Below are 70,314 nucleotides of genomic sequence, written 5' to 3'. Positions count from 1 at the left end.
TTCCTGCCCCACGGGGCTTCATCGTCCTGCCCCTTTGTCCTTCCCCTCCTCCTTGTCCTCATCCTCATCCTCGTCCTCGTCCTCGCCCTCGCCCTCGTCCTCCCCCAGGCAGGCGGCCATGAGGCCTGCGGGGGCCGGGGCCGGGCCGGGGCCGGTGTCCCTGCAGGGTCAGGCAGCAGGAAGGAGCGCCCCGGGGCATGCTGGGAGCTGTAGTCCTGGGGCACGGGGCTGCCGGGGGCCCTGGTGGTTCCCGGGGCATGCTGGGAGCTGTAGTCCTGGGGCACGGGGCTGCCGGGCGGCCATGTTGGTCTCTGCAGTCTCTGCTCCAGCTGCGGCCCGGCTGAGGTGAGGGCTGGGGCTGCCCGTGAGGCGAGCGAGGCCCTTGGGCGGGCGTGGGGGTGTGGGAGCCGGGCCCGGCTGAGGGAAGGAGAGAAGGGGCAGGGTGAGGGGGGTCGCAGTCCTGGGTTTGTGGGTTTCACACAGACTCCCTCTTCAGAAAACACAGCCTCTGTGTGGGTCAGCGGTCCCTGCAGAGCTTTAGTATTTGTAGCCGTTTTTATAAATACACAGCGGGCTCACACGGTGCTGTGCTTCTTGTAAACTGAATCGCTGGATTCAGCATGCCCCGGGAACCACCAGGGCCCCCGGCAGCCCCGTGCCCCAGGACTACAGCTCCCAGCATGCCCCGGGGCGCTCCTTCCTGCTGCCTGACCCTGCAGGGACACCGTCCCCGGCCCGGCCCCGGCCCCCGCAGGCCCCATGGCCGCCTGCCCCGGGGAGGATGAGGACGAGGACGAGGACGAGGACAAGGACAAAGAGGAGGAGGAGGAGGAGGAGGAGGAGAAGAAGAAGAACTGACGTGCGGAAAACAGACTCCACAATCAGTGAGATTGTAAAGTAGGTATGTTTATTCAGCGCTGGGCAGCACGGGGGGTAGTCCCACCAAAGTCGTGCGTGCCGTCGGGCCTAGTTGTGCAGGTTAAGTACATGTTCTACATAGGTATTCATTAGATTTCCGAGAAATGTTGTACATATTCATTAGTTTTCTGGGAAGCTATTAGCATATGCAGATGTCTTTTACGCAGGCGCATTGAAGGTCTCTGGTGGTCTTCCATAGTCTTGTCCGCTATTTGACCCGCCTCAGGTGATTCTGCGCAGTATGGTCTTTTACATATGTTGATACATCAGTGCTCGTTAGTGCTCTTATTATCTAAGTTCTCATTAGTGGTGTAAAACCATATGGTTAGTTTAAGCTAAATTATCTACAAGGACGAGAACAAAGGCAGGAGTTCTTCTCTTTTCTGGCCCTATCTATTCAAGCAAGGTCTCTACTTGTGCCTTCTTAACAAGATCGTAAATACATCAAACATTTAATTAAGTTTTGTGATTGTTCATGGTTCCTTCTTGCTCATCACTCCCAAGTAGCAGTCTCTGACAGGCTTAATCCTTGATGAACACCAGTCTTTGGTATGTAAAGTTACAGAGAGACAATCATTAAGCAATTAGCAGTTCATTCTCTATGTCAGAAGAAAGAGAGAAAGAGAAAGAGGAGGAGAAGGGGGGACAGAGCGGTGGACAGAGGTGGGACAGGGAGCAGGAGAGAGGGACGGAGGGGAAGGGTGAGAGGAGAAAGGCACGGAAGAGAGAAAGAAAGGGAGAGGCAGGGACAGAGAGCAAGGGAAGGACAGGAAACAGCCCAGAGAGCCTGAGAAACAGAGGGATGCGGATCAGGACAAGGAGGGGGAGAAGGACAGAACAGCCGTGGTCTCCAGGATGAAGATGGCGGGGGAGCAGAAGGGGGTGGGGAGCAGGATGGAGGCCCAGAGAGAAGAGAGAAGGCCCAGCCAGCTGAGCAGGGGATACAGGCAGGAACGAGGAGACAGGCTGCAGGAGAGAGAGGAATGAGGAAATACAGACAGGGAGTGAGACAGAGAAAGAAAGAGAAAGAAGAAAATAGTGGAGAAAGGGAGGAAATAAAAAGTGGGGGCAGGGAGCCAGACAGAGCGTGATGGGGAGAGACCAAAAATAGCAATTCTGGGCAACTGCCCCCATTTCTTGAGCACTCCCCAGGAACTGCATTACCGGGAGCCTCGAGGAACGTGCTGCCTGCCAAAGCCCTGTCCTGGTCCCAGTCCTGTGCCCTAATATTGGTGATGAGCATTGCCTTGCATAGTGGCCAGGACTAAGGGCAAAACAGGACAGCTGGGGGGGGGAAGGGGGAAATTCACCCAGCTGGTTTTGGGTTGGGTTTTTTTTGCTTGATGTTTTTGCTTTTAGAAAGAATACTGTTTAAGCTCTAAATACAAACTGCAAGGAAAAAGGAACCAGGCATACCAGTCTGGACACATTTAAAGCCTGAACCCATTCAACAGCTGCACCAACCACCACTCGCTCCTGCTGCACACGCTCCACCGCCTGCCTGCAAGTACAGGCAGCCGCCCTGTTTCTGGAGTGTTCCCCAGGCACGGCAGCACCAGGTGGCTCAAAAAAACATGCTGCCTGCAAAAAACTTGAGTACAGCTGAATTCTGGTCAATTTTTCCTCTTTTTAGGCTGGGTTAAAGACTCACCCATTGGGAGATGGCTCAGGACCATGCCGGGGCCAGTGGCACTGCTTCCTGCTGGGCCCCACCACCAGCTGCTGGCTGCCCTGGGCTTCCCCCTGTTCTCTCCAGCTCTGCTTTCTGCCAGCACTGGGGGCACCCCAGAACAGCCTGCCTGCTCCCCACAGCCCCACTGCCGTCCACGTCTGCAGCTCATGCATGGTGTCCACATGCCACAGCTGATTTAGGGGGTGGCAGGTTTCTCTTGTGGCAGCCTGGGAATGGGGGCAAAGCAAACCCCATCCCTCCCTTTTGATCTTTGTCCCCAGGGAGACCCAGTGGAGATGTACCGTGCGCTGGAGAGCGTCCTTCAGGGAGGTGAGAGCCGATTGCAGAGCAGCGCTGAGAGCTGCCTGACAGCAAAGGCGCCCGGTGGCCACAGAGGAGCCCAGGTGAGCTGGTTCTCTCGGAGGCCAGCAAAGCAGCCTTCCTCTGCCCCTGGTTTTGTGAGATACGGAGCAGTGCAGAGATGTTTCTCAGGCATCCAGGCCTGAGGAGGGTTTCCCAGTGCCCCCGTGAGAGATCGTGGTCCCAGGCAGCATCTCCCCCTAGAGCCAAGGCCGTATCTAGCCCCCTGGAGCCGGGTACGGCTGCCCTGAGGGGTCTCGCAGGGAGGACGGGGTCATCTGCCTGCTGGCTCTGACACAGAAATGATGAGCTGAAGCCCCGTGGCCATGGTTGGCCGGTTCAGCGTCTCCGAGTGCCTTTCTCCCATGGAGCATTTAAGCCAGGCACTTTTTTGGAGTGTGATGGATGATGTGAAGGTGGATGCTGGTGATGTCCTGGTAGCTCTGTCCCACTCCCACTTCAAAGTTGTGATGTCTGAGATCTGGGGCCACCTGCAGGCTCTGGCAGAGATGTCCAGGGAGTTTGTATTCCGTTTGTGATATCTTAGGGCTACAATGAGTTCAGGTTATGGTATGCTAGCATTGCAGTGTGCTAGGGCTATGGGATGGCAGGATTACAGGATGTCAGAGTTTAAGCGCATTAGGATTAAAGCATGTTACTGTTACGGACTGGCTGTGGGTTTGTTGGCCCTGGGTTCTTGGAGTTATGTTATTTTTGCCTTGTCTTGTGTCCTGGGTGGTCTTTTTTTTTTTTTTTTTTTTTTTTGAGATTCCTTTTTTAACTTGTTTGCATTTTCAGGGTTTGGATAGGGGCCTTTGGTTTGTGTATGTTTCTTCTGGCTGTTTTTTTTTACTGTTCTGGTGGTTTGTCTGAAGGAGGCTTTAGGAAATCCCTTCCCAAGTCCAGCTGAAGCTCAAGAGGTTTTCTGCCAGTGGAGTTGCTGTGGCACTTGCATCACTTCGCAAGGTCTCTAACTTTCCTTGGGATCACCTTAGTTTCTGCTCTGTAGGAGGTTGCTGGCAAGCACTGAATTCGCACAGCCTGTGCTCCTGTTGAATCGTCTTGTTGCTTTTTGTCACAAAGCAGTTTGTCAGAAAATGTCTAGTGAACGAGGCTTGTGGTGATAGTTCGCTATCTGGATGTTCAGAAACAGGAGAGAGATGTAAGTTAACGTTTTTAAGCTGGATGGAAACAGCAGCTTGAATTTATTAAATGTCTCGGCACACGTCAGAGTAGCTCTGATAGCATCCTTTGCCTTCTAGCAACACTGGGTAAGATCATGAATCTTTAGTCCCGTGCTAGGTTTTCACCTGCAAACAATTCCATGTACTTCTTCCTGCATCTGCTTTTGTCCCTGTAAAAGCAACAGCTGGTCTCTGGGTCTTTTGCTTTGTAGTCAATGATACTATTTTGTAGTTTAGTTCATCTGCATTTCTCTCTTTCTCTCTGTCCTGTGAGAATTAAGTCTATCGCAGCTGAACCCAGGACACTCTCTCACTCCCTCTGTTTTGGATAGCTGAATAATCTAGTAACCTGTTAAGTAGAAGATTAACCAGGCGCCTACTCCTGTACTAAAGAATGCAGTGTAGGAGTGAAAGGCAGAAGCGTCTCACCAGGACACATGTAAAACTGCAATGTCATTGACAGTTTGGGCCGTGTTTGGCAGTGGTGGTTGCTGTAGTCCTGTGCTAGCTTCGTGCTTCTAGCTCAAACTCGGTGCAAAGGTTGCCTGTGAGTTTCTTGCTTGGTTCTGCCTGTGCCTTTGTCTGGCATGGGGTCAATGTTGTTGGCTGGTGTGTGGCTTCATGCCTTATCTGGTAGGCTGATTTGTCTGCTTTGGGAAGATTTTGAGCTGTTGAACAGGTGGGACTGAGAGCAGGGAAGGCATCTGCCTTTGGGCTCTTGTGTGATTTTGTTAGCGCAAGGACACTGACTACTTTTTGGCTTATCCCTGTTGTTCAGTCGAGGTACCTCAGCCTCCAAGAAAGGGAGAAGTCTGAAGGCAGCATCCTCCCCAGCAAGCTTTGTTCTAGGCGTCAGTCTGCCCGATGTCCACTGTGGAACTGACGCCTGTGAAGAATGATGACGAGAGGTGCTGGGACTGCTTTCTCGAGAAAGAGCTACAGGCTGAGCCTTGGGCCAGAGAAGTCCAAGCTCCCAGGGATAGGCTTGCACAGGCTATGTAGAAGACGGACCACTGTGGATCTGGATCGGGGTGAGAGCCCATTGCCTTTACTTGAGATCCACTGTCTTCCCATTGCTGATATGAGGCGTGGTGGGGTTGAAACCGAGTAAATCCCTGAACTGAGATCTGGGGGGGCCACTCCTGTGGTACCAAGGACTCCACCAGAAGCTCATGTCACAGTGCCCTTTCTTCAGCACACAGCTCGGCCTCGTGAGACTAGAGAATGTCCTGTTGCCTGTCTTTGTCCCATCCGATTCAGGGACTTCTCCTTCCAGGTCAGATGGCTTCTCAAGTTCTCAGACTAATCCTTTCCTGGGAACTTTTGAGATACTTGCTAGGCAGCCTGTTTTCTCTTGAACGGACTGATCCAGCAGAATTGTGCTCATGAAACCACAAATGTGGGATTTGAGGGCTTGTTGCACTCACAAATAAAGCAGGCTGCATCAGTGTGACACTAGGGATTGTTTTGCACAATGAAAGCTAAAGTGAGGCCATACATCCTTAAAGGCAGCTGTGGTTTAGACTCGATGAGCTACATCTGCAACCCTTCCTGCCTCAGCGTGTTCTCTAGTGTGGTTAAGAGATGTAGGTACATAAAATGTTCCAGGTATGAACAGAGGACATCAAGAATTGCAGTAGTGATAAGATTTTTTTTATTTTTTTTATTTTTTTTACCTGGAATTGGATTCCCACCTCCAGCTTTTGAAGTCACTTTATCTGGCAGTCATACAGCAGGATTCCTGATGGTGCAGTTCCACCTGTGGGAGGCAATTTATAGCCTCCCATTTGGTGTTGAAGAGTAGCTCAAATTGGAAATAGCCCCTGTTGCAGAGATGGGCCCCATAATGCTGGACTCTAGGGTTGTTAGCGAAGACAGTAAGATAAATGACTTCTTGAAGCTGTGTTTTCCACCGTCTTATCTGTATCCTTGAACATCATTTCCCCATAGTTACCAATTTCTTGCTCGTACATGAAATTAATGCTTGAGTTTACCTCCTGACTCGCTAAGCTTAATTTGCTTGTTATTTACCAAAAGATTGTGAAAATGAATTCACAATCATTCAGCAGCCTGCTGAATTATTATCTGCATCATGTACCCAATGCTGGTGGGTACCAACCTGCAGCTGCTTAGAGGAATTGGACTTCTCACTGACTAGGTGGCAAGTGATGCTGTATCAGTCCCCAGATATGCAACACTGTGGGAAAGGAAAGATCTTTTAGTCCTCCTCCTGTTCTTCCTGTTCTTCCTTTCCTCCTCCTCCTCCCCCACTAAATCTAGTTTAAAGCTCTCCATACAAGTCTGGCCAGCCCGTAGCCTCAGTAGCATTTACATATAGGAAATAATATGGGTTTCTTTTTTTCCCCTCCCCTCAGCCCAGAGGATCCCACATAATTGTCCTCAGAGTCCGAGGCAGAGAGAAATCCACAGAAGAGCAGTGGCCAAACAGCAAGCACAGAAGCAGCTGTAGCCAAAAGCGCCTAAGGATGGCAGGGAGTGTGCTGATGTGCAGACAGCTAGGATGCTGAAGGGGTCTTAATTTCATCTAAACCCAAAAACTCAACACACGTGGGGGAGGGGCAGTGCCCCAGGGCCGTGGCCGCGGTGGGAAGGCAGGACTGTGAGGTCACAGAGCCCCGCTGTGCCACGCCGTGATGTGCAGTGCTGTGCCACAGGCACCGCTCCAGCAGTGCCAGCAGCAGCAGCGGCAGCAGCAGCAGCAGCAGCAGCGGCGGCATGGTGCAGGCGTGGGGGACCATGACCCCCGCCTGCCTCCTTATCCTCTTTGTGGTGTCCCTGCAAGCCTGGGATGTCGGGGCTGCTCCGTGGCAAGCGCGGGGATTAGGTAGGTGGGCAGGCGAGGGCCAGCACCCAGCGCTGGCAGCGTGGCGCAGCACCCACCACACCTCGGGGTGACAGCGGGGCTGGGGTCGTGGTGTGGCAGGGCTGTGAGAGCAGCGGGGCCGGGCTGGGCCGGATGAGCCGCGGCCAGCTTCATGGGCAGCGGGAGGTAGATGTCCCGTGGGGAGGTGCAGGGGGCTGCAGCCGCTGCAGAGGCATTTTCCAGGTGAATGGTGGGGCCGAGAGTAGCACCGCGGGGTGAGGAACCATCCCCAGAGCCGGCCCTGTGCTGCCCTGCCCCAGAGCAGCCTTCCCCTGGCCTGCATGTCGGGGCCAGAGCAGCACCGCAGGGGCCAGGTAATAGCCTGCAGGGGCACTTCTTCCCCGCGCTGGTCAGAGCTGTGCCCCGGGCCCTGGCTCTGCCGCTCCCTGGCTGAATCCTGACTTTCAGCCTCAGGGATGTCCGTCCTTGGGAGATGTCTGCTCAGAAAAACAGGAGCATTCCTGCTCTAGCCTGGCAGTGCTCTCCTTGGGTGAACCCAGGTCCCCCAGGCCCTCTGCAGCTTTGGAAACCTCCACCCATGTCTGGGTCCCACGTCATTACCTGACCCCCCCTCCAGTGACTGCAGGTCACTGAGAAAGAGGTAGATCACAGCCTCTAATGGAAACGTGCTTGATTACAGCTGTGCCTGTAGCCGATGGCCACCCGACTGCTCAGCCGGATCTTGTCCGGGAGCCTCAGGGCAACCCCACAGGTATGTCAGTTGAATGAGCGGGCATTTAGGTTTTAATATTTGTTCATATGAAATTTAAGTTAGTATTTTCTTGGCTGATGCTTAGACATGCAGAAGAGCAGAGAGGGAATGGGTCAGGCTCAGTGATGTGGCCTGGGGCGCTCTGCCTTGCAAAACATTCTTTCCCAGCCTTTCTGACCCTGCGCTGCTTCCAGTGCCTGCTGCAAAGCCATTGGGCTTGTTGGGGTTGAGTTTAGAGCTGGTGTGGGCTCCAGGGAGTCCTTTCTGCCGGCAGCTCTGTACATGGTTTGTTTTAAACTGGCATGTTCCAGGCACCCAGTAATGGTCTGCACAGTGCTCCTGAGTGGCAGGGAGAGACGAGTGCCATGGAGCAACCCTGTGTGTGAACTGCATTCATTGCCGTTCACATCTGAAGAAGTCTATTGAAGTATTTCACAGGAGCTTCTCTGTTCTGTTTGTTTACAGACGTGGCTGGACGCAATGGCTATCCAGCTTCCCAGCCGGGTTCCAGGGCTGACGCGCAGGGAGATCGCACGGGTACGTCATGGCTTTTTACTTCCTTTGAGAGCTGCCAGCTCAAAGCCCAAATGTGAGCAAGATGTCTCTTGCAGGTGTGGGAATATAGGCCTGCATCGTGTGTGCCATGTTGTTCTGTGATCCCCTTACATGTTCTGCTATTCAGTATGACAGTGTATATCACAATGTATGATGGGAGCTTCTCGTGGGTGTTTGGTTGCAGATGTGGGTACAGGGAGGGCTCTTCCAGCTTCTCGGCTGGGTCCTGCGCTGGAGCTCACCTGGCATCCTAGGGGTGAGTAGTCAGTCCTGACTGACTTCACAGACTAAGCGCTCGTTTTCAGTATGTTATTCTTGAGAAATTTAACTTTATACTTTCTGTTAAGGTCCTCAAAGAGCAAAGTATAAAGCTAAAGCTGAAATAGGAAGATCTTCCCAGCGGTCACCAGAAGTCCTAAAGGAAATCCTGAAGGAACTGGACAAAGCAGCACGTGGTGGGTATAACCAGAAGTCTTGGGAAGCTGAGGTTTCAGATGCATGTATGGACATGAATCCTGTGCAGCAGGAAGGGATCGATCAGAGCCGCACTGCACTGACACTCAAATTTCACACCTTGCAGGTGCTGGTGAGCTGTAGAGATGGTGCAGAGTCTCTGCTGCCAGTTGTGGTTCAACTGAGCCCCAGGGACGGCTGCTGCCCCAGTTACAGCGTTACTGGCCAGAGCTGTTCTGGGCAGACGTTGGTATCCAGCTGGCAGGAACTGACAGTGCTCGCACCTTGAGTGTGTGAGGGACTTGGCTGAGGAGCCAATTCCTGATAAGCCATGAGAGGGCCAGCACCCTGCCAGTCACTGGCAGGGAGAGTGCCCTTGGCCAGTGGACAGGATGCGCCGGGAGCTTGGGGTCACTGAGACCAGCAGACTTTGCCTGGGCTGCAGGCATCCCCTGGGCAGGATGGGAGCACCCCGGCTTCGCAGCCTGGTCTAACCCCATTGTTCTCCTTGATGTCTGAGGACTCTCGGTGACACCTCGGGGTCAGGGACAGGCGAAAGCTGGACACCCAGCTGAAGGCCCAACACCTAACTTGAAGGCAGCTAAAATGAAGGGCTGTGAATTCGGTGTCGGGTGGTCTGCCTGTCTGTTTCTAGTTGTGTTTTCGATAACTTGGTTGTGGTTTTCCTCTTGTTTTGGGGGACTGTGGGCTCTTCACTGCCACTTGTGAAAGTGCCCAGAATATGCTTGCAAGAGCTTGCGGTTCAGTCCACTATGCGTGTCTGTTACCCTTACCATGTGGTGGAGTTGGTATGATGGGAAGTGCTTCTCAGAAGGACTCTTTCCCCACCTGAACTGGCCACAGCATCTTCCTGTCTCCTCTGAGGGAAGTAATTTACCATCATCTTGCAGTTTGCCAAAAATGCACCAAGTGGAATGTGAACAAGATCACATGCAATCTCCTAGTCTCTTAGCAGGTCAGGATTTGCTGTCTCCTGGTAAACTGGAAAGTGTCTAGCACTTAAATTTTTCTCCATGAATGACACATCGTTTGGACTAGTGACTAGGTGCACCCCCAAATGCCCAGGCTTTGTTTCTAAGCGTTATTAATGTATTTTGAGAAGTATTGCCTCCTGAAGATACCACGTTCCTGATGAGGAACGGTTACTTCTAATTAAAGTGAGCCACTTTCTTTCTAAAGAGATGGACCGTGAGACTGTGGAGAAGGAGGCGTTTCAGGAAGGAGATAGTCACGCAGTGCCAGTCTCTGACAAAAAAACAGGGGCAATTCAATCAACAGGCGTGCCAGGTAATTGCTGTCCTTCAGTCATCCAGTGTCATGAATCAAAATCATTGTGTGTCTGCAGCCTCTTCCCCTGGTGCCCGCTACTGCACATCTTGTCAGCAGCCAAACTATTATTAGTACAGAGCGAGTGTTCTAAAAGAAGCCAGCAACGGCTCTCTGAGGATGACTGTCATCTCTGGGGTGTGGAGGTTACTGCCATCAGTGTGCCAGAGAGACACTCACTCGTAACCCTCTGTGTGGATGCAGTGAGATGCTCACCTCCCACCACACCCTGTTCACAGGAATTTGAGAACTTTACCGTTTTGGGGGTGAGGCCATCTGAACCACCCACAGCAGACGATGGGAAATACGACTCTTAATGGAATGTGCCTCCTGCTATACCTGCATCCCAGAGCTTGCCCTGAGTCCCCCTAAGCACAACAGAGGGGGATCCCTCCTGTGAACTGAGGTCCAAAGGGATTCACTGGCGGATGGGGCATGGGCTTAGAGGGAACCTGTGCCACCCTCCTGCATCTTCTGTGCCTGAGCCATGCTGAGGCTTTACCTTTCTCTGATTCTTGGCAGTGGCAGTGCTGTCCAGCCCTGGAGAAGCCCACCACGCCAGGAGATACGAATTTTCTCCGAAGAGTGCAGGTAATTAGCAGTCTTGCAGGGGGCCATAAGGGGAAGACAAGTCCTGAAACCTGGGGGCATGCAAGCAGTGCCCACGCTGGAGGAAAGGCGAAGAGGGAGAGAGCGAGGTTCAGGTGTCTCCTGAGAGGGCCTGACTCCATCCCCTCAGGGTGTGGGTGATGGGCTGGGGAGAGAGCTGGGGGTGGCACTCCCTGATGCAGGGATGGGTTTTGTCTGTGTCGCTCAAAGGAACGATTGGTCAAACAGCTGCGCTCCCCCACATGCTCTCCATCTGGCCTCATGAGTTCTGTTCAGTTCTTTGGGACAACTTGTCCCAAAGGGTCAGAGAGAGCCTCCAGGCAGCAGCACTGGCAAGCCTTGGGGAGTGAAAGTGGGTGAGCGCAAAAGAAATTGTGTGCAAACGTGAAGGGTGGCCAAGAAGGGGGAGCAAACCTGTGACACTGGGAAAACTGGATTACAGCCGTACCACAGTGTGAGCAAAGCTCTGAGGAGAAAGAGAGGCTCCAGAGTGCATTGATTTGCAATGGCTTTGGGAGTTTCCTTTGCTTCTACTGAAACCAAGGAAACATTGCAGCCCCAGCATGTTTGCTGGTGCAGAGATGCTAACAAAGTGAGAAAGAACATTTCCTGGCAATGTCAGACCTCCTGTGAGATTACCAGTAGCGTGCAGGACACACTAATGCACAGAATTGTTCCTGCAGGTGTGGATGACAAGAGAAACACAAATGCTGTGGATCCTCAAGATTTCCGGTACTACTGCATAGAAGGCGCCGTGGCGGTCCTGGGCTCCGTGCTGTTTGGGATGATACTGTGTTGTGTGATCTGTCTGTGGAGGAAGAGACGACGGTGAGTTGTTGGGAGTTTTTTTTGCCAAACTTCTGTATTAGATGGCTGCTATTAGCCATGAAACATTTAGAGGTAGGGTATTGTGGAGTGCCGAGACAGTTACTGGCCAAACTCTACTGAGATTTCTGCTGTAAGATGTTTTAACTGGCCTCTCAATTCATGGGCACTCTTTTGTGAAACGCCTTCCTCCTGTGGCAAGTGTTAGTTAAAAGTGACCCTGCCTCGACAAGAGCAGACCCAGCGACAGACGTAGGATGAGCAAGGTCAGGAAGAAAAACGAGGGATGACATTGCCATAGAAAGTGAGAAGCGCAATAGTGACATCTTTCTGCCAGTGAACCTGCCAGCAGAAATCACCCTGTTAGGTGATGCCGTAAATCCCAGAGGTTCACCTCGACCAGGGTGTCCCAGCAACTGAGACCGTGGTGAGGAGCCTTCCCAGCTCTCGGCCTTGCTTTGGAGAAAGAGTCAGCCTGTCCCATCTGCACCTGAGCACTGCCAGCATGCGTGTTCTCAGCACAGGCAGGGTTTTTTTCTGTGCAGGGGTACGTATCTCTTTGGATACGTATTCTGAAGAGAGGATGGAGAGCATCTCGCTGAACAGAGAGCCGAGGCTGTGCCCTTGTCTGGTCAGGGACAGGCAGGGGAGCCGAGTGCTGGTCTCTGCCAGGCACGCTGAGAAAGGAGAACAGGAGGCTCTCCTGGCCCTGCAGCGCTGTGCCCAGCTTTGGTCCCCTCGGTCTGTCGCGGGCAGGTCTCCTTCCAGGCACGTGCAGAGCAGGCAGGTCAGGATGGTCAGGGCCGAGAGGAGACGAGCCGTGGGCAGGCGAGCAGAGCCCCAGACGAGGGGTGCGGGGTGCCCCGTTTTCTGCACGGAGCTCTCCACGCCCACAGCTCCCACGCGCAGCCAGGCATCCGCACCCCGTGAGGCGCCCAGTGCTGCCCCGCACCCTCACACCCGCCCGGCCCCACAGCCGCGGTGGGGCCTCAGCAGCCTCCTCTCTCCGCAGGCGCCTCTCCGCAGCTTCGCGAGCCTGGTCCGACACCAGCAGCTGCTCCTCGGGCCTGGACAGCCGGAGCAGCCGCTGCAGCACCCCGGAGAGCTGGACCCGACAGCAAGAGCCATCACCTGTGCCTGCAAAACCGGCCCCCCTGCCACAGAGCAGCAGGGAACGGGCCTCCGCCAGCCCGGACAGCCGCCCGGCCCGCCCGCCTCCACCCCGGCCCTCATGGCTGTCCAACTCAGCCAGCCGGCTGTTGCGGGACCAGCCCAGCGACCTCGAGCCCCCAGAGGAATTGAAGCCACCCGCCCGCGCCCCAAGCCCATCGCGCCGGCCCTCCTGCAAGGGCCTGAGCCAGCCCCACCAGGGTATGGGTTTGGGCTACAATGACAGACTCCTGACGGACAGCTTCAGGGATCGACCATTCGTGTCCGAGTAATGGCACAGCAATAAATACAGATCAGTAGCACAGTGGGCTACAATGACAGACTCCTGACGGACAGCTTCAGGGATCGACCATTCGTGTCCGAGTAATGGCACAGCAATAAATACAGATCAGTAGCACAGTTGTCCAGGTCGTAATGGCAGCAGACCCAGGGATTCACCAGTCCTGGGCCGAACTTCGTATCGGGGCACACAGGGACCTGGATGCCCACGGTGTCAGCAGGCAGGGAGCTGGGCATGGGACCCACCAACAGGCTGGGGGAGCCCAGCTTCCCTGGTGGGACTGTCCTGCTAAATTCTGAGCCACAGAGGCACCAAAGGGGCTCGTTAACAGGTCACCATCCCCCCCTCTGCTCCCTGTGCCAGCTTTGTCCTGGAGTGCACAGGACAGGGGTACTGTGTAGGGCAATACCAGCCCCAGCCCCTCCATTGCGTGCGCGCCAAATACACCACATAAGGCAAAGCCAGAAATAAAACACAGAGCAGCACCAAGCTGCTATTGAGCCATAACTGCTTTTGGCTGGGATGGAGTTAATTTTCTTCCTAGCAGCACATATGGTGCCGAGTGTTGGATGTGTGACCAAACCAGTGTTGGTAGCACACCCATGTTTTAGCTATTGCTGAAGGCTGCTTGCACGGCCCCAAGGCCTACTCTGTGCCCATGCTGCCCTGCCAGCGAGTAAGCTGGGGGTGCGCTGGTGGATGAAAAGCTGGACATGAGCTGGCAATGTGCACTTGCAGCCCGGTCAGTGCAGGTGGGTGGGGGCCGGGGGGGTCTGTGAGGGGTTTGGGGGGGGATTTGTGAGGGGTTTGGGCAGTCCGCGCCTGGATTTGTTGAGGGGATGTTGGGGTCTGTGAGGTGTTTAGCGGGGTCTGCGAGGGGATTTGAAGGGTTTGGGGGGGTCTCTGAGGGGTTTGGCGGGGTCTCTGAGGGGTTTGGGGGAGTCTGTGAGGGGATTTGTGAGGTGTTGAGGGGATTTGTGAGGGGATGTTGGGGTCTGCGAGGAGTTTTGGGGGGGATTTGCGAGGGGCTTGGGCGGTCCACGAGTGGATTTGTGAGGGGATGTTGGCGTCTCTGAGGGGTTGGGGGGGGTCTGTGAGGGGATGGAGGGGTTGTGAGGGGATTTGTGAGGTGTGGAGGGTATTTGTGAGGGGATGTTGGGGCCTCTGAAGGGTATGGGGGTGTCTGTGAGGGGATTTGAAGGGTTTGGGGGGGGTGTGAGGCAATGGGGGGTCTGTGAGTGTATTTGTGAGGAGATGTTGGGGTCTGTGAGGGGTTTGGCGGGGTCTGTGAGGGGATTTGAGGGGTTTGGGGGGGTTGCGCAGTCTGCGAGTGGATTTGTGAGGGGATGTTGGGATCTCTGAGGGGTTTGGGGGGGTCTGCGAGAGGATTCGAAGGGTTTGTGGGGGTCTGTGAGTGGATTTGTGAGGAGATGTTGGGGTCTCTGAGGGGTTTGGCAGGGTCTGTGAGGGGATGGGGGGGTTCTGTGAGGGGATTTGTGAGGTGTTGAGTGGATTTGTGAGGAGATGTTGGGGTCCCTGAGGGTTTTGTGGGGATCCGTGAGGGGATTTGAGGGGTTTGGGGGTGTCTGTGAGGGGATGGGGGGGATTTGTGAGCAGTTTGGGCGGTCTGTGAGTGGATTTGTGAGGGGATGTTGGGGTCTGTGAGGTGTTTGGGGGGATCCGTGAGGGTATTTGAGGGGTTTGGGGGGGGCCTGTGAGGGGTTTGGGGTGTCTGTGAGTGTATTTGTGAGAAGATGTTGGGGTCTCTGAGGAGTCTGGGGGGATCTGTGAGGAGATTTGATGGGTTTGGGGTCTGTGAGGGGACGGGGGGATTTGTGAGGGGTTTGGGCTCCTGTCACGCAGCTCCTCCTGCCCAGGGCTGTGGCTGGCAGCACAGACAGACCCGCCTTTTGGGAAAGATTTGCCGACCCAGAGCAAACGCGGGGCAGCTCCTCTCCCTCCCTCCCTCCCCGAGCAGGCGCAGACCCCACAGCAGCACTGAGGGACGGCAGAGCTGCACGCACACCTCGCAAGCGCTGCTGAGGGAACAGCTCAGGAGCAAAGGGCCCTTCCCGAAGGCCGCGTGCTGCCAAGGGAACAGCTCCGGACCGAAGGGCCCTTCCCGAAGGCCGTCTCTCCGCAGGCGTGCTCTGGTGGGGACACAGCAGGTGCCCTTGCTGTCCCCAGGCCTCCCTGTGGGTGTGATGGCCCTGAGGTCTGATGCATGCCTTTCACCCCATGCAGGCTGTGCTGTGGGCTGTCATGAGTCCAGATTCAGGATCCTGCCGGCTGCGCCAATCTCTTGCCAAGGGGCGGAAAGCACCTCGCTCAGGAGGAGAGAAGCATCAGTGTGTTTTATTGAGGTGAAATAATAATTTGACAGAGTTCAATAAATATGAGGAATTTAACAAAGTTTGACAGTGGTTTCCCGAGGTTCAGTAAGTTGGACGGCAAGGTTTGCCTTATTAATTACGGCACGGAAGAAACGTACGAAGGAGAACTGAGTTAGAATCGAGGTGGAAGGATTCACACAGAGACCGGAGATGCAAAAGGGTAAGGAAGACCCTCCCGTTGAGTCGTGAGGTTCAGAGGGGACCCCCTTGCTTTCTAAACTCCTTATGGAGCCTAGGTGCGGCTCGGTCCAATCTCAGTCTCAGACTTGGACAACAGTTTGTCTAATGGAATTATCTGTACAAAGTTTATAATAGTTAATATTAAGTAGCTACGTGGATTAGTACTGTTTCCTTAGTATGAATTCAGCATGCTGTCAGTCACTTAGCAAAGATCTGCTATTGAGAACAGGCCTCTATGCCTCGAGGAGCAACCTTGAGAGGCGTCCCAGCTCGAGGGGAGATCACTGCCATGCAGCCACGCTGCCTAGGAGGGAGAGCTGAAAGAAGGCTCCCTTAGGCTGTCATATTTATGGGATAAAGTGGCTGGCTCCTAGTCAAATCACATGCAATGGGAAGGGTATGCATGAGACTCCCTGTGCCCACAACTTTTTTTGCTCCTTGATAAATGAGTCTTGGAAAAACCACCCGCTATTCCTGTGTTAATCGCATGATGAGTGTTCCAAGGTGATAGGCAGCGGTGCTCACTGGGTCACTCGGCTCCTTTGTGGGTTTTTCAGAGAAGAGATTGAAACTAGAGGAGTTCTTGGCCTGGCTATGGCTCCTTTACCTCCTTTGGAGCCTGTACCAAACTACGGCTAGTTTGGTTATGGGGTTGAGTGTACCCGTCACACCGGCTCTTGGGAAATGAGGGTACATGTGACCCTGTGCGAGGTCAAGCTAGAACATGCTTTGCAGTTTGTGTATTTACTGCCCTGAATTTTCTGCTCTTCCTGGCTGTCTTCTGTGGTTTTCAGCCTGCTCTCGCCTCCACAGAAAGAAATGCTGTGTGTATGAAAGAGGCCATTATGAATCTTCCCTTAGGAGGTTTTTTTTTTGCGCTCTGCTCCTGAATTACTATCTGTAGTATATCTGCCAATGTTCAAAATATCTTTCTAATTCCCTGGTTTAAGTATTCTGACCCTACTCCAGCTACATGTTACTATGCACAACTCCCACCAACCATCATTTTTTATTTCAAGTTGTTTTTCATGAAATAACACACATTGCATCCAGAATCCTGTGTTGCTGTTCCATGGTTTTCTTCACGGTTTTCCAGCTGTATTCCTCCTCCCCATGATAAACAGTGTTGCCAGTATTTCTTTTTCTCTTAGAATACACATGGTAAGGGTGGTTGCTGGATGTCTCATCCTTTTTAAGGCCGGGAAGACACGTTCTGAGAAGGCCTTTTCCTAGTCCCAGGTATTCAGGGACGCAAGACGTGCCTATCCCCGTCAGCTCTGTGGAGGATTTAAGAGAGGTTGTGCACCTGAAGGTTAAACCGTGCTTCTGTATCGGAAGCTGAATTTCAGCAAGCAAAAGCAACTTCCCCAAATCTTAAGTTGTGTGTCTTTGAATGCTGCAAAATTGAATTAAATAATGAACCTTGCATACATCTTTCTCGATTAAGCGTACAGTGGATGTCTCCTCCTTCAACTAGGCTGGAGCTTAAAAATCAGCTTAAAAATACTGGATAGTGTAATTTTTGCTGCACATGGCCTCAGTCCACTTGGGAGAAAATTGGATTAGTTACACAAGTCTTCGTGGAAGGCTCAAAGAGAGCCTAAGGTTTTGAGTGCCCTAGGATGCTCTTTTCAGGTAGGTTAACAGGCACGTATAAAGCCTGTAATGGCGTAAGGACTCCCCAGAACATCTTCAGTACAGCTATATTTTATGTAAGCTGCTGTTTTCATGCAACCTCAGCTAGCGCTGTGCTGCTCTTTACAGGATGGGGTGAGTGGTGTTGTCTTTGGCTGTGTGGGCTTAAATGTGTTTCCAATGTGCGTGTCAAATAATTACCTGTGAAACAGACTGCCAATCTGGCTGAAGCCAGTGCTTCCGAGAAGATGAACTAAAAGCTTTGATGGTACAGTCCTGCCATGAATACGATCCGGTCAAGTAAGTGTTGATCATGTCCAATCTGTTCTTTGAAGATTATGGGAAAATGGCAGAGATGTGTGTTTTAACAAGAGAGACACGTGCCTACCTTTTTCTTTTTTCCCCCTCAAACCTTTTAGTTACATGAAGAAACCCTTGGGTCCACCTCCACCATCATATACTTGCTTTTGTTGCGGAAGACCTAGCCACTATATAAAGAACTGCTCGAAAAATGGGGTATGATTGTGGGGGACTTCTGGTGTTACTCTAGGTGTTAATTATTTTACCTGGGCAGTTATGCAACAAATACATGAACACTCATATTAAGAATTGTTTCTCTTGGGGTGAAAGGCAGAGGTTATATGGCAATGTTGCAAAGCCCTTCCAAATTCAAGGGGAAGCTGGAATTATAAAGGTGGAATTTTCTTTCTAGGTCTTAGACATTAAGTATGTCCATAGATCTTTCTCTATGAACTTTCATGCGTATTTTCATATACTTCAGTATTACTGGAATTTTTTCTGTTTTCCACTCTTTTTAATGACAGTTCACTGTTTTTATTATTTTGTATCAAACCAAGACATTTCTCTTGACCCCATCTATTGCATATTTGCGTGTTGTAATTACACTAAGTCCCTGGTTGAGTATTGATACCATTTCACGTTAGTCACTGAAGGTATACACGTGAGGTATGAATTCAACTTTCACCTATAGACGGCGAGTGTAGGTTTCTCCAGTGACTGATTCAGAGCACAAGATTAAGCTCTCGCTCTGAATTGTGCTTTGGAGGAGGAGCAGCGGGTTTGTCTCTTCTCTGAGTGGATGGTGAGCTAAGGGATATGTCAGCCTTAAGGAACCTGAAGTTAAGCCAAAGAATGTTGCTGGAGTTCAAAACCCCGCTCAAGCCTTTGGAACATCCTGGCTATATTCATGTAGGAAAATAAGTATTTCAGTTGAGCAACCCTTACACTAGGTAAAAGGAGAGGATTAAAGGCTTTTGCTGCTTAAAATCATCAGGGAAATGTCATTTTAAGTGTGGGTCTTGAGGTACGTCTGCCTCTCTTTTCTTGAACAGGACAAAAAATTTGAGTCTGTTCCCAGAGTTAAAAAGAGCACAGGAATTCCACAGAGTTTCATGACAAAGGTGAAGGATCCCAATACGAAGGGTGCTATGCTGACAAGATCTGGAAAATATGCAACACCACCTTTTAATGCCTAGGTATGGAACTAAGTGGACTGACCAAAAAGTGAAGGAGAGAAAGCACGCATAAATCTGAGTGGCAATGCAACCCAGTTGGCCAGCATCTGTCATTCCAAGGGAGGAAGCACTGTCATTGTACCTTAACCTGAAAACCTGTAGTAATTTCTAATATTAAAAGAGGGTGGTCCTACTGCTCATGCCCCTGGAAGTTGGCTAAACTTGCGGTGTGCTAAGAATCTGCGTTTCTGCAAAACACTTCAGTAGTGTTTACAGGGGAGTCGTTCTCCTTGAAAGCTCATTTTGCTTCTGTTTTCTGTTTCAAAGGCTTCTTGCCAAATTCAGCAGGTAGCTGTTGGCCTGAGATTTCCTCCCCCTCTGACTTTTATTAAATCCCATGTGTGAAACAGGCTAACGTTTTCCTGTTGCTATAAACTGAGAAAATACTACCGTGTGCTGATGTCGTGGTTTAACCCCAGCCAGCAACTAAGCACCACGCAGCCGCTCACTCACTCCCCCCCCACCCAGTGGGATGGGAGAGAAAATCGGGAAAAGAAGTAAAACTCCTGGGTTGAGATAAGAACGGTTTAATAGAACAGAAAAGAAGAAACTAATAATGATAATGATAACACTAATAAAATGACAGCAGTAGTAATAAAAGGATTGAAATGTACAAATGATGCGCAGGGCAATTGGTCCCCACCCGCCGACCGACACCCAGCCAGTCCCCGAGCGGCAAAAATCCCTGTCCCCCCCCCCTTCCCAGTTCCTAAACTAGATGGGACGTCACATGGTATGGAATACACCGTTGGCCAGTTTGGGTCAGGTGCCCTGGCTGGGCATGAGAAGCTGAAAAATCCTTGACTATAGTCTAAACACTACTGAGCAACAACTGAAAACATCAGTGTTATCAGCATTCTTCACATACTGAACTCAAAACATAGCACTGTACCAGCTACTAGGAAGACAGTTAATTCTATCCCAGCTGAAACCAGGACAGCTGACAAGAGTGGCTGTTTTAAAATGCACTTGGTAGCACTTTTGGTTTTCCGTCATGGATCTCCTTTTGTAGAAGCTGTAACATAGACGTCTTCCTTTTAGAAAATGTAATTACTCGGAGACTACCTTTATCCTGTGCCTGCAATTTACATTTATCCTCTGGCAAAGGAGAGGTGGGATTCATTTTGCCTGATTTCTAGCTGTCAAAAAAAAATTTTCCTAGTCTGAGCTTCTTTCTTAGTTGATCCAATGAATGGGAGAGTTCTGCAGAAAGAAAAGTGTTCCCCCCTCCCTTTCTAGTGTTGTGGCTGTAGAAAAGTAGTTTAAACTAAGCACCTGTGTTTTAGAAGGCTAATGTGGAGTGAGAAGAATTCCATCTCTTCTCTTCCTTTGGTAAAATCCAAAGCTTGGAAAAGTTTTCCTTTGCCCATCTTTAACTTGTTTCTTTTTTCTTCCCCGCCCTTCCTCCAGGGAAGCTTCTGCTAGAGAAAAGAAGGAAAAGCCTCCCTTTTTACCAGAGGAGTCGTCCTCCTCCTGAGATGATGATGATCCTGTTCCAAACGAGCTGTGATGTCTCTGTTTGTAAGGATCTAATGACTGATGCAGCTGTTATTCCCTGCTGTGGAAACAGTTATTGTGATGAATGTAAGTGTTACTCCCATATTTGTTGATTCAAAACATCACATCTGATCTTCTGAAAGCAGAAGGAGGAGATAACAAAATAACTTTGTTAGCAGTTCTATTTAATATTTAATATGAATTGAATACGAAAGCGCTCTTCTCGTATAAAGGGCAAAAGAAAGCCAGGAAGCTTTTCCCCCTTTTTTACGTGTCTAGTTAAATCTTCTTTACATGCAGAAGGACGAGTATGAGAAGAGTGGCTAACTGTGCAGGTGATTACAGTGTTAGGTATGGAATGCGTTTAGTTTGTCCACAGCCCTTTCTCTCATACAAAATTATATAGCCAACTCTGGGGACTTTTGGTGGTCTGCAACAAAGGGATAGTTAGGCATTTAATCCACATTCTTCTCCACAGGAGAGTTGGTTAAAACCTTCAGAACTCGAACCTACTAATGTTTTTTTGAGACGTGTTTTATTCATTAACCTTGAGGTTGGGGACTTCTCACTGTACTAGATGGTGGGAAAGAGACTAGTTGAAACATCAAGACACAGCCTATGCTACATCTTCAGATGTTACAATAGTGAAATATCAAAACTGTATAGTTATTTGCTGCATACTAGAGATTTTTTACACTGTTGAACATTTCTAGCTTCATGCTCTCAATTCAAGACCATATTCACCCATTAATCATATGTGTGCTTTTATAATTGATGAGAACCCCCAAAACTTCCTTAGTTTGGCTAAATACTATTTTGATTATTCTAATTATACAGAGGTATTAGAACAGCATTGCTGGAATCTGAGGAACATACATGCCCAGCGTGGCATCAGATGGATGTTTCGCCTGATGCTTTAATTGCCAACAAGTGCCTACGCGAGGTAATGTGATGACATTTACATAAAGTGCTTGTAAGAAAAGGCTATTTGTAGAAAGCTGAAAGGGAAGAAGATACTAATTTACATCTCCTTAAGCAAGGCGTAATTGAATAAGGCTAAATTTACTTTCCAAATACGTTATCTGTTGCTGTCACAGAAGCTTACAACTCTTTAGAGACAACCTGGCAAATTCAGGTCACGCTTTTGTTTGACATGATTGCCTCGCTTTCAAATTCGGCGCTAACACTGAAGTACATTACATACAGTTACTCTGAGTTACCAGTCATTAGTATGAGTGTTTCATGTGATGTGCATGTTGGTTTCATATATCTGTCTGTTGGTTTCTTTTAGGACTGATAGCATTTACAGGAATACACAAGTAATTTTCCTCTGTGAAGGCTTTTGTTCGTAGATCTGCTGAAGTTTCATCTTACCCTTTTTGTAAATGTTTTTCTGCCTCTAGGCTGTGAACAATTTAAGAAATGGAATTGGCTACACAAAAAGGCTGCGTCAGCAGATTTGGCAGCAGCAGCAGCCGCTACTGCCACCGCCTCCACCACCACTCATGAGTGTTCTGTTCACCAGCAGTTCGTTGGAAGAGAAGGTAAGCTTTATTTCAACATATGCAGCGATTCTTATATTTCAGTACAGCTTATTTTCCAACTGTCTGCGTTTATTCAGAAGGGCTATGAGGTTCCTGTGTGAAGGCAACAGCATTAGCAAGTCATCTGGGCCCCCAAGGACAATCAATACCCACCACTGGTAAGGAACTGTAACTTTAGAATGTCTTTTAAAAAATTCTCTTCAGATAAACTGAATGGGATTTTTTGCTGTTTCCTCTCTCCACTCCAAAAGGTCATCCAGCGAGAGCCAGTACGCTTTGCTCAGCAGGTGGCAGACCAGGCTGGGAACTGCAAGTGTTGTACAGAAATTCGATGTATTACTACTTGTAAGCTGTTAAACGAGGCCGTAGCACTTTTAACTTCTGCAACAGCCGATTTATAAAGAAGTAAGTATGGACAGAGAGTTGTGGAGAATACAAGCAGTCCTTAATTTTTAAATGGCCTAATTTGAATTGGCTTTAACGAAGGGGATCTGTGCTTGCAGTAAAATTATTTAAAATAAAACTCCAGTACCTGATCGAAAAGAGGACTCTGAAAAAGGAACTTTTTTGCAGGAAACCATAATTCCATATCAGAATTAAAAACAATTAAAGGCTCAGGTGGACAGACAGCCTTTTGATTTCTGGCTGAACAGGGCTGTAGAAATTGATTTCCCAATAGAAGTCAGCCTCCAACATTCTTTTTCTAACAACTTCGTTGACACTGATTGAGCAATTCTTGGAAAAGTCAACCCTGTTATTTTTTGACAATTTTGAGTTTCTTCAGTTTAGTCAGGCCAAATAGCCAAGCTGCTTTCTCTCAGTTGGAGAGAGAGGAGTCTGTTTTATCTATTACTGCAGTGTCATGTCAGTCCTTCCTTTTGGTATGTATGTGTTAGAGATAGATTGTAAGGGTGCACTGTGTTTATAAAATCTTAAAGATGAATCAGAACAAAACCCCGGATCCATCCCACAGATTGTCTAAAATCTCCAGGAAGCAAGAAAATAACAGTTCAGGGACAAGAGCAGGCCAAATACATCATTGTGAGGCAACAGCATAGGAAGCGTACGTGGAAGAAGATAAAAGAAGTTTGAGGGAAAATGAGTTAATATCTGTGCCGTACGGGCTGCCAGCGCCTGCGGCTTGTCACTGCTCTCGGGCTACCGACCCAGCTTCAAGGTGGAAAAAAAGCAGCTTTCTTTGAATGCTGGCGTCAGGAACAAGGTGCTTTAACTTGCCAGCAGGTGCCTGCAGGCTTTTATTGGCATGAGTTTGTGTGGTAGGAATGGAAGGTGTAGCTGGTGTTACTTCAGTGAAGGTCATGGGGCTTGGGGGTTTTCTTGGTTGGTTGGATTTGATTGGTTGGTTTGTTTGGTTTGGTTTGGGTTGTGCTATCAATTTCGGGGGTTCAGGAGCTGATTTCCATTCATTCCTCCTCCCAAGTGGTGTGGGTGGAAAAGGCTGGAGTGATAAATTTCTACCCGGCTGGAGGCAAGCTGACCGCATGAGTTGGAGAGACGCATTCACAGTGGAGGCTCATACACCACCCTGATGGCTGAAGGCAACTCCCTGAACTGTAATAGTGTGAACTTATCTGTTGTCTCTTGGAGTATGCAGGAGAAATGGCTTGCAGCTTTGTGAAGCTATAAACAAGTGTCAAAACTGGGAACAAATCAGTTTAACTTCTTGTATAAAATTAGGATCTCTTGGAACAGAAGTAGGTTGGAGCTGTTCACTGTGGTGGACAAATCATAGCAAGAGCTGGCAAAATATTAAACTGCCAGAGACTTCTCATTTGAACAGAAGGCTGATGGATGAATAGGTAGTATGCCATGTGTGCTACTTTCTCTCTTAAGTTCTCTTCTTTGTATATGCCTGGCAGTCTGGTACAGTTGAGAGAGAGAAGTAAGATTTTTTTTTTATTTTTTTTTAATACCAAAAGGGGAACACATTCTGTTGGGCATAAGTCACTCTCAGTAAGGCTTTCCAAGTGCGATTTTCCTCAACTTTTAAGTTATGAGATCAATTTTTGAGTAATACATGCAGGCAACTGAAAAATATCGATTCTTGCCTAGAAGACTTTGCTCTTAATAATATCTGCTACATCTAATTGATATTGTCCTTTATGTCAATCTCTAATTATAGCCTCTGTAGGAAGAACGGGGCAATGAAAGGCAGATGGTGGCCTTCTGTACACTGGAAAGATCTTGGATGCTAGCAAAGTCCAAAACGCGTTCTTGTGTTGTGCAAACTCTCTGAAGTGCAAGTTGTACGTTGCAAGTAATACGTAAAGCATGTAGGAAGTTGCTGCTGTAGGTGTTCTAATTTAGATGTAGTTCATATCAATTAAACATAAGCTTTCCTTCTGTATTTGTTATGGAAATAATATCATAAGAAGGAAAATATTCATTAAGACTATTTTTACTTAGGAAGTGGAAGTTGACAATGCCTATAAACAAGGCAAGGCAAATCAGGTCAAGGCCTAGTTACCCTTGTAAGTAAAGAGCTGTTCTGACTGGAGAGACTAGTTGATAGGACTACAGTCCTAATACCCCCCCGCTCCAGCTTTTTGGAAAACATGTAGAAAAAAGGTTGAAAAATGAGCTCATAGAGAAGGGAGGCGGGGGGAACCCACCAGATGACTAAAAGCCATGTCTGTAGTTGGATAAAGCTACTCTGAGAGAGAGAAATCCATCTTCCCTCAGTGGAAGATAAAGGCAACAATTAGAATTAAGGAGCTGCAATAAGCTACCTTTTTAAAATCAAGTGTTGAAGCTGTCCTTTGAGCATTTCCTCATCCCATTCCAGCTGAAGTGGGTCAGATGCCTTAAATAGTTCTAAGCATCTCTCGACTAACCCAGCTAATATTTGAAGTTGTCCGTATATGAAGTAGGAAAATGTCCGGTTTGAATAATGGCATCATTAATCCCTTTAGCCTTTGGGTCTGGATATGGGCTTTTTGACAAGCATGATGAGTTGTAGAGACCTTTTTCATGTGTCTCCCCCTTTTGCTACTAGTGTTTCTGTAGAGACCCTTGATCCATTAAGTACAGTCCTCACCTCCTGTCCCACTCCTTTCTCTCCCCTGGTTTCAGCTGGTAATGCAAAGTAGGGGTTTCTTTCTCCCTTTTTCCCTTTCTAAAGCAAGGGTTCTGTGGTGTTTAAAAAAAAAAAAATTCATGCTGCTTTTAATTTAATGTTGTGCTGCCATGTTTGTCCTGTGCTGCTTCTGATTGCAAGGAGGTCAAGTTATCTAAAAACCATAAGCAGGATCTTTTTCCCCTCATTCATGTTAATGATGGGCAAAAGAGCAGAAGCTGATTTGGAAACCTGTAAGTGGATGGGTATTTTCCAGTAAGGTGGTTGGTTTGTTGTTTTTTTTTTTTTTCTGTTGTGGGGTCTTCAGTATTTTATTGTCTCCCACAGTACTCCTAGGCTGCAGAACCAGCCTCAAAGGCACTATGGAATGACTTCTCCCATTAGCTTGGCTCCTCCTAAGGATATAGACTGCATTCATACTCAGAAGCTGGTTGAAGCAATGAAAGCATGTGGGGTATTTGAAGATGAGGAAGAACTGAATCACAGGTATAACAAGGCTGTAAAATTTGTTAATCTCCTGGGGTTTTTTAGGGCAAACTTATACACAAGTTTTCTTTACAGGCTGGTTGTTCTTGGTAAACTGAATAACTTGGCCAAAGAATGGATTTCAGAACTTGGTGAGAGCAAGGTAAGGATTTTTGATATGTTCTTATCAAAACAGCTGAAGCCTTTTTGCTTCTTTTAAAGGTGATACTACTAGGATTTATGCTAAAGTTCAACTTTTAACTTTCTTCTGAAGTATCACGCAGAGCTGTAGTAACTGCCATTGAAATAATGTATAAAAGATACTTCAGATCAAGCTCTTCAAGTCCTTGGGGCACGGAATAAATTTGTGAGGTGGCTCCATCAGTTGACTTGTAGCAGCTAACAAAGCTGAAACCAACATATTGTGGGGCGAGAGAGATGGTAAATGAGCAGTAATCTTGCCCCAAACAGCCTGCGGCACTCAATCTAGTTTGACATTGTTTCACTAGACTTGCCTTTGGTGTGGCTCTTAGATTGTGTTAATTTATGTGGGCCTGCTGCAGGGAAGACTGATAGTAGGTCTTAATTTGTTTAAATTGATGAAACGACTGCTACATTACTCATCTTTTCTTTGTTTTGTTTGTGAGCTGCAAGCACTCACTTCAGAAAAACAGTATCAGTCTATTAGACTAACAACTCAGTCCGGGAGAGAGAGGACATTGTTTATGGAGGCTGTTGTAGTCTTTCTAAATGACTTAGAAAGAGGCTCTGCATCTCAGTGGGATTCTGACGTAGAGCCTTGGAAGGAACGGATGAGTAGGTCGTGAGTCTTCACTTCCTTTGCTGGGTCACAGGCAAAAGCTCACTCTATCCCCTCTGCAGCTGCTGCTCTGCAGACCAACATTTAACGATTACTGGTATTGCAGTGAGCTTAACGCATTCTTCGCATGAAAACTTTCTACCCAGAACATCACCCGTGTGCCTTTGCAGCTTTGGGTGTCTCGGCTTACACCTGTGTCTGCTGCTCATCTTCCATGCACTGCCATTCACTTATGAAGCAGTTGATTGCAACGTACCAGGGGAATGTTTCTCCTCCAGATGGGATTACAGCAGTGGCTGTAGGCTGTGTGACTTCAGCTTGTGAGCTGGCTGCCATTCCAGAGCCATAGGGGGAATGCAGGGCTGAGGCATTCAGCTTTGGTTGTCTATTTTTTATGCCTTCATAATACTGTATTGCACTCCTCAGGAATCCAGGGTCCCCAGCAAGCAGTCCTTGCCCCAAGCCCACGGGCACAGCTGCATCTAGCAACCGTTCAGCCTCTCAAACACACTGTGCGACTGTCAGCAGTGCAGAACACATGAATATGTGGGACTGTCTCATCTCCTACAGGTGCTGGTGAGAAAAGTCCACAGGCTGCAGAATGCAAACGGCGCTAATGTACAGTGCAGCTGTGGTGCTGGCCATCCTGGCGTCCATAGTCCTTCTGGGAGCTTTGGGTCACCTGGTTAAATCGCTGCTGAAGAATAGGAAACAGTGAGTTGGTCTTCCCAGCATTCTTGCGCAGCAAAGCATTCCCAGTGGCAGCATCCTGGAGTGCAGTTCACCGAGGGTAGCAGCACTCTGTTAGCATTTCATAGAATCAGAATCATAGAGTTGTGGAATGGTTTGGGTTGGAAGGGACCTTTAAAGTTCATGTAGAGCAACCCCTCTGCCATGGCCAGGGACATCTCTCACTAGATCAGGTTGCTCAAAGCCACATCCAACCTGACCTTGAACACTTCCAAGAATGGAGCATGGAAGTGTCCTTTCTTTCTCTCTTCCCTGCCTTTCTCCTCTCACCCTTCCCCTTTGTTGGCTCATATTCCACACTGGATTAGCAGAGGAGAGGTAAAAAACTGCTTGATTATACAAAAATACATTTTTTTGACTAAAGATCACATACCTGCCTCAAATCCGACCTCTAAACCTCAGTGCCCTTCTTACGCCAGGAACTCAGCCATCTTTTCCAGACGCAGGAGCACATCCCCACAATCCCCAGGAGAACTGCATCTCTGTCAAAAGGCATTTAGAGCTAAAAGATGAATTGGCTGGCATGGGTCTCGCCCTGTCCAGCAGCCCAGTGGCTCAGGCGCTCCCTGCAAAACTCCTATATCCACACCCCCTCCTCACTCAGATTTGCAGTTAGAGCCATGGCTCTCTCACCAACCAAGCGCAAGGCTGAGCTTGAGGTTGCAGGCATCCTGAGGACAGAAGCCCCCTTTAACGGTGCCTGACCCACTTTCTGTAAACCCACAGTGGATTCGGGACAGTTAATGGCCAGAGAGAGAGAGGAGCTAGGATGTCCCTGCTGGGAACTCGGCTTCAAACCCCCAATACAACAGTTCCTAAATTATACAAAGGGGAACAGCTTCCCTGGGAGCAGACTCCCTGCAGCCCCTCTGCCTGCCCAGCCACCTGCTACTGGGGCACTATTCGCCTTTGTGCTAAAGTCCACCCTTCAAAACAGGCAATCAGATCTAAATAGAACTTTCTTTTCCCTTCGCTGAACTAAGTAACGGGGATCTCCTTTTATTCTTTCTTCCTGTCTGAGGAAGGAGGTAAGCACCTAACTGCAGAAGATTTGTGCCCAAGACCCCGAACTGCAGGGGGCCTGTGCTGCCAGCCCAGAGCTGAGCAGTGCATTATTTAGGACAGATGGGATTCAGGCTTTTGCCTTTTACTTGCCCATCCCTCCTTTGTAACTTGCAGGCTTCTTTTTTAGATCCTCAACTTTTGCTGTGATGTCTGGGCACTTGCTGCAGCCTGAGAGTCTTCTGGACAAAATGAGACGCGTGTCTTGAGAGGCCACAGTCCAACCACTAATTGCCTACGTCTCTACTAAGCAATATTGACAATAATTTTCTTAGAAGGGGTGGATCATCAAATTGGTGACACAGAATTAAAAGATTGGTTTTCTAGGCCACTTTAATTTTAACAGAAAATTGGAGATTTGGGTTGAAAAATACAAAACACTTTAAAGCTGAAACACTCTCTGTAGCTGCTACTTTGCTTATTCTTGTTTGAAAGAAGTACTTGGCAATTTGAACATATTTTCCACATCAATTCAACCAGACTTGTTTACATTCAAACTTTAAAACATATACAAATCCAAACTAAAAAAACAGCACTATGCTCACAATTTTTACCTAACTTTTTAAGCATCTTTTGCCCCAAATATTTATATTCTGATTATATTCCAATATTATCTCTCGGAAGTTATAGAGCACTTTTTTCACTTAAGTGCAATGTAATTAGCTTATGTCCCCAAAATACTTCATTCCTGATGACTTACAAAATTCACAGTGCAAAATGAGATACAGCATCTCCCTGTGCAATGCTAGGCGCCTTGGGCAGTGGTCCTCAGAAACAGGACAAACAGAGAGTGCCTAAGCTTATCAGGGATGAAGCGAGGAGGAAAAGGCATCTAATTAGATCCACTCGAAGATCCAAGCGTGATCTTCAAACACAAACTTTCTTCTGCAACTGAATGTCTAAGACTGAATTTGCGTTGTGTTAAAGAAAGAAAGAAAGAAAAGAGACAGAGACTGTACTTGGCTTCAGTAAGGGCTAACAGCAGAGTTGTCAGAGACCTGATGAGGAACACAGGAGACTGGGGTGTGATTCATCTGACTCAACGTGGATGTCTCTCATGTAGACACCCTGTCATTACTAGATGACAGGTACTGTAGCTCTGGCAGATGCCTGCACAGTATTTCACCCTTTACACAGGACGCTCATTAAAGAATGAGGAGGTTAAGTGACTTGAACTGGGTCACACAGTGACCCCCCAGCAGAGGAGCAAGCTCAGCTCAGTTGCTCTGACAGCTCTGGTCCACGTGCTACCGAGAAAAAGCCGTACCTCCCTCAGGAGTCGTGCTGCTCTCCAGCACGTCATGCGCTCTTCCTCGGCTATACTGTGCACACACGCAGGGCTGTAACTCAGTAGATTCAAGTTAAGAACTTCTTCCAAGGTACATCCAGGTAACTTAGATAGGAAGAAGACTATAATGAGCTACAAGCTCTTTCACACCAGGTCTAGAGCTCAGAATCGCTTTGAAAGGGAACAGTGAGGTTAGCAACCGTCAAAAAAATGCCAACACGTTCTCTATTTTACTGCATCTTACAATGCTTCGGGAACTCCAGCTATTACAGACTAGAATGTAAATAGGAGTCCAAATCTGTCCCTTCATTTCATAAAACGTAACCAATTCACAAATATTGAATCTGGAAATACAGTGCTAAAAAATGTGAAAGGCTAACAACTTGTCAAACCAAAAAATGACTTTTCTGCAAAGCAAATACTTTAAGAATAGACCATCCATGTATCCTATTGACCATTAAATCTACATATCAATGTCCAACAGATGTAACAATACAATTCAAACTGTATGCCAAGTCTAAATTAACTAAGCTTTCGCTTTCATACAAGCAAAATTCCTTGCATCCCCTGACTCTGGCCTTAGCCCCAGCTCCACACAGACTTCCAAATCCGCCCAAAATGAACCCATGGCGAGAAAACCACCTTTTCTCATGCTAACAACTCTATTGTAATAACATCTTCAGAGGCCATACTCCAGGTCTCAGGGAAAAGTAAACCACTGCAGCGCTTAATACCACAACAGCGCATTAACTCGTTCACACCCAGACAACCTTGCCAAACAAGGAGGAGTTTTCTCTCACATTTTCTTGATTTATATTTTCACAGCTGTCAGAGAGGAAAGCATGTAGGAAGCAAGTTATGTAAACCACGCCATTAGGCTGAAGTCCTCGGTATGGATCACACCTCCTTCCCTCTCCCACCTCCCTGCACCCTTGCACAGAGAAAGCAGAGGGACTCGATTACAAAAGGTTACATTTTCAAAGATTAAACTGGTCACTATTTGCATTGCTAGCTGTGTTATAATGCATGACACCGTACAACCAAAGGAGGAAATTCTCATTCTCACATTCTGCTGTCGGCAGCCTCACTGCTTTCAGCTTTGGTTTTCTTGTAAGACAGCAAGCACTGAGGCTCTGCTAGAGGTGTGCCTGGAGCAGAGACGGGGTTTGAGAATGTTACCGAAATCTCGGAATAAAAACTTATCAACACCAATTTAGTGTAGATAAGCAGACCCTTCTTTATTGACGGCTGGGTGCGCGGGCGAGTCCTCTCACGAACCACGCACACCTGTCACCAAAACAACACACCTTATATTGAACTTACTCATGCATATTCATAAGATTACAAAGACGTCATTTACATATTCATCAGATTTCCAGGAAATCATTTGCATATGTTAATGTCCATCACGCAGGCGCACTAAAGGTCTCTGGTGGTCTTCTAGAGTCCTCTGGTGGTCTTTCGTAGTCTTCCTCACTCGTCCGCTTCTTGACCTCTCAGGTGTTTCCAAGCAGCAAGCTGGTGTCCCTAACGGTTTCCTTAGCCTTTAAAACAAACACTACAAGACTACCAATCTTTGTCAAAACTTCTGTGGTTAAGTGATTTTGAACAATACTTAAATTCTTATGGTTACACATTATACGTTTTCTAAGCTCCTAAGTTCCTAAGGCTACATTTCAAACTTAACACTCCCATACTTACGCTTCACAATTTTCTACTTTTTAGTCAAACCAAACTCTTTCATGATCAGATTTTAACTTCTTTTATCTCGTTATCTAAGTTCTAAATGTTCCTACTAGATGATTTTAGCCAATTTCTCCGGCCTTGATACAGGGCTATACAGGGGATTTCACAGCAGATACTGGTTATTGGTTAAATATATAAAATGCAACATACATATAATTTTGCTAAAATATTAAAATTGAATATGATTAATTCTAACTAATAACAAATCAATGGCAAATCAGTAACATTTCCCCCCTTTGAAAGTGTTGAAAATTATTTCAATACTTTCACATCATCTACATGTCATTTATCTGCTACTATTTTGAGAGTCAGTATTTGTTTCGGCATATTCTGGTGGTGGACTACATTCTGGTGGAACAATTGGAATCTCTCTCATGATCATGCGATTGACTGCAATTCTACTGGTAAATTGTCTCTTCAGACAAGTATATAGTAGCATGATCATCAAAAAGACAATTAGTAACAGAAACAGAGTTTTGATTATAGACCATAACCAAGAGCTCAGATTCTATCCCAATCCACTAAAAATTTCTTCCTAGCCAATCTTCTGACATATTTTCTCAAATAGTTTTAGTTAATTTGAAATCATTTTTGAGTCCTCTACACAAATAGCCATATTTCAAGGTCGTAGCTAAAAGAAAAATTCTTTCGATTGCTGGGTCTTTATTACTACAATAATACATTTTTTTCCACATCTTTACCGAGATACTAAATTTTCTTTTTCCCATAATGAACTCCCCCTGTCATCTACTGATGGCCAGGCTGTATTAACTGATCCATCCCAAGTAAAGCACCGAGAAGTTTTGGCCATATATTGAAATTGAGACAATATGGTCATAGACCATACTGAACCCCAGCTAACTGTTTTTTCTGCTATGGTTTGATTGGTCTCACCACATTTTCATTCTATGACGCTCCGGCTTTCATTGCTTTTGACTCGTACATCATATGAACACCAACCCATAGGACTACCTACCGTAAACATGTCTCCTCTCATAGGACTACCTACCGTAAACATGTCTCCTATAGAGGAGGCTGGTATAAAATGATAATTTAATAATTTCAAGCAATCTTCTTCTCTGCCCATCTATTTCCATTGTTTTCTGATGATCTTTACCTGTTCAGACCATTTAGTCCCTGGCCTTTGTTTGCAATAGGTGGTTTTGTTTCTATGTTCCAGGGTAGTTAAATTCATAGTTAAAATTCCCCAAGGAATAGATTCCCCCACCGCTCTTGGTATCGGCAAACAAGCAGTAATTTGGGTAACATTTTGCAAGCTGGCAAATCTCTTAATCAATCTTAACATTACATTTTCTTCAGACGTTTTTTTTTTCAGGAATGCCAATCAGTTGTTCTGTTTCTACTTGTCTTTTGTTCCTAATCATCAAATCAGTCCGGGTTTCCACCATCATTATCTGCCGAGCTAATATAAAGAGAACAACCACAAACAGATATAAAAAAATTAGACATGTTTCAGAGTCAGTTTTAAAGTCTTTGGATCACGGCTAATAATCTTCCATGGAGTAGGTGCCTTCTTCACTCGGGTGTAGTGTATCCAAGCATCCGATTCTGCAATTTTAATAGCCGTAAAGGTGGTTAACAGTATCTGGAAGGGTCCTTTCCAACGTTCCTGCAGGGGTTCGGAAGTCCACGTTTTCACATAGACAGAGTCTCCTGGTTGAAAGTCATGCACCGGAACTTCCAGGGGTAATGGTCTGTTTCACACCACTGCTCTCTGAACTGCAGTCAAAGTTTTTCCTAAGGAAAGCAAATAGTTATACACATCCTGTTTTCCTTTTACATGCATGTTCGGGTTTGGTTCTGGAGATTCATAAGGTTTCCCATACAATAATTCATAAGGACTGACTGAGGTTCCACTCTTTGGCTGTACTCTGATTCGCAATAATGCCAATGGAAGCGCTTGAGGCCATTTTAAATTAGTCTCTTGACAAACTTTACTTATCTGCCTTTTTAAGGTTTAATTCCTTTTTTTTCTACTTTTCCACTGGATTGTGGCTTCCATGGGGTATGCAAATCCCATGTGATACCCAGAATTTTGCTAACATTTTGGACTACTTCTGCAACAAAGTGTGGACCTCTGTCAGAAGAAATTCCAATAGGAACTCCAAACCTTGGAATTACTTCTCGTAGTAACCACTTTACTACTTCCTTTGCTTGTGTAGAACGACAGGGAAAAGCTTCTGGCCATCCTGAAAAAGTATCAACCCCCACCAGGATGTACCGATACCCATTTTGCCTAGGTAGTTCTGAAAAATCTACTTGCCAATAATCTCCAGGCTCTGTACCAGATTTTATTCGACTCATTTGAACCTTTTTCCTGATCACTGGATTGTTTTTCAAACATACTTCACATTTTGCAGTTATTATTTTAGCTATTCCTAACATTCTGAGGGATACCACTGGTTTTTGTAAGGAAGTTACTAAGGCCTCTGCTCCCCAGTGACACTCCTGATGCTTTGTCTGAATTATTTCTCTCATCAAAAAGGGTGGAACTACTACCTGTCCTTTAGGTGTTACCCACCATCCGGCTAGGTTTTTCTTAGCATTTAATACTTGACCTAGCCTATCATCCTCCTCTGAGTATTTTGGTTCTTCCTTAGGGAGAGTTACTGTTTTGGAGGGAATTAATGCCATTTGCAATGCTCGTCCCTTTGCTACCTTTCTTGCCGTTCGGTCGGCTAAATTATTTCCAGCCATTTCCTTTATGTTTCCAATTTGATGTGCTTTACAGTGCATGATTGCTACCTGATCTGGTTTCTGAACTGCTTGTAATAATTGTAAAATTTCATCTTGGTGTTTAATATTTGATCCCTGGGAGGACAATAATCCTCTTTCTTTCCACAATGCTGCATGGACATGTACAACTCCAAAAGCATACTTTCAATCTGTCCAGATATTTGCTTTCTTCTTCTCACTTAGTTCTAAAGCTCAAATCAAAGCAATAAGTTCCGCTTTCTGAGCTGAGGTGGTACTTGGCAATGCTTCTGCTTCTATAACTGTGGTGTCTGTTGTTACCGCATACCCAGCGTATCGGACTCCTTGCTCCACAAAGCTGCTGCCATTCGCATACAGTTCCCAGTCCGGTCGCTCCAATGGTACATCCTTCAAATCTTCACGACTGGAATAAACATACTCAATAGCAGCCAGGCAATCATGTTCCAATTGTCCTTCTTCCTGTATGGAACTTAAAAACACAGCTGGATTTGCCAGGTTAGTTGTTTTTAAAATTACATCATCTTGTTGAGTTAATATTACCTGGTACTTCATCATTCTGCTCGGAGATAGCCAGTGTCCCCCCTTTTGTTCTAGAACAGTTTTCACCATGTGTGGGACATAGACTGTTATTGTTTTTCCCAAAGTCAATTTCCGAGCTTCTTGTATGATCATTACTGTAGCAGCTACTGCTCGAAGACAATTTGGCCACCCTTTACTCACTGTGTCCAGTTGTTTGGAGAAGTAACCGACTGGTCGTTTCCAGCTTCCCATCTCCTGGGTTAACACACCAAGTGCCAGGCGTTGTCTTTCATGAACAAACAACTGGAAATCTTTAGTTAAATCAGGGAGGCCTAAAGCGGGTGCAGACATTAAAGCGCGTTTTAACTCTGTAAAGGCCCTTTGCTGTTCTGGACCCCACACAAAGGAAGAGTTCTTTTGGGCCTCCTATAACGGTTTAGCTATTAGACCGTAGTTCATAATCCAAAGGCGACACCACCCTGCCATTCCCAAAAATGCTCTGAGTTCATGGATATTGTTCAGTTCAGGTATACTGCAAATGATTTCTTTGCGATCCTTTCCCAGTTGTCGCTGTCCTTTTGAAATCTCAAAGCCCAAGTATATCACAGTCTGACATGCTATTTGGGCTCTCTTCCTGAATACCTTGTACCCAGTTAGTCCTGGAAAATTCAAAAGGTCAATGGTTACCTGTATGCAGGTGACTCTTTCTTCTGTAGCAATCAGTATATCATCCACATATTGTAGAAGTAAATGTTCAGGCCTCGGTTTGTCCTGTTTCCAGATTTCAAGCTCCTTTGCCAGCTGGTTTCCGAAGATCGTCGGGCTGTTTTTAAATCCTTGGGGTAGTCTTGTCCATGTCAGCTGCATTTTTCGTCCAGTTTGTGGATTTTCCCACTCAAAAGCAAACAGCTTTCTGCTTTCCTTTTCCAAGGGTATACAAAAAAGCATCTTTCAAATCAAGCACTGTAAACCACTAATGAGTCTCCTTTAATGCTGTTAACAATGTGTAAGGATTTGGAACCACAGGATATATGTCCTTGGTTATTTGATTTACTGCTCTCAAATCTTGCACTAACTTATACTCACCCGAGGGTTTTCTAACTGATAAAATAGGAGTATTATATTCAGATTCACATTCTTCCAAAATTTTATACTCTAAAAATTTATCAATCAATTTCTTCAATTCCTGCCTAACTTCCGGTTTGATTGGGTATTGTTTAATTTTTACTGTTCCTGCACCTTCTTTTAAATCTATTTTCACAGGTGCTGCTAATTTTGATTTACCAAGAATATTTGTTTCCCATACTGTAGGGATCACTGCAGCATCCACCTCTGGTGGAATTTCCTGCTCCTCCACCTTTTCTTGTATCATCAGGATTTCTCCCGGTTTTGACTCAGGTATTTTTTTAAAAAAGAGTTCTCCATCCTCAAAAACAATTTGTGCATTTAATTTGGATAACAAATCCCTTCCTAACAAGGGTATCGGGCATTCTGGTACATACAAGAATTCATGTGTAATTATTTTATTTCCAAATTTCAAACCCAGGGGCTGCAGGAATGGTCTGTTTTCTTCCCTCCCTGTGGCTCTTACTATGTTTGCTGGTTTTGTTCCAATTTCTCCTTTACAAGTATTTAACACCAAAAATGTTGCTCCTGTATCCACTAGAAATTTAACTTCTTTTTCTCCCAGCTTAATTACAACCAGAGGCTCAGCTGGGTTCCCCTCCAGTCCCCTTCATTCATCCAAAACCATCATTCTGGCTATCTCTTTCTGAATTACTCACCTTTCCGTGGTATCAGGACGATGGATTAGCCAGGGATGCTTTCAGGCAATTTAGAAAGCAAACAGGAAGCACGTTTTTCGCCCACACGTAATTAAGTCGTGGGACATATTGCCACAGGATGTCGTGAAGGTCAGAAGGACAAATGGACTCAAAACACCATTACACAAATTCACCAGAGGTAGTTTATATGTGTCTATTAAGCGCAACACTGCGTGCAGCATTTGGCTCAGAAGTCCCTGCACTGCTCACAGATGGAAACCAGGAGCGTGTCGGGGCAAAACCGCTCTGTAGGAGATCCCTCTTTTGTACCTTTTGCCCAAATTACCTGGACTGCCAGAGTGGGTATGGGCCAGGCAGACCTCCAGTCTGATCGCTGCGGTGACCGGTCTCACATAGCAGAGCCCCAGCACGTCTGTCCTACAAGAACCGTTCACGTTTCCCCTGGCAAAAAGCCCAAGCCCTGACACTCACCGCGGCTGCCATCATCCCCGCTGTTGCCCAGTGCAGCCGGATTTTTTTCCTCTTGCTTTGCATTGTGGCTGGTTTTTCTTTTGAAGGGGGTAGGGAAGGAAGAGGAGAGGAAACAGAGGTGACTGGAGCCAAAACACAGCCCCGAGGCAATAAACTAAATGCAAGACACATGTTCTTTAATTCTAGCTCAGCAGCCTCCGACACACGGGCTTCCTAGGGACAGCACCGAGACAGGACCCGATAGATTTGTGTCACACAGTAGAAGGGAAGTAAAAATAAAGTTTCCATTGGATTCTTTTTGTTTGTTTTTTTTCGGGAAAACCCACTGCCAATGAAGTTTCCACGATGGAACTGCAGCGCCAGGTTCCCTGCCGCGCGGCGAGCAGGCTGCATATGTGGCCGTGAGAGGGAAGGGGCCGAACCGCTCCTCGTGCCGGTGCTCCAAGTGCCAGTATCGGACAGGGGCACCATTATTCTCCATCTGCTCCAAAAACACTCTCTTTGCTCCTCCCCTCCTCCCTCACTAAGGAGCCTTTGAGTCCACGTGCCGAAGGAAAATCATCTCCGGGCTTTGCCTAAGGACTGGCCCCGCTGCTCGAGAGGGTCTGCCAGGAAGGTGCCGCTTGCCCCGGGGAGAAGCTCCTGCTGGGCTGCCCAGGGCAGGACGATGAGGGGGCAGAGGCTGGGAAGCAAGGAAGGCTCGTAGGAAGCACCCCTCATCCTCGGAAAGAGCCCGAAGAGGGGAGGTCTGGGCTTCCAGGGGCTGCTCGGCGGGGGAATGCCGGAGCGTGCCTCGCGGCCGGCGGGAAGCTTTCCCTGCGGAAGTTATAAATTAGGCATCTCCAGAGACCTCATTCATTTTACCCGTAATAAAATTACCACTTTTCAAAGGGGAAAACCCCTTTGAATGGCTTCAGTCAAACTAACCCCACGGGACGGCTTAGCTCAGATGCACGTATGCTCAATCTCAGGTTTGCGGGCAAGAATTATAGAGCTGCTTTGGGGACGTGGCTGATATTACAAGCAGTGTGACCCCTTCAAAGCCCACCCCAGCTACGTTCCTGAGGTCTGATGGGGCACAAAGCACCACCACTGCATCTCGGAAAGGAAGGTGCAAATACAGCTACCTTGTTTCAACCTCCCCTGTTCCTTTTCTGACCTGTACTTTTCCCCCTGCTCTTTTCCAAGCAGTCCATATCCAACTCCCCCACCTCAGCAATGCCATTCACCCTTGTCCATAATGAAAAAAACAACAAAACCAAAACCCCAAAACAAAAAAACAAAACCCAAACAAAAAACCCCCACACACCTGAAGCTATTAATGCATCAGTTCAGGCTGAGACTTTTGATTTTAAAGAAAGAAGGGTTGCCTATTTGTTACTTGCCAACACCTCCTTATTTTGGTTAATCTTACCCTACAATGTTCTATTTGCTACAGCTTAAAAAAAAAATAGGCAGCTTACAACACAAATAGGGAACAGGATGTTTTTCCATGCTGCAGAGCCAGAGGAAAGCGAGGGACACAGAGCAGACAACAGGAGCGCTCCCCACACCAGCTGCCAGCAGTTACTGCCGATTCCTGACTTCGACACACCCCTCAAAGCGAGGGAAAACACCAGCTTCGAGATGAGTTAAACTTTGTCGTGAACAATATAAAGTAACACATTCACCCCCATGCGCGCAGACTAAATAGTCCAGGGCTGCTCTAAGCTCTTGAGGAAAAAAACCCCACCACTTCCAAACTAACATGCGTTTGTTTGAATCTGATGACTATGGACTGTATCTTGGAAAGCTCTCTGGGATATGGGAATACAGCTGAGGGAGACCCATTTGCTTCCAAACCCTAAAACTGCAGCATCTGCATTCCCTTGGGATGGTGCTACCACCTCAGGACTGTCGTTCTGAATTTTGTTCTTCCTCTTCTACTTTGACATTCAGTAAGCAAGCCTCCTGGACTGCAGCCACCCTGCTCCTACATCCCACCGGGATGACAACAGCTCCATTTCACCTGTTCAGCGAGACTCCAGCATCGGGACAGGCTTCAGAGCAGAAAAAAAGTCTGTTCACAATGAGTCAGAAGAGCACTGGTGTGAGGTGGAGAAGGATAAGACAGTACCTGCACAGTACCATGCTCGTGAGGGACCAGCATCTTCCCAGGAGGGAGGGGGCTGCGGCGTTACCCACCCCGTGCAGAGCTGCACCTTCCCTGCAAGCGGCTCACCCCAGCGAAGCCCCAGCCCAGCCACTTCCACGCTTTTATTATTTTATACTCCCATGTTCTGGCCAGGTCGCAGCTAGAGAAAGCTGCAACAGTTCTCTCCTCCTCACACAACCACTGACAGTTTGTAGTTCTCCGGCCCAGCATGAATCTAGCCCCAGGGGACAAAGCTTCCCTCAGTAAAGAAAAAGCTGGGGAGACAAATTCAGAAGACATGCAAGCGAACTCCTCTGGGCACTGCACCTGCATCAGACTGACACCGGAGCGCAGGGCTCTTCATTTTCTCTTGACCTTTCATCTCCAGCCTGTCCACCACGCCAGGCACTGGCAGGAGAGAGCTACAAGGTCACACCGCCCTAAGGCTGAAACGCAAACCCTCCTCAGGAGGTTGGCTCCTGCCCAAGAGAACTGGTTTAATTGGGGGAGACCTCACCTAGCAGGGAAGGTACTCAGTAAGGCACTGTTGGAGCTGCTGAACCCAAGTTACAGAGCTGAAGGACAGACAACCTCCTTCACAGATACATGGCAGCTTTTTTCCTCCCCTCGGCCAGAAACTCTGTCCGAGGAAAGACGACTGGCAGGCAATTTGAAACAGCAAATCCAGACAGGCTGCCTGCAACCGTGGCAGAGAGCTCAGCATGCCACACACACACCCCACTCAGGTGCTCAGGCTATCAGTAACGTTAACCACCCACAGTGCAAGAAGCCAGCTACCAAATTTCTACCTGGGAGATCACGCCTGAGGGTGAAAGGCATCCCTCAGCGGATACTGGAGCCTAGCAAGGACTGAGAAACCCTGTGAAGTGAAACCTTCTTCCTGGGGTGAGAAGCAGTAAGGATGGACATTCTCGAACTGCGCTAACGTCCAGACCCACTACTCCCCCACCAAAACCCCCGATGTTTTATTCTTCACATATCACTTGCCTAAGCAGCACCAAGTTGTAGCCAGAGCATCTATGGGTTGTACGTATACTCTGCAGTGAACCCAACGGATTTGTTTTAATCCTTGAGATCTGGAAGACCAGTATGTGGAACTCTGAACAACTGTGTGCGCATGTGTACACATCTACAGACCACCAAAGCAGTACTTTTGAGTTTAACACACTTTGCTCTGTGCAGCCCAAGCATAGTCGGTCCAGCCCAGGCCTTTGCTTCTTTTCCACACAGTGGAATACATTCTACTGCAAGAGTAGACTTTCCCAGTTGCAAGGTGCTCCAACACCAGGGTGAGGACAAACTGTTCACTAGGACACCAAATTGCACTGCTTGGCTTGGACAAGAAACCGGTCAACATTTTAAAGAGGGGATTTTATAGCCCGCACAACAGACTCCCAAGTTTCACTTTTCAACACACAAGTGTGGCAAAAGGGACAACCCCAGTCTAGAGTAAATGAATTCCACAAATATATAACAGTTTCAACAGCCTTGAGTACCGGTGCTCAGACTAAGGCTTTCTAATAAGTAATTCATCATAAAAATAAACCCAGTTTTCAGCTGGAAGTAAAAGGAAACCCAGGAGATTTGAAGCTTGACCTTTCTACATCTGTTGAAAAGCCATCAGGATCTTATCGGACCTGTTTAGCCCATGGAGCTCCCTTCCCAACCCTACATCGCAAGAGGTCAGGAAATGAAGGCTCTCAGTCATCACAGTTTGATTAAGATGGCTTAAAATTCGAGCTTTAATTGAAAGGGAAAGAAACATTCCAAAAGGATATATGTTTTATAGACTCAACTGAGTTACCAAATTTAGGTTTCATTGGATGTTATTGCAAACATGAACATTAAATCATAAGCACCGAATAGTAGAGAACTCAAAAAAAAAAAGATATAACCATACCATATCAGAAGGGATCGGACCAAATGCTTTTGTAGGCAACTATCCAAATGTGATGCACCAACACATTAGCTCATAGGATGTAAGGACATCCCTGAACCCACCAGAAAAAACTTCTGAGGACTGACTACATCAACATTTTCCTGGCAAGTATCTTCTCTGCCAGCAATAAATCCCAGCTCAATACATATCTAAAATGATATACATTAGAGGGCGTGTGTTTAAGAGTATTAAGTTGGCTTAAATTACTTGAGCAAAATTTTAAATATGTAATAGAAATCTAAAAAGGAACACAAAAAAATTGAGAACACCACTGCAATATTAATGCCAAGCTGTTACTTTTTTTTTTTTAAACAGATCTGTACAGCAACATAGCAAAGAATGCAGTGATCACAATTCAAGCCAGACAGCAATCTAAGGGAATACTAATCCTGTATACAGCAGAGCTGAAACACTCCCAACATTCAGATGCTCCAAGTATGTTGGCTACCCTAATGCACTCCAAACCAGTTCTACCTACATAGGACATTTTGGTGTGAAAAAGTTTCTGTAAAGTTCCCTTTGTTTCCAGTGTTTTTCTTGTACAAAATATTACAATGGTTTTTTATATATATGTTTACAGACTTGCACAGCTAGAAAAATATAAACTACAATTGGGCTTGGCAATCAGTTCTTTTCTTTAAATACATGACATTTCAGAGAAAAAATTGTAGTGGTAACATACCCTGCACTTCAAGCATCTGCACAGAAAAGCTTTCTTCCTTAAGCGTATCAAGCCTAAAAACCATGACTGCAGTGAGACATGTGCCACAGTAAGTGCAACGAATGCAATTCATCTACCTCCTGGCATAAGGGAGACACAAGATGAATGTTATTTGTGCAGGTTAGTGGCACAATATAGAAAAATCCGTAACTAAACATTAAATTCCTTAATAACATTCATTAATTTCATAGGCAGAGCCTGTTAAAAAAAGGACAACCGTTGTAGCTTTTAAGAAAAGCAGACGCTAAGTTCACGGGGCATTATACATCTTGAACAAAAATGCAACCACAGTTAACATTTCGGGGCATTTGCTAGCTTCAAGCAAGCCCCCAGGTATTAAGGTTTTTTCCATTCAACTTTTAAGTAGAGGCCGGGGAGGATTTTTTGCTTTAAAGCTACAGTATCTGTCATTATGGCTTTTAACACCCCAGCTTTCACCCAGATGAGGTACATGTTTCTAGTGAAATGGTAACAGTTGAGCAGGATGAGTTTCAATGGACCACAAAAATCCACACATAGGTGTAAACAGGTTGTCTTATGAAAGGTTGCCAAACCAAATTGTAACAGCGCAAAACAAGATTTCTTCTTTTATTTTTCTCTGTAGAAAGCGTTGTCGAGGCATCTAGGACGTCGCTAGTAGTTAAGCCACTGAGCAAACCCTCTTTCCACCAGACTTCTGTTTACCGACACCACCTAAAAGGAGGTAAAAAAAAAAGTAGAAAGGTGAACAAACTACTAGCAAGAAGCATCAGCAAGTTCCTAACCAGCAATAAAAAGTCTGCATAATCATATACCTTATCAGTGTTGAAAAAATAGGCATGTTAACATACCCACCTCATCTCCCGTCAAGTTCCACAGCTGTATCAGTGGCAGACCTGTTGCGCTGTCATAATTTGTGACCTGGAAACACAGAAGAACATTAGCGTGCAGCAGTTCTGGTCTGAGCCGTGCAGGGTGCAAGGCTAGCATCATTCACTGCATATCAGATCCTCAGACTCAGCGTAGGCTCGTGGAAATGTAGCTCCTGCCACCAGGCAGCTGGGACACCCTGCTGGCAAGTGCGCTCTGGTCGCTCAAATCCGTGCCCTTGCTAGAATTAGTGATGCATTTGAGCACTGCACTAAAACCCAAGGAAGCTGCGAGATTGAGCGTCACAAGCGCTATCGGCTTCCCACTCGTCCCAACTGCCTTACGTGGACAGCTACAGCCACTGTCAGAGGCACTTCGGAAGAGGCAAGTGCCTCTTCGCTGAGACCAGGCACTGCATGCAGAAGCCTTTGGGATGCCCTTACTTCTCCCTCCGGCCAGCCAGAGGCCAAGTCCTGGATGTCAGTCTTGCAAAGACTGTTGAGACTGGCAAAGCAGCGCAGACCCAGGTGAATATTTGATCCGCTGGACAACAGGCCACTTTGTGCTCTGTAAATCCATCCAGGTGCCCTTCCTCTCTGCCCGCATCAGTAACAAGAGGGAATACTCATCCCTTCCCAGCCAGGCAGTCCTGAGTGGTCCTGGTGCCACACAAGGAAGTTTTCGGCGCCCGAGATTGCTCGACGAGAATCCTGCCCAGCAGCCAGGCTTACAGGCTGTGGCTTTGTTTTCGATTTTAACACGCACGGTATGCGAGGGGGCAGAGAGGACAACAGCAGCAGTCAAATTGGCAACCAGACTTCCAGGCAGCTCTCGTGTACCTGTGCCACTAGGACTGCGCCTTTGGTCATCTCACTAACAGCGGCGTCGGCTTCAGGTGAAAAGTGATCCTCGTCTTGGGAAAGAAAAGAGCAGGAGAAAACAAATGAGATATATTCTTCACAGGCTTTAAAGGCCAGAAGGGACTATTAAGCTAATCTTGCCTGACCTCCTACATAAGTTAGGCCAGAGAATCCTCACCTACTGTTGCTGTACGCATTTGCTGAAACCAGTCTATTAAGCTGGAGATCACACAAGTATTGTGCCTGCTGTGTTGCTGAAGGGAAAGGATGAAGTGCTTTCTAAAGCCACTAGCTCAGTTAATGTGAACATAAGTGGCTGATGAATTAGGAGGCTTTAAAGACAGAAAAGTCTACTTCTGCAGTACGTTTGAGCTGCCATTAGTATTTTGATCCTTAATAAACTAAGCTCAGGGGCCTCAGGACATTACTGACCCTGCACAGAGTGCAATACTGTGAACGGGAACTCCGAAGCATTTGTATCACAGGCCGGCTGGCACCTGAACAGTGCCAAATGCACTCTTGGCAGCTCAGGTCTCTCAGCCTGCACAGCTTACGTGGGCACTGTTGCTAACTCCACACCTGTAATGCAGCAGGAAACTCTTGTGTCCCAGGCAATACAGTTACAATCTACACTGCAGACCAGACATTTCAGAAGTATTTTCATTTTGGAGGAAAGTTGCTTATTTCCTACCAAATCACTGCAAAATGAAGTTTCTCCTTTGTGCTCCCCACCCTGAGACCGCCTCCAGCAGCAAGTGAACTCCTTACAAATCCCGAAGGAGGTCGATTACCTCAGGGAACATGGAAAACACTGACTTCTGCAAGAAGCAGCTTAAACCTCGCCATCCATCTACAGTCTTGGCAGAGCCTCCTGTACCTCCTGGTTAGAGCACGCATCTCTAACACCACTAGAAAAAAGGAAAAAAAAAAAGGGGGGGGGGGGGGCCAAACCAAAGCATTTCTAGGTAGTGACTGACATTCTTCCAGTGCTTGGAGGGTAGTCTTTTGAACACAGAATTATACACATCAGTCATTTTAGTAGGAAAATGTCAGATATTCATCTAGCAGATTAAAAACTAAGTTTGCGTTTACAGCTACTCTATGACAGAAGAAGGCAGAGTAGTTACAGCTGCTTCACCTGTACCCTGCCAGTCCTGCCAACTTGCTGTTTAGGAGAGTAATTCATTCTCTCCTCCATCCAGGAAAAAGCCTGAACATTTATCATCTTTCCCCTGGAGCCTGACAGGTTATGCCATGCTAGCACATTTAGAAGAATAAAATACAATTTTTCCAATCTTGCTCTAGTCACATCAGAGGCTGCGCTTGCAATAGGAGGGAAAAGGTTTAGACAGAATCATCGCTTGTACACAGTTGGTATCCATTTAAACCTGCAGGAGGAGCACCAACGGTATGTCTTGAGAGCTCCATTACCTGGGAGTGGCACCACGTTGTCTAGTAAAACTTCTGCTCCTTGGAAAGGTAGTGATAAAAAATCAGACCTTAAAGAAAAGAGAATCAATCAGAGTAAGAACACGGCTTTAAGTTTCTCCTGTATTCTTTTAGAGCAATTGATTAATCAATGTCACCTTACAGGAATTCAGTTTGAAATTGATGACAGTAAAAAAAAAAAAATCAGATTGTTCTCCCAGCAATCTAAGCAACAGCAATAAATAGTCTGATTAGCACGCCAAGTTGGATTGGGCTCCAAGCAAAAACCACCTCCATAATGGAAGCTGTACTGCTTTTCTCCCACCTCTGGGGCACAATCAAGTATTTAATGGGCTTGTCTAAGAAAACCCCCATCCAATACAGCTCTCCCAGCCAATGGGGCTGGGGCACAGAGAATCTGAATCTTCTTTCTAGCTCATCAATTAACTACAATTTAGGGCCTCCTGAAGGCATCCTTTCACTCAGCTTCCACGCTGAAGTGGCAGAAGTTGCAATTTCCTCTCCCCTCCCCTTCGAAAAAGCCTTGCAAGAGCTTGCTGTGCTCCCAAGGAATTCACAGCTGCTGCTGAGCCAAACCTTTCCACCGTTTTCCGCTTCAGCTGTGGAAAAACCTATAAGCAATTCAAACGGTATATGAAGATTCAAGCCAGATATTGCCTTAGGCCACAGAAGAGGAGCTAAAGACCTGATTTGTCTGAGTGTGTCAATCTTCACTTTGTCGTATCCTCCATAGTCCACGTATCTGAGCTCCACTTCACCGGTCTCTTCGAAGTAGCTAATAACTTGAGCCCGGAACCATGCCCCATCCAGGCCTGGAGCCGCGCAGATAATGCCAACTGCAAAACACAGGAGTACAGAGGAGAAAGGCTCAGCGTAAGTGGATTTCCAGAAATTAGCACTTCAGGCATCAGTACTTATCTACTGAGAATCAACAGCATTTCTTACGCTGCCAACATCTTCTTTCACCACCACCCACACCCCCACCAGACAAGGCCTGCAGCTGGGACGCAGGAGAAGTGGGTTTTACTCTCAAGTCTCTGTCTGCCACTTCCATGCTGTTCTACCCAGGTGTACAGTTCCCTTCCAGCCTTCGGTCACTAACAGTGAGGTCTGTCCCCAAAAAGGAAAGTTAGCGCTAGTAACCCCCTTCCATGTGATGCACCCTCCACTTTACACCACGTGCAGACTGTGACACTATGAAGATTTGGGAGTAGTTCCATACTTTGTCAGCAAAAATACACCAGATGCCAAGTTGATTAGAAATAGCCTGAGATGGACTTTATCTCATTCTGAATTTCAACATGCAACTAAGTGGCTGGGGAGGTACTCCAGGGATGAGTGGGGTAAGGAAGAGTAGAGCAGCATCTGTAGTCTGCCAGCGGCTTAAAAAAATATGAAATGACAAGTGAACTATCACATTCTCATCCACTGGGAAACTTCCCAAGCCTAACTCAGTGGCATCAGGCTTTCGTGTGACCCTAGAAGTTTCTCAGCTGAACAATTTGTGAGCAATCACATTACATGCCTTCTACTGGAGTTGGCAGGGTTGGAATTTCCAGTTGAGAATAGCAGGCGTACATCTGCTGGTCGAGGCTACGCAGACCATGGAAAGTGGGGTGCGTATGCTGCTGTAGAAACATGTGCCCTGCATCGACTTGGTTTGCCACGACGACCTCTACAGAGACTCCGTCTGGGAGGAAGAGCTGTCATGTGGAGAAAAGAAATTCTCATTAGCGTTCACTGCAACACAAGCTTCATTCACAGCAACTCCATGTTCCACCAGCAACTCCTGAGGCTTACAGCCATGGGTGGAAAAGCCCTGGCACTCCGGTATTTCACTTCCAAAAGCTACTCACTGTTACTCCCTGCTGCTCTAACAGAAATCAGACTTGAGGCGGGGCCCGCCTTGCATACAAAAAGACTATCGGCATGAAGCAGTCGGAAGACTTATTTACCCAAGGGATCCGGGGAACTACAGGCCTGTCGGTCTGACCTCGGTGCCAGGGAAGGTTACAGAGCAGATCATCTTGAGTGCCATCACACAGCAGGTACAAGACAACCAGGTGATCAGGCCCAGTCAGCGTGGGTTTATGAAACGCAGGTCTTGCTTGACTAACCTGATCTCCCTCTGTAGCAAGGTGACCCACTTAGTAGATGAGAGAAAGGCTGTGGATGTTGTCTACCTAGACTTTAGTAAAGCCTTTGACAGCATTTCCCACAGCATTCTCCTGGAGAAACTGGCTGCTCATGGCTTGCATGGGCGTACTCTTACTAGGTAAAAAACTGGCTAGATGGCCAGGCCCAAAGAGTGGTGGTGAATGGAGTTAAATCCAGTTGGCAGCCAGTCACAAGTGGTGGTCCCCAGAGCTCAGTTTTGGGGCCAGTTCTCTTTAATATCTTTATCAATGATCTGGACAAGGGGATCGAGTGCACCCTCAGTAAGTTTGTGGATGACACCAAGTTGGGCAGGAGTGTTGATCTGCTCGAGGGTAGGAAGGGTCTCCAGAGGGATCTGGACAGGCTGGATGGATGACCTGAGGCCAGTTGTATGCAATTCAACAAGGCCAAGTGCCGCGTCCTGCACCTGGGTCACAACAACCCCACGCGGCGCTACAGGCCTGGGGAAGAGTGGCTGGAAAACTGCCTGGTGGAAAAGGACCCGGGGGTGTTGGTCAACAGCCGGCTGAATATGAGCCAGCAGTGTGCCCAGGTGGCCAAGGTGGCCAACGGCATCCTGGCCTGTATCAGAAATAGTGTGGCCAGCAGGAGCAGGGCAGGGATCGCCCACCCAGGGATCAGCACTGGTGAGGCTGCACCTCGAATACTGTGTTCAGTTTTGGGCCCCTCACTAGAAGAAAGACGCTGAGGTGCTGGAGCGTGTCCAGAGAAGGGCAACGAAGCTGGTGAAGGGTCTGGAGCACAAGTCCTATGAGGAGCAGCTGAGGGAACTGGGGTTCTTCAGTCTGGAGAAAAGGAGGCTGAGGGGAGACCTTATCACTCTCTACAGCTACCTCAAAGGAGGTTGTACCGAGGTGGGTCTTGGTCTCTTTTCCCAAGTAAGAAGTGACAGGATGAGAGGAAACAGCCCCAAGTTGTGCCACGGGAGGTTTAGATTGGATATTAGGAAAAATTTCTCCACTGAAAGGGTTGTCAAGCATTGGAACAGGCTGCCCAGGAAAGTGGTTGAGTCACCATCCCTGGGGGTATTTAAAAGACGTGTAGACGTGCTGCTTAGGGACATGGTTTAGTGGTGGACTTGGCAGTGTTAGGTTAATGGTCGGACTTGATGATCTTAAAGGTCTTTTCCAACCTAAATGATTCTATGATTCTACATTTCTCAGCTCAGGCAGAATGGAAACTGCAGTGGAAGAGCAGGTAGGCAAATCTGATCTGTAACAGTTACATAAGCTGGACAGCAGAGAGCCACACAAAATCCAACTGGTTTTGAGGGCATCTGTGAACCAGCCACGTTGACGTAGCATACTATGACAGCAGCGACCAACAACAGCCTTCCACCCTGACATCAGCATAGCCAGCAAGCTGGGACTTACCCAGGCAGTCATAAGGAGGGAATGAAGCGTCAGTGGTGTTGGTGGAGGTAGAGCGTAGATGTTGGTGAGACACAGCTCTTTGAACTTCTTGCCAATCAGGCTCAGTACTTTTTTGACTTGTTGCGAAGAGCCTGGAAGACAAAAATCCCACAGAAAGTCTGTAGTACAGATATGCTGAGGACACCCCCACCCCGTGAAGTGCCTTCTGCGCTACATCAACGATTTAATTTTTAATAGATTGGCCATGTAACCTGATATCAGACCAACATGAGCAACTCAGGCCCCAGTTTCAACAGCGTTAGCCTCCAGTATGAACCCAATTCACTGGCAGATATTTTTCAGCCACAATTAATCTAACATCCTTCACAGTCAAGACCGCACTTGCTGATACACATCCCATAGCTCCTCCTTCAAGCCTGAAGGGATCCTTCAAAACGTGTTGGTTAAACTACAGCAGCCGAAGATGTTAAAATGCATTCTCACCTCTAGAATAAGAGGGTTCAAATGCCAAGGCACAGGCAACTTGGCATACACCTCTACTGTAACAGCACCGATTAGAAAAGTTTTGTAAAGCACTAGGCTCACAAAGCCACTAAATCTGTTTAAATTCCTTGCCCATCTAATTAAGGCCCCCAAGCTACATATTAGACCATGAATGAAGAGACATTCCGCTTACCTTCAATGTGACAGACTTGGGAGTCACGGAAATAAGGTAGTGTTGAGACATAAATTTTGGCACCAGACGATTGCCTCAAGAAGCTCATAAATTTTCCTTGTTTGCCGATCAAGCGGCCAACTAATTCCTTTATGAAAGTAACAAGAAAGCAACAGTCAGGAAGAGAAACATAGATCAAACAACACCGTTCTCTGTGGCTTATTTCACCCACATTCCCAGTTCCTGTAGCACAGGGCCAGGCAGAATAAGTATAAGGGAATGCTGGACCAGCGCAGAGTTCAGCAGGTCTATGACAAGTCAAGGTAGATACAGATCAGTAAGCACAGCTTGTTTTGATAGATCCGTCTTCGTATCTTGTAGAATGACACAAAGACACGATGGTTTTTACCAGGCCTGGTAAAAGCTACTGTCTTCCTACAGTCAAGTGAAGTCACGTCCTCTCCCAATCTCCTACCATTTCTTATTTTAAAAAAGCATGCTACATGCCTTTTTCATTCAAATATGAAATACTAAGTTTTAGCAATTTTTAAACAAGCTAATTAGATTAGATAGGGAGTAGACAAATTCATGGGAGAGTAAACCAGGCTATCATGCCCATTAGACTGCAGAGTCCCAGGACAGCTGTGCGGGATGATGAAGAGATGACTTTGCATGCCCTATTACTTCTACTCTTTCACTGGCACCTGCCACCACCTACTGTCAGAGACCAGGTACCAGAGCAGAAGTGTTGGGCCCAAGTCAGTATGGATAATCCTATACAATGTAGAGTTGGCTACTTCAAGAAAAGTGACAGCCTGTCTTCATGAAACACTGAAACATATTTTTCTGCTGTAGAACTGCTTCTTTAGCCTGTGTTTTACTGATCCATTAAAATGCACGTTACACGTCTTCCCTGGGCTCACAGCATCCAAGCACTCGAGGCAGCATGCTTATCCTGCCGGGAGCTGCTGTCTCACATTACTGGCTGTCATTATTCGGGTCTGCTGAGCAGCAGAACTGCAAGAGCGATGCTGTGCAGGACAGCCACAGATGATTTTGCATACACAAAGCAGGGAAGAAGGTATGAACGTAGTCCTAAAAACACAGTCTCTCTCTCAACGCAAAAGAAAGCTCACTATAAAGACAGAGACACAGCAGCTCTACAGAATAGCTCATACGAGCATTCAGCTTGTGAGGAAGGGTTTGGACAGGCAGTTGAAACATAACCCTCCTACATAGCAGGGAAAAAAAAAAAAAAAAAAATCACCTGCCCTTAATAACTGTGTACCCTCAAAGCCTTCTGAATGCTTTCAGAGCATCGGACTAACAGATTGGGGTGGAAGATAATGGGGAATAATGAGTCCAGCAACCAACATTACCCTGGGCATAACCCTGACATGCCTCTTGTTTACAGGTGTGTACTGGCTCTTTGTTCCTGTTGAGTCCTAACGGGAGCTAAATGCTTAAATCCTCGTTGATTTGTTGTTGATCTCTCTGGGATGGCACTGAGCCAGTACCAGGCTGGAAGAACCAGAAGATGGCTATGTAGGGCAAGGCAGGATGCGCGAGCAGGCCAACGGCTGGTTACCTTTGGAACCTCTATCTCCCAGATAACGACGCCGGACTTGCTGGATTCTCCTCTTAGCTTAGAGTTCTGCCGACTCACTGTCTTCCTCATGGCACAGCCACTGTCCACAAAGTCCACGCTATTTACATCCGAACCTACAAGACATACAGACATGTCAGTATTCAGACAACCCACACAATCCAGCTACCAGACACAAGGCCATGAAAATATATAATTTCATAGAGAGGTGACATTGAGCTCTTCCTATGCATTCAGTTGGGATGATCCTGTATCAGGTTCTCTGGTATTTCAGAAAGGGTAAAGTCCCATCACACGCGGCCTGCTACAAGTTTCCTTTTATTGCTGGAGAAAAACCTGCACACCTCTGGGAATGCAACAGAAGGAGGCCCGAGTTCAGCAGGAGTCCTTCAAACATGGTGACACCTTATGCAGCAGCAGAGACAAGACACTTTAAGTCAAAAGTTACCAGCTGAACGAGAGCTATGCTAACACCAACACTGAGCTGCTGCTGCAGCAAGGTATTTTGCATTTTCCCCACATGGTTTAAACAGGGCTTTTCACAGGGAGTTCAGCATGCAGGGAGGGATGTGCAACCTATTCGTCTGCTCTTTGCATTGACATTACATTCCTGCCCCAACGAGGGTTGCACGGTGACCTGAGCACCAGCTGTGCCCACTACTAGCTGTGGTAGAGGATTGTCTCTTGCCCAGATTTGTCATATGCTTGAAGAAACAAGGTGCCAGAGCTGAGCTACGTTTTGTTCCCAAACCATCAGCCGATACCAGGAACATTCGTACTTGGGAAGGGGACAAACTCAAACAGCTTCCTCCTGGTCAGATCCCAGATACAGTCAGTGTAACAAGATCAAGAACAAGAACAAGGCTGATCCTTCCTCCAGATTAACAAGCAGAAACATGAAGATCCTCACTTGCTTGCAAGAATTCAGATCACCCAGTACAAGACCGAAGAGAAAAATAAGCCCAACAGCTGCCTCACATTTGCCACATCTTAATAAGTAACACAGCACAGATGCCTCGAAAGTCAAAGGCAAGCAGTGCAGCTGTTTGCAATAGACTTGCTAGACAAGGATGAGGATTTAAGTCTCACAGCCTGGGTGCAAAGGTCAGCTGTAGGACCTCTTATCCAACACAGCCACATTATCAACTTTACCTGCTATACGCCGTCTCCCTACCTGTCTCCCTGCAGAGCTTTCAGCCCTTGTCATCGCCAGGCTCCACAACACACCGTTGTACCTTCTCATCACACCAGCATTCACAACAAGGCAAAACCATTTTCCTCCTGTGGTTACTCTCACTAGTGAAAATGTTTTGTGGGTTTAATCCTTAATTGTTGGCAAACTCACTCCCCATGTCTCACAACAAGCAGCGTTCCAACTACTTTGTAGCAATTACAAAAGACATCCTGTCATTAAGGGCTGTTGGCGCCACAGGGTCCTATAAAGGATTTTAACATCCATCCCCAAGGTCACACGGGTTAACGTTTGCTCAGACAGCTTTGTATTCTGCCAGGCACACATCATCCAGGATCTAGAAGGCAAAAGCAACGCAGAGACAGATGGGGGAACTCCACGAACATTGCTCCCTGTTGGGATTTCTTGGCATGCACCTACCCTTCCAAGCAAAAAGGCTTCAGGGTAATTGGTCTGCAACCAACTGATTTTATCACAGCTCGTCAGAGCACTTCCCTGGTTCATCCAACAGCACCTCAGAAACCTGCCTTACAGCCTCCTTTCGGCAGCAGCCCACAAACACAGATAAGAACCCAGTCCTTACTAGAGGCTGCCCGAACTGAAGCAGAAACCATTTGCATTAGCAGGTCTCAAACCAGCAAGGTGTTCAACAGCCTGGCCTACATCCAGACACAGCCCATTTCACTGGGCTACTCAAGCACATGCTTCGCTTTAGACAATAAGCTTTGTGCTGAATGCAGACCAGTCTGTTCAACCTTTCGTCGTATACCCTGAAGATCACCCAGCTAACACGGGATCCTACAGGGACGGGAATTCTGAGAGCAAATGCATACCCACCTGCACACGAGGCCTAAATATTCATCTACTGGCAAAGGTAAAGATGAAGAGGACTTATCTGAACATGTTCTGAAGCAGAAGGGTTACAGCACATAAAATATTTGTTCACCACATTTTCATGGGAGCATTTTCAAATCCCTTACCTCCTGAGCGATCTCCATCCACCTCTGCTGCCCTGCGACGCTCATGATTCAAGCCTGGACCATCCTCCACGATTCCCAAAGACTCTCGTGTCAGTGTCGCTGATGCTGATGGCCACTGATCTTGGTTTGCACTAGAGCTTGAATCCTGTACAAGGCTCAGCGCAGCACTGCCGTGACACTCTGTGCTCTTTGAGATCAGAGGGAGAGAAACACAAGCAGGGACACCGCTTTCATCTTGAGATCCTGTCGTTTCTAGTTTTTCACTGTCGTCCTCAAGGGTGCTGGGCTGCGTTGTCACTACTGACAGGTCTGGAAGGTCCTGTGAGAGATCTAGCCTCTCGTGAGTTTGAGACAGAAGAGAGGGCGTCGTCGACCCTGCTGAGAGCAGGGAGGTCGAGGTTTCGTTCTCTCGGCATTCCTCTTCTGACGAGAGAGGCAGTCTTCGAGGAACACATGCTTCTGTTTTGGGTGGTGAATCATTCTCTGGCGCTTCTTCCTGCTGCTCTTCTTCAGTGGCTATTGCTTGTTTATCGTGATAGCTTGCATGCTTTTTTCTACGGGAATAGATCCACCAGCAGCCAACAAGTGCCAGCACTCCAGGTATGGCATATGGGATAATATTGCGGAAACGTGAAGCCATTTTACAGATCCTTAGCAATTATGTCTAGAAGAAGAAACAAAAGCCATGTTACAATAGTCACAGGAAAGGTAACAGCAAGGCTAAAGTTTCATAAATGCCTTGAGGTATTTCTATTAGCATGAACAGACTCGTTTTCTAGCCACTCCTTAAATTCACATCTCTGCTCCACCAACAGACCACAGAACAAGATCCTGACCTAAGACTAGGAATATCTGGACATTTCTCACCATTACGCTCACCAATTTCACCTTATCCCACCTTTACATGTAAAACAATTTCACCTTCTTTCTCCTGCCTCACCTTCGCAGGTCAGTACTACACACAAGGACAGCATCCGGCACTGCAAGTCTCTCCAGCATCAGGCTGGGTTCACAGCACAGCGGTACCACCAGCACTCCGAGACACAGACTTGACACGCTGCAGGTCTCCCCACTTCTCTGCTTGAAAGGCAGCACCACATTCCTGAGAGTTTCATAGGTTGACAACACGCACTTCTCTAAAACATAATAGCTCAGTGAAGGTGAAGTGCTTTGCAAATGTTCTCATCCACAGCAACTGCGAGAGGCTGGTGAGCGGGCACACGACAGAAGTCTGCAGTTAAGTAGACGCTAAACAGCAACACGCAGCTACTCCATTTACTTTTATACACACAGTGTAGGAATTCCTAAACAAAGAACAGCTACAGCCTGATCAAGCAAGTGCCTCCCAATAACCAGAAGTGCCTCTACAAGATTTTGCAGCAGTGAAGATGGGAAATCTGCTATAGCGCCCTTACAACCGCAGTATTTATCTAGCAAAAGCAGCCCGGATAGGGACACTACTACCTAGGAACCCAGCTCCAAAGTTTGTTCTACATTACTATGTTGACAGCTGCTGCTTCTCTGACTTTCCAGAGTCGAAAGCTGTCTCTCTGACTTAGAAAGTGTGTGCACCCTTCCCCACCTGCACACCGCCGAGACTCATGTCCCAGTCATGCTCCTCCATTTACAAGCCTCACCTGGGTTATCCGAGGCAGGGCTGACATGCCTTTCCTTTTCCTTAAGGAAAGTCTACAGCTGGAACACAAAGCTAAACAGTTACCCACATCCCCAAAACAGCCTTGCTGCAAAGCACTTACAGTTTATATTTTCACTGAGCAGGAATTAAAGCAAAACATCACATGTCTGGTGATGCTTACACATGACAGATTTTTCTCCAAACAGGCCTCAAGAGCCTGTTTTTGCCAATGAGCAACAAAAATAAAGATTGTTTTCAGGAGATAGCAAAGTCCTAGAAATGGGAACCACGCACTGGAAAAGAGCATTATCTAGCTCCTCTTTAGAAGCATAATATTTCCGAGACAAGACAAGGCAATCAAGTCATTCTGTCAACTATGCTTAGTCTGTCTCAACCGGAAAAAAACTTGTTATCAGAGCAAGCCTCCTGACCACAGCTTCCAAATACAACTCTCCTTTAGGGCCTTGATTTTCACGACAAGCTGATTACATTCTAGCCGAGGGACAAAAACATGCCTCCCTCAGGCTCAAACCGAGCATCCAAGCCTCAGAAAAATTAATATTCTCTCCAGATTTCTCACCTCCTCCAGCCACACCCTCCCATGCCACAAGAGCAAATACACAACTTTATCCAAGCTAGCTCAGACGCCAGCCTTGCTTCTGTACTGTTTACCACGGAGTCCTAACGACCGAGGCAAGTAAATACATGACTGGCAAAAACAGGGACTAGAAAATTTCTTGCTTAATCCCAAATCAAAGGTCAGCTGCAGACATGACTTAAGAAATCCAGTAATATCTCCAGTATATCACAAAAGAGGTATTTACGTTGTTCTACAAAGAAAACTTGAGTGTGTGTTAATTGGACATTCATAGCTGCTTTCTTCTAAATCCAAGTTACTTCCAGCTGGCTTTACACAGTCAGGTAGCAGGGCTCACTGCTGAGGATGAACTTTCAGTTAACGGCAACATCTGAGATTTGGAATTTAAAAAAAAAACCAAAACCAAAACCAAAACCAACAAACCTATGCAATAATTTGGATGTTTGGTTTTTGGAACTTGGTAAATGGAAAGGGTGAAGTCTGTACATTCCCAAGACAAAAGGTTCACATTTATACTCTCCAGCACAATGGCACATTGTGAGCCACTGCGAGTGCTCGTCTGCTGTCTGCTTAAGTTGTTATAATTAATGCAGAACCACCCTACAAGCTGTCTCGCAGGCGTACCACAAACTCAAATTAAAGTAGCTCACATAAGTCCATTCCGAGCAAGCTTTCCTGATTAAACAGACAGCCCTATTATTATCCGATTCCCTATTAAGTTGCACCAACTGTACAAACAATAGTCCCACACAATTCCGCAGCGCAGGAAGGCAGTAGCAGGATGCCCCACAGAGGGCCAGGCCTATCCCAAAGCCTGGCAGACAAAACAGTTCTAAGAGTCATTTTCAACATTAATATAATTTAACATAAAGATCTTCACTCTTCTGTGATATTTAGATCAGTGAGGACTGGTGGATTAGCTGACTGCTCCTTGTGAAGCTCATTTAATTTCATGTTTTTAATTTGACTAATTTTAGCAAGAGCTGCATTATACTATCAGTGATCGTGTTAAATGGGAATTCCACATCCTTCCATCAGCTAGAAAGGGATGAAAGGCGGTGGGTCTGTACAAGATGCCAGCAGACACCCTAAAGCACCGGGTCGGCTAGGGGACAGCTAACACCAACAAACATCTCCTAACGTAAACGTGATGGGAAGACTTCATTGGCCTGATTTCGATACGCTGGTCACAATGTCACTTTTTACGTGATGCCTAGAAGATGACTGATTTTTAACCTGCTCAACCAAACGGTTGTAAGATGCAGCACATACTTCTCTTCCATTGCCTCCACAGGAGAGCTCCTAAAGCCCACGTGCCTTTTCCAACACGTTTAAGAGCGACAAAACCCGCTCTCCGCTGCCAATTTGACAGCCAGTTCAGGACTGCAGGGGCAATAGGATCATTTAAACACATGGGGGGAAGAAAGCCTGCGATTCTCCTGCCGGCAGCAGAACAGAACGTGGCAACTTGTCAAATCACATGGCTTTAAACACTGCCAAACTGGAGGGAGCCTGGCCCGACAGTCCTCGCACTCTCCAGGCAGGAGGAGCCAGCTGGAGAAACGCAGCAGCTCTGGAGGCTTTGGACCGGAGACGATCGGCTCGTAAGAGCCAGAACCAGTGCGAAGGGCTGGATGCCCCAGTGCCGTTTCCCAACACGCAGGGCCCCATGCAGTCCCGCACCAAAAATAGCGCGGAGCTCGCACACTGTATGCGCTCACCCCGCACCGCCAGCCACTTCCACTTCTTTCTGGCATGTCAGGAATCCGGTTTAAATGTCACACCTTCTGTCAAGGCAGGGCCAGAGAGCTGCAGCTAGGACATGAGACTTTTCCAACTTGCTAAATAATCCCCACGGTAGGTCAGGATGGGATTAAGACAGCAAGGGGAGAGTAGGGGTCAGTCAGCTCTCCAAATCTCTATCCTGACTTGATTTATGGAAAGCTCCTGGTAAAGACCAGGGAGATGAGAACAAGAATGAACGCACACCCTTGCCTACCTTAAAAAAAAAAAAAAAAGCGCCAAGGACAGTCAACTTATTCTACTTGTTCACATTAGGGTCCCAGAGCAGTTTTAAGCCACCTTGTTTCCCTAGCCAGGACAAACAACCCTTCAGTATACACATCCTTATTAGGTTAGAAATGTTTGCAGCATGAGGTTCAGAGAAAAGCCAGATAATTCACTCTCAAGGTTCGAGAGGAGACTTCAGCAAGCACTTGCTCCGGATTTTCAGGGCTTTCTACACACAAGGAGGTCTGTTCTGGGGGCAAGCTGCTTCAAGTCTCTACAAGAAGAGAGACAAGTCCCAAGCGACTGAGCCCCGGTGCTCTGCAGGGACATACCCTACACTGCTGCCAGTCCCTGCCTCCTCCGCTCCCCTTCCGCCCCAGCGCTGGAGAGGTTACACTTCCAAACCCCAAAAGCAGTGGCAATCCAGGCTGGAATTAAAGGCTGTCCTGAAGGACCACAGAGCAAACGAGCAGGCAGCTAAATTGGAAATGTAGCTTCAACAGCAAGGCCGGGATGCCTCCCTACAAACCCTATAGTTAGTGATACAGCACTCAGGAAATAAATACTATCTGGGTGAAAGAGAACTGGACAAGGTTGGCACAGTTAAAACTAAATGGGACCACGTGGGCTCTTAAAATTTTCCATGCTAAAAATAACCAGTAGCACATGCTCTGCCTTATAGGAGACATAAGGAGTTGACAAAAACCTAAAGAACTGGAGGCCCTACCGTTAAGATTAAAATAAGAGAAATTACTGCAGAGAAACAGACATAGACTTACTTGATCTACATTTGGCGTAAGGCTTTTCTTTTTCCATTGAAAGTCCAACTGGCATAGGGTACTGCAGTATCTAAACCACAGCTTCTTTGCTTTTTCGTACAAAGATAAAGGAGGCAGACAGTCAGCCACAGAGGGACCACCTGCTGCTTCCTCTCTGGAGAGAGAGCCTCTCCAGAGTGAGGTTCAAACTGGAGAGCAAAGACAACTCCTACCCACTCAGGTTTGCATCAGAGGCTGACCTCAAGGGACACATCTGTGAAGTCACAGTGGCCTGCCATGTCACGGGGCTGCAAGCCCTTGCATCACGCACTCCTGATCACCAGGGTGTCAGTCGGCCACAAGACTTTGCAGCCTTTCCCGCACTCTTTTCCCAGGCCAGCCTGGTGTACCACCATCAAAACCACCATCACGCAGAGGTGAGAGCTGGCAAAACATGACTCAGTGGCTACAAACCTCCAAAGACAGGTAGGAGCCAGGCAAGCAAGATCTCAAACCGGATGGCGCTTATTTTAAAAAGAAGTGAACAGGTAAGTTTCTCTATACTTAAGTAATTAAAGTGCTCTGCAGCAATTTCTGCTTCCAACAGCAGCCAGCAGCACTGAAAGACAACAGCAGCAAGAGATACCCCTTAAGCAATACCGCCTTTTCCCAGCCCAGTTAACATGGGCTACAGAGCTCCAGAAACAGGCTCCTCTGAATTCAGAAAACTACTAATAAAGTCTCTCCACAACCTTAAAATATTTGAGAACCAACAGTCCTATTTGCAGCCGGATTAATTACAACATCAGTAAAAGGCTGAAAAAGCTGGTTGCTGTAGAGCAAAACAAGAGCTCTGGAACAAGAAACGCCACCAACACCGGACTGTCTTTTATCTCCAAGATAAAATCTCCTTTCAGTGTAATCAGCTTCACTGGTGTTCCCACAACAGCTCAGTCCCCTCCTTTGCAGCTGAAGCTGCTACACTGATGGCCCAGGCTTTGTTCGTATTTCATTTTACAGTCACGGCCAAACAGTGGCCCAGCACAGCTCCAGCAGTACCACTTCTGGGCCAAAGCAGGACTCAAAAGAGTTTCTATTTACACTGGAAAGCATGGGTTTACAATAAAAGTATCAACCTAGCCAAACTGTAGGGGTTTTTTTTACAGGTGTTTTGGAAATCACCAAGAAGCTCATATATATACAAACACCAACCACCAGCAACCCTCAGCACCTGCACTGCCTAAAGGATTAACGCAAGGCCCTGGGCTGATCACTCCTGCTATGCCATAAGTCACAGGTTACACTTTGTAACTAACATTAACCCTATCAGATTATCAAGCTCCTTACTGTACTTTATATCTTATTACCTTCCTGCTCCCATCGTTTCATTATTTATAGTTTCCTCAACCAAGCTAGAGGATTCACAGGGAGAGACACCATTACAGAGGAAGGCAAGATCAATTCTTCGCCGCTTTGCCAGAAAGGTATTTCAGGTACAGGAGCAAATTTCAGAAACTGCTTCTGTACCACTTTACCAATACCACCTTTACCTTTCGTGGCTATTCCTCAAGATACGGTGGAGGGTTGGTTTGTTGTTTTGTTTTTTGGGGGTGGTTTTTTTTCCAGTTTTGGAGTCTGCTCCAGAAACAGAGCCAGACCAAATGTTCTGCTTCTTCGAGCAAGCCAGGAGAGTTTAGCGCATAAGCCAGAGGCCACACAACCTTTCTATTATCACCCAGCTCCAAACTGCAGAGAAAGTCCTCTGATTCAGACTAACCCACTCTGTGCACAGGTATCCCTGACTGGGGAATGAACACTGCTTTTACAGCCAAGAGGCTAAGACACCAGTTGTTGCGATTCTTTCTTTCCTCCTTGACACACTTACCAGTCCAGATTCAACTCTTTTAAAAGCACTTTTCATAGAAGACTAAAGAGAATCAGTCCTCCACAGTACAGGCAAAGCAGCTTTTATTACCTTTATAATCTACCAACACATTACAAAAGTTTTCCCCAAATCCAGATTTTATTGTCTTTCTTTCTTTCTGCATTTTCACCCAGGTTGGAGAATAGAACAAGTTACTTTCCAGAATTTCAGAAAAAATACATCCAATACTTAGTATTTTGTGTTTGCTTCTACACCAATGAAGCTAATGCAGCCCTTGCTATGGGCAATGCTAACGAGTGTAGTGTCCACTACCGGTGCAGCTTAAAAATTAAAATTTAAAAGCAGCCAGCTAAGTCAAATGTCTGGCACCTACATCAATTGCCACAAAACAGGCATGTACAGCACTCAGGAGCAGAGACTAAACTAACCAAAGGCTTCCAATATACTCTGCACATTAAAAAAACAACAACAACAACAACAACAACAGACCTGAATTTTCAAGGAGACAGAACAGTGAGGTTTACATCACGACACACTGATACTGCTGCAAGAGACAGTGAGAAAAGAGGCAGCACTGAGACCAAACAGGTATCCGGAGAACAGCATCAAGAGCTGTTCACTGGGAGGTTTACTGTGCACAGCAACAAGACCTTGATAAGCAGCTTCTCAAAACAAAAGCTGGACTAGACTTAAACAGAAAAGCAAAAAGCAGTGTTGTTCAGTTGGAAGCCTTGAACCCAGGGCTTGGCTTGCTGAGAATAAGTTGCAGAAGCACACAGAGAGGAAGAATATCAAATATTTGTGAAAAAGGCACTCCACGTTCATCTGCACCAGGAAGGAACAGCAAAGATTTCACTGAGAGTCATTTAGACTGAACGAGCAGAAAGATAACTTGTATGCATTAACAAGCTTGCAACAAGAAGTCACACAACATATTTGAGACCTAATCAGAGAGAGAGAGACAGGCTTCGCTTTGATCTGTGTTACAGTAGCACTGGCAAGCCCTGCCCAGGTTACACTAAGGGGCCGTTCTACACAGAAAGGCTTCCCCCAAAGACTGCAGGCTGCCTCCTCTCCTCAGCTTTGGCAGTCCTTTTTTTAAAAAGCCAAGCCGAGACACAGATCAAGTGACCTTCCTACAGTCACATCAGGTTGGAGGGAACACAAGGAATATAAAATAGGTACTCTTAGCTCAAGAGACAGGAGCCCATCCCCTTTACCAGGCAGCAAACAGAACACTACACTCCATTCAACTTGAACTACTTTAGGGGAGTGATGGGCAAGTTTCTTTCCTGCACCCCTGAACACCAAAAAATTCTTCCTAACCCTGCATTTCAACAAGAAGTGGAATACAAGTCCAAGCTCATAACAAAAGGGGCTCCTCTTTAAGGAAGGAAAAACTGCAAGGTCACAGCCTTAGGATTTATGGGGGTACACACTCCAGTCCTTGTCCCGGAGACTTCAAGTTTCCAATTCACAGATTTATCTCTATGCAAAGCTAATACTCCCAATACAAGAGGCACATGCAGACCATGAGCTTTTGCCAGGAACTGCTGCTATTTATACGCAGGGAGTCAAAATCAGCTATAGCACATGGTAAGTTTCTCATCCTCATTGCCAGGTGGCAGCAGAGGTCAAAGGCAATCAGGACCTCTTCAGGTCTACAAGCAGTGATTTGTTTGCTGAAGAAAGATTTTAAATGATCTTTTATGAAACATTCAACTCTGCTAATAGCAATGTATAGGGCCCATAAATTCAGAGACAGCTTCCAGCCAGGGTACAAAATGCAGGAACAGCAGAGTTAAACAGAATCCCTGTGGTGGACAATAAAAAACCCCACGGTAAACCAGCTGAAGACAGATCATTTGCAAAAGCAGCAAGTGACATGCAAACATATCACCTTCAGCAATCCTCATGAGAAGCAAACTCAACAGCTTTAATTTCCAGGAAATATTAAGCACCTGGTGAATAAAATAGCTTCTTCCAGGTACCTGAAAGTGGCTGCCCGAAGTTAATCAATCATCACTTCATAAAGTTTAACCAGCCATTTGCATTAAGAGTTCCACAGAAGCACTGTAGTTAGAAATCAGGATTTAAAAAAGGCTTGTCATTAGATCTGAAACATTAAACAATTAAAAGTCGTTAATGTTTTAATTAATGTTTTTTATTACTTCTAGATGTTGCTAAGGGCACATAGGATACCAGCCCTGATCTTATTACAGTCTCCCTAGACACTAGAAATACCTTAAATAATTTTTCCACATCAGTTAAGTGCATATGAAAGATGAGAGCCATAGAGAAGTGGGGTATGTTGCTTTTAAAGCATTATGCTCTTCAGATAACTCTCCTACTGGAAAAGCCTACTTGCTCCCAAATACCCCTGAAGTCAGCCTACAATGTTTTCAAAATGAACACAAGAGTCTCACCATAGCAAATCGACTGCTTCCAGCTCTGAACAGCTTTGGCTGCAATCCTCAAACAAACAAACTCCTGTCACAGTTAACTCCCAAGAGAACCTGCAGGAACTGGGAACCTTATGTACCATGGTGGATCTGAACTGCAGGTAACTTGAGCTCACACCCTGGGTGGTGAGGGGAATTCCTGTTGCCTAATTTCAGGCATTATGGAGTGTCTAGGTTAAAGTCAAGGCTTTCTAGGCAGTTGATGATTTTCAGTATTAGTATCTCAAAGTATCTCCAGAGATCTTTAAGGAGGAATCTGGTTCCTGGGACAGGTATCTAAACTCAGTGTGACTAAGGAGAGCACACCTAAGAAGCAGCAACCAGAACACACAATAGCTGGGTTCCTGCAGCACCGTCCATTCGGACCCTCCAAACTGAACAACATGATTTGTCTCACGTCCGAGAGCAAACAGCCTGTAGCCCTGTTGTGCAAGATACGTTACAAACGTGATGAGATTCACCCGCCTAAACCCCCCAGCACGGTGTCCCATGAGAGCTTTTAAAAGTCCTTCAAGAGCTCAATGAAACATTGAAACAGAAGCTGAAGGACTGTCAGGGGAGTGGTACCAGGACAGCAGGCGATGCAATAAGAAGGTGGATTCTAGAAAGCTTTGAGCACAGCTCAAGTTCTACAGGCTTCTTGCTCCTCTTAACTTACAAAAAAGTTGCCACTTCCTTCAGTGCACTCAGCAGCACATGCAAGCAAACCAGTTCATCAAGAACTAAACTGTGCCATCAAGATACATGTAGTGAAGCCGTACTACTCTTTTTCAGAATCACAGGTACATGGACATTACTAGATGACAGGTACTGTAGCTCTGGCAGATGCCTGCACAGTATTTCACCCTTTACACAGGACGCTCATTAAAGAATGAGGAGGTTAAGTGACTTGAACTGGGTCACACAGTGACCCCCCAGCAGAGGAGCAAGCTCAGCTCAGTTGCTCTGACAGCTCTGGTCCACGTGCTACCGAGAAAAAGCCGTACCTCCCTCAGGAGTCGTGCTGCTCTCCAGCACGTCATGCGCTCTTCCTCGGCTATACTGTGCACACACGCAGGGCTGTAACTCAGTAGATTCAAGTTAAGAACTTCTTCCAAGGTACATCCAGGTAACTTAGATAGGAAGAAGACTATAATGAGCTACAAGCTCTTTCACACCAGGTCTAGAGCTCAGAATCGCTTTGAAAGGGAACAGTGAGGTTAGCAACCGTCAAAAAAATGCCAACACGTTCTCTATTTTACTGCATCTTACAATGCTTCGGGAACTCCAGCTATTACAGACTAGAATGTAAATAGGAGTCCAAATCTGTCCCTTCATTTCATAAAACGTAACCAATTCACAAATATTGAATCTGGAAATACAGTGCTAAAAAATGTGAAAGGCTAACAACTTGTCAAACCAAAAAATGACTTTTCTGCAAAGCAAATACTTTAAGAATAGACCATCCATGTATCCTATTGACCATTAAATCTACATATCAATGTCCAACAGATGTAACAATACAATTCAAACTGTATGCCAAGTCTAAATTAACTAAGCTTTCGCTTTCATACAAGCAAAATTCCTTGCATCCCCTGACTCTGGCCTTAGCCCCAGCTCCACACAGACTTCCAAATCCGCCCAAAATGAACCCATGGCGAGAAAACCACCTTTTCTCATGCTAACAACTCTATTGTAATAACATCTTCAGAGGCCATACTCCAGGTCTCAGGGAAAAGTAAACCACTGCAGCGCTTAATACCACAACAGCGCATTAACTCGTTCACACCCAGACAACCTTGCCAAACAAGGAGGAGTTTTCTCTCACATTTTCTTGATTTATATTTTCACAGCTGTCAGAGAGGAAAGCATGTAGGAAGCAAGTTATGTAAACCACGCCATTAGGCTGAAGTCCTCGGTATGGATCACACCTCCTTCCCTCTCCCACCTCCCTGCACCCTTGCACAGAGAAAGCAGAGGGACTCGATTACAAAAGGTTACATTTTCAAAGATTAAACTGGTCACTATTTGCATTGCTAGCTGTGTTATAATGCATGACACCGTACAACCAAAGGAGGAAATTCTCATTCTCACATTCTGCTGTCGGCAGCCTCACTGCTTTCAGCTTTGGTTTTCTTGTAAGATAGCAAGCACTGAGGCTCTGCTAGAGGTGTGCCTGGAGCAGAGACGGGGTTTGAGAATGTTACCGAAATCTCGGAATAAAAACTTATCAACACCAATTTAGTGTAGATAAGCAGACCCTTCTTTATTGACGGCTGGGTGCGCGGGCGAGTCCTCTCACGAACCACGCACACCTGTCACCAAAACAACACACCTTATATTGAACTTACTCATGCATATTCATAAGATTACAAAGACGTCATTTACATATTCATCAGATTTCCAGGAAATCATTTGCATATGTTAATGTCCATCACGCAGGCGCACTAAAGGTCTCTGGTGGTCTTCTAGAGTCCTCTGGTGGTCTTTCGTAGTCTTCCTCACTCGTCCGCTTCTTGACCTCTCAGGTGTTTCCAAGCAGCAAGCTGGTGTCCCTAACGGTTTCCTTAGCCTTTAAAACAAACACTACAAGACTACCAATCTTTGTCAAAACTTCTGTGGTTAAGTGATTTTGAACAATACTTAAATTCTTATGGTTACACATTATACGTTTTCTAAGCTCCTAAGTTCCTAAGGCTACATTTCAAACTTAACACTCCCATACTTACGCTTCACAATTTTCTACTTTTTAGTCAAACCAAACTCTTTCATGATCAGATTTTAACTTCTTTTATCTCGTTATCTAAGTTCTAAATGTTCCTACTAGATGATTTTAGCCAATTTCTCCGGCCTTGATACAGGGCTATACAGGGGATTTCACAGCAGATACTGGTTATTGGTTAAATATATAAAATGCAACATACATATAATTTTGCTAAAATATTAAAATTGAATATGATTAATTCTAACTAATAACAAATCAATGGCAAATCAGTAACATTTCCCCCCTTTGAAAGTGTTGAAAATTATTTCAATACTTTCACATCATCTACATGTCATTTATCTGCTACTATTTTGAGAGTCAGTATTTGTTTCGGCATATTCTGGTGGTGGACTACATTCTGGTGGAACAATTGGAATCTCTCTCATGATCATGCGATTGACTGCAATTCTACTGGTAAATTGTCTCTTCAGACAAGTATATAGTAGCATGATCATCAAAAAGACAATTAGTAACAGAAACAGAGTTTTGATTATAGACCATAACCAAGAGCTCAGATTCTATCCCAATCCACTAAAAATTTCTTCCTAGCCAATCTTCTGACATATTTTCTCAAATAGTTTTAGTTAATTTGAAATCATTTTAGAGTCCTCTACACAAATAGCCATATTTCAAGGTCGTAGCTAAAAGAAAAATTCTTTCGATTGCTGGGTCTTTATTACTACAATAATACATTTTTTTCCACATCTTTACCGAGATACTAAATTTTCTTTTTCCCATAATGAACTCCCCCTGTCATCTACTGATGGCCAGGCTGTATTAACTGATCCATCCCAAGTAAAGCACCGAGAAGTTTTGGCCATATATTGAAATTGAGACAATATGGTCATAGACCATACTGAACCCCAGCTAACTGTTTTTTCTGCTATGGTTTGATTGGTCTCACCACATTTTCATTCTATGACGCTCCGGCTTTCATTGCTTTTGACTCGTACATCATATGAACACCAACCCATAGGACTACCTACCGTAAACATGTCTCCTCTCATAGGACTACCTACCGTAAACATGTCTCCTATAGAGGAGGCTGGTATAAAATGATAATTTAATAATTTCAAGCAATCTTCTTCTCTGCCCATCTATTTCCATTGTTTTCTGATGATCTTTACCTGTTCAGACCATTTAGTCCCTGGCCTTTGTTTGCAATAGGTGGTTTTGTTTCTATGTTCCAGGGTAGTTAAATTCATAGTTAAAATTCCCCAAGGAATAGATTCCCCCACCGCTCTTGGTATCGGCAAACAAGCAGTAATTTGGGTAACATTTTGCAAGCTGGCAAATCTCTTAATCAATCTTAACATTACATTTTCTTCAGACGTTTTTTTTTTCAGGAATGCCAATCAGTTGTTCTGTTTCTACTTGTCTTTTGTTCCTAATCATCAAATCAGTCCGGGTTTCCACCATCATTATCTGCCGAGCTAATATAAAGAGAACAACCACAAACAGATATAAAAAAATTAGACATGTTTCAGAGTCAGTTTTAAAGTCTTTGGATCACGGCTAATAATCTTCCATGGAGTAGGTGCCTTCTTCACTCGGGTGTAGTGTATCCAAGCATCCGATTCTGCAATTTTAATAGCCGTAAAGGTGGTTAACAGTATCTGGAAGGGTCCTTTCCAACGTTCCTGCAGGGGTTCGGAAGTCCACGTTTTCACATAGACAGAGTCTCCTGGTTGAAAGTCATGCACCGGAACCTCCAGGGGTAATGGTCTGTTTCACACCACTGCTCTCTGAACTGCAGTCAAAGTTTTTCCTAAGGAAAGCAAATAGTTATACACATCCTGTTTTCCTTTTACATGCATGTTCGGGTTTGGTTCTGGAGATTCATAAGGTTTCCCATACAATAATTCATAAGGACTGACTGAGGTTCCACTCTTTGGCTGTACTCTGATTCGCAATAATGCCAATGGAAGCGCTTGAGGCCATTTTAAATTAGTCTCTTGACAAACTTTACTTATCTGCCTTTTTAAGGTTTAATTCCTTTTTTTTCTACTTTTCCACTGGATTGTGGCTTCCATGGGGTATGCAAATCCCATGTGATACCCAGAATTTTGCTAACATTTTGGACTACTTCTGCAACAAAGTGTGGACCTCTGTCAGAAGAAATTCCAATAGGAACTCCAAACCTTGGAATTACTTCTCGTAGTAACCACTTTACTACTTCCTTTGCTTGTGTAGAACGACAGGGAAAAGCTTCTGGCCATCCTGAAAAAGTATCAACCCCCACCAGGATGTACTGATACCCATTTTGCCTAGGTAGTTCTGAAAAATCTACTTGCCAATAATCTCCAGGCTCTGTACCAGATTTTATTCGACTCATTTGAACCTTTTTCCTGATCACTGGATTGTTTTTCAAACATACTTCACATTTTGCAGTTATTATTTTAGCTATTCCTAACATTCTGAGGGATACCACTGGTTTTTGTAAGGAAGTTACTAAGGCCTCTGCTCCCCAGTGACACTCCTGATGCTTTGTCTGAATTATTTCTCTCATCAAAAAGGGTGGAACTACTACCTGTCCTTTAGGTGTTACCCACCATCCGGCTAGGTTTTTCTTAGCATTTAATACTTGACCTAGCCTATCATCCTCCTCTGAGTATTTTGGTTCTTCCTTAGGGAGAGTTACTGTTTTGGAGGGAATTAATGCCATTTGCAATGCTCGTCCCTTTGCTACCTTTCTTGCCGTTCGGTCGGCTAAATTATTTCCAGCCATTTCCTTTATGTTTCCAATTTGATGTGCTTTACAGTGCATGATTGCTACCTGATCTGGTTTCTGAACTGCTTGTAATAATTGTAAAATTTCATCTTGGTGTTTAATATTTGATCCCTGGGAGGACAATAATCCTCTTTCTTTCCACAATGCTGCATGGACATGTACCACTCCAAAAGCATACTTTCAATCTGTCCAGATATTTGCTTTCTTCTTCTCACTTAGTTCTAAAGCTCAAATCAAAGCAATAAGTTCCGCTTTCTGAGCTGAGGTGGTACTTGGCAATGCTTCTGCTTCTATAACTGTGGTGTCTGTTGTTACCGCATACCCAGCGTATCGGACTCCTTGCTCCACAAAGCTGCTGCCATTCGCATACAGTTCCCAGTCCGGTCGCTCCAATGGTACATCCTTCAAATCTTCACGACTGGAATAAACATACTCAATAGCAGCCAGGCAATCATGTTCCAATTGTCCTTCTTCCTGTATGGAACTTAAAAACACAGCTGGATTTGCCAGGTTAGTTGTTTTTAAAATTACATCATCTTGTTGAGTTAATATTACCTGGTACTTCATCATTCTGCTCGGAGATAGCCAGTGTCCCCCCTTTTGTTCTAGAACAGTTTTCACCATGTGTGGGACATAGACTGTTATTGTTTTTCCCAAAGTCAATTTCCGAGCTTCTTGTATGATCATTACTGTAGCAGCTACTGCTCGAAGACAATTTGGCCACCCTTTACTCACTGTGTCCAGTTGTTTGGAGAAGTAACCGACTGGTCGTTTCCAGCTTCCCATCTCCTGGGTTAACACACCAAGTGCCAGGCGTTGTCTTTCATGAACAAACAACTGGAAATCTTTAGTTAAATCAGGGAGGCCTAAAGCGGGTGCAGACATTAAAGCGCGTTTTAACTCTGTAAAGGCCCTTTGCTGTTCTGGACCCCACACAAAGGAAGAGTTCTTTTGGGCCTCCTATAACGGTTTAGCTATTAGACCGTAGTTCATAATCCAAAGGCGACACCACCCTGCCATTCCCAAAAATGCTCTGAGTTCATGGATATTGTTCAGTTCAGGTATACTGCAAATGATTTCTTTGCGATCCTTTCCCAGTTGTCGCTGTCCTTTTGAAATCTCAAAGCCCAAGTATATCACAGTCTGACATGCTATTTGGGCTCTCTTCCTGAATACCTTGTACCCAGTTAGTCCTGGAAAATTCAAAAGGTCAATGGTTACCTGTATGCAGGTGACTCTTTCTTCTGTAGCAATCAGTATATCATCCACATATTGTAGAAGTAAATGTTCAGGCCTCGGTTTGTCCTGTTTCCAGATTTCAAGCTCCTTTGCCAGCTGGTTTCCGAAGATCGTCGGGCTGTTTTTAAATCCTTGGGGTAGTCTTGTCCATGTCAGCTGCATTTTTCGTCCAGTTTGTGGATTTTCCCACTCAAAAGCAAACAGCTTTCTGCTTTCCTTTTCCAAGGGTATACAAAAAAGCATCTTTCAAATCAAGCACTGTAAACCACTAATGAGTCTCCTTTAATGCTGTTAACAATGTGTAAGGATTTGGAACCACAGGATATATGTCCTTGGTTATTTGATTTACTGCTCTCAAATCTTGCACTAACTTATACTCACCCGAGGGTTTTCTAACTGATAAAATAGGAGTATTATATTCAGATTCACATTCTTCCAAAATTTTATACTCTAAAAATTTATCAATCAATTTCTTCAATTCCTGCCTAACTTCCGGTTTGATTGGGTATTGTTTAATTTTTACTGTTCCTGCACCTTCTTTTAAATCTATTTTCACAGGTGCTGCTAATTTTGATTTACCAAGAATATTTGTTTCCCATACTGTAGGGATCACTGCAGCATCCACCTCTGGTGGAATTTCCTGCTCCTCCACCTTTTCTTGTATCATCAGGATTTCTCCCGGTTTTGACTCAGGTATTTTTTTAAAAAAGAGTTCTCCATCCTCAAAAACAATTTGTGCATTTAATTTGGATAACAAATCCCTTCCTAACAAGGGTATCGGGCATTCTGGTACATACAAGAATTCATGTGTAATTATTTTATTTCCAAATTTCAAACCCAGGGGCTGCAGGAATGGTCTGTTTTCTTCCCTCCCTGTGGCTCTTACTATGTTTGCTGGTTTTGTTCCAATTTCTCCTTTACAAGTATTTAACACCAAAAATGTTGCTCCTGTATCCACTAGAAATTTAACTTCTTTTTCTCCCAGCTTAATTACAACCAGAGGCTCAGCTGGGTTCCCCTCCAGTCCCCTTCATTCATCCAAAACCATCATTCTGGCTATCTCTTTCTGAATTACTCACCTTTCCGTGGTATCAGGACGATGGATTAGCCAGGGATGCTTTCAGGCAATTTAGAAAGCAAACAGGAAGCACGTTTTTTGCCCACACGTAATTAAGTCGTGGGACATATTGCCACAGGATGTCGTGAAGGTCAGAAGGACAAATGGACTCAAAACACCATTACACAAATTCACCAGAGGTAGTTTATATGTGTCTATTAAGCGCAACACTGCGTGCAGCATTTGGCTCAGAAGTCCCTGCACTGCTCACAGATGGAAACCAGGAGCGTGTCGGGGCAAAACCGCTCTGTAGGAGATCCCTCTTTTGTACCTTTTGCCCAAATTACCTGGACTGCCAGAGTGGGTATGGGCCAGGCAGACCTCCAGTCTGATCGCTGCGGTGACCGGTCTCACATAGCAGAGCCCCAGCACGTCTGTCCTACAAGAACCGTTCACGTTTCCCCTGGCAAAAAGCCCAAGCCCTGACACTCACCGCGGCTGCCATCATCCCCGCTGTTGCCCAGTGCAGCCGGATTTTTTTCCTCTTGCTTTGCATTGTGGCTGGTTTTTCTTTTGAAGGGGGTAGGGAAGGAAGAGGAGAGGAAACAGAGGTGACTGGAGCCAAAACACAGCCCCGAGGCAATAAACTAAATGCAAGACACATGTTCTTTAATTCTAGCTCAGCAGCCTCCGACACACGGGCTTCCTAGGGACAGCACCGAGACAGGACCCGATAGATTTGTGTCA

The 70,314-nt window shown here is 46.3% G+C and overlaps 4 protein-coding genes across 4 annotated transcripts in view; 1 reads left to right on the top strand and 3 right to left on the bottom strand.

The window, feature by feature from the left end:
- The first annotated feature begins 4,794 nt into the window (after window positions 1-4,794).
- LOC142027766 (uncharacterized) lies at window positions 4,795-13,069 on the top strand. Its single transcript, XM_075021974.1, has 9 exons — window positions 4,795-5,165; window positions 7,659-7,730; window positions 8,196-8,267; window positions 8,470-8,541; window positions 8,633-8,740; window positions 9,939-10,046; window positions 10,608-10,676; window positions 11,378-11,522; window positions 12,532-13,069. The coding sequence occupies exons 1-9, from the start codon at window positions 5,030-5,032 to the stop codon at window positions 12,959-12,961; spliced, it is 1,212 nt and encodes a 403-aa protein (XP_074878075.1). The 5' UTR covers window positions 4,795-5,029; the 3' UTR covers window positions 12,962-13,069.
- A 13,679-nt stretch (window positions 13,070-26,748) lies between these two features.
- LOC142027765 (uncharacterized) lies at window positions 26,749-36,972 on the bottom strand. Its single transcript, XM_075021973.1, is given in 7 exon segments — window positions 26,749-26,904; window positions 34,018-34,176; window positions 34,438-34,568; window positions 34,770-35,179; window positions 35,181-35,856; window positions 36,346-36,437; window positions 36,914-36,972. Coding segments are annotated over 7 exon segments (1,683 nt in total).
- A 4,458-nt stretch (window positions 36,973-41,430) lies between these two features.
- LOC142027764 (A-kinase anchor protein 1, mitochondrial-like) lies at window positions 41,431-53,820 on the bottom strand. The gene is made up of 10 exons (XM_075021972.1): window positions 52,449-53,820; window positions 50,259-50,392; window positions 48,692-48,818; window positions 48,016-48,146; window positions 45,990-46,167; window positions 45,150-45,300; window positions 44,447-44,514; window positions 42,995-43,068; window positions 42,141-42,206; window positions 41,431-41,999 (listed from the first exon to the last, which is right to left on the bottom strand). The coding sequence occupies exons 1-10, from the start codon at window positions 53,086-53,088 to the stop codon at window positions 41,940-41,942; spliced, it is 1,629 nt and encodes a 542-aa protein (XP_074878073.1). The 5' UTR covers window positions 53,089-53,820; the 3' UTR covers window positions 41,431-41,939.
- A 12,192-nt stretch (window positions 53,821-66,012) lies between these two features.
- LOC142027779 (uncharacterized) overlaps window positions 66,013-70,314 on the bottom strand; it is a 4,529-nt gene continuing 227 nt past the window's right edge. The window contains 6 exon segments of the mRNA XM_075021988.1: window positions 66,013-66,180; window positions 67,587-67,745; window positions 68,007-68,137; window positions 68,339-68,748; window positions 68,750-69,425; window positions 69,915-70,006. Of these exon segments, the coding sequence (XP_074878089.1) occupies window positions 66,013-66,180; window positions 67,587-67,745; window positions 68,007-68,137; window positions 68,339-68,748; window positions 68,750-69,425; window positions 69,915-70,006 (1,636 nt within the window).

Source organism: Buteo buteo, unplaced genomic scaffold, assembly GCF_964188355.1.
Source record: "Buteo buteo unplaced genomic scaffold, bButBut1.hap1.1 HAP1_SCAFFOLD_55, whole genome shotgun sequence".
NCBI lineage: Eukaryota > Metazoa > Chordata > Aves > Accipitriformes > Accipitridae > Buteo > Buteo buteo.
The sequence above is the reverse complement of the archived record's forward strand: the minus strand, read 5'-3'. Positions and strand labels throughout refer to the sequence as shown.

Excerpts from the sequence above, each read along its gene's own strand:
- LOC142027766 (XM_075021974.1), top strand. The coding sequence starts at position 5,030 with ATGATGACGAGAGGTGCTGGGACTGCTTTCTCGAGAAAGAGCTACAGG. Across the intron at positions 5,166-7,658 it reads CACTGTGGATCTGGATCGGG|CTGTGCCTGTAGCCGATGGC; the intron begins GTGAGAGCCCAT and ends GCTTGATTACAG. Across the intron at positions 10,677-11,377 it reads ATTTTCTCCGAAGAGTGCAG|GTGTGGATGACAAGAGAAAC; the intron begins GTAATTAGCAGT and ends TTGTTCCTGCAG.
- LOC142027764 (XM_075021972.1), bottom strand. The coding sequence starts at position 53,088 with ATGGCTTCACGTTTCCGCAATATTATCCCATATGCCATACCTGGAGTG. Across the intron at positions 48,819-50,258 it reads GGGAGATAGAGGTTCCAAAG|GAATTAGTTGGCCGCTTGAT; the intron begins GTAACCAGCCGT and ends ACTTTCATAAAG. Across the intron at positions 43,069-44,446 it reads CAACGTGGTGCCACTCCCAG|ACGAGGATCACTTTTCACCT; the intron begins GTAATGGAGCTC and ends TTCTTTCCCAAG.